The sequence below is a fragment of the Benincasa hispida genome, chromosome 1 (genome assembly GCF_027475165.1).
Source record: "Benincasa hispida cultivar pf3 chromosome 1, pf3_genome.v1.1, whole genome shotgun sequence".
Taxonomy (NCBI): domain Eukaryota; kingdom Viridiplantae; phylum Streptophyta; class Magnoliopsida; order Cucurbitales; family Cucurbitaceae; genus Benincasa; species Benincasa hispida.
In genome coordinates, this window is record NC_143478.1 from 77,677,395 (window position 1) to 77,749,483 (window position 72,089).

The 72,089-nt window shown below is 36.4% G+C and overlaps 1 long non-coding RNA gene across 1 annotated transcript; it reads right to left on the reverse strand.

Annotated features, from left to right (window-relative positions):
- Nucleotides 1-9,155: 9,155 nt before the first annotated feature.
- LOC150038739 (uncharacterized) lies at nucleotides 9,156-19,152 on the reverse strand. Its single transcript, XR_016528069.1, has 3 exons — nucleotides 18,788-19,152; nucleotides 12,168-12,264; nucleotides 9,156-9,808 (listed from the first exon to the last, which is right to left on the reverse strand). It is a non-coding gene; the product is annotated as an uncharacterized LOC150038739 (long non-coding RNA).
- Between the last annotated feature and the right edge of the window lie 52,937 nt (nucleotides 19,153-72,089).

A 72,089-nucleotide genomic window follows, 5' to 3' on the forward strand; every position in this document is an offset into this window, starting at 1 on the left:
TCAAAGTGACTTATTTTTTAAAATTAAACACTTGAAAATGTATTCCAATCAAACAGATTAACATATAGAAACGACATCAATGATAATATGAAAAAGGGAGGGCATATTTGAATTCGTAATGAATAAAAATTTGAACATTTAATCTCTTGGTCGAACCATTATTTTTAACCACTTGAATGGTTGAAAATTCTTTGAAATAAAATAATTTCATCACTTTACATATACATACATACATACATATATATATATATATATATATATATATATATAATTCTTATAACATATTGAGGGTTGTTCAAGACAAGACCAAAGTTCATGGGTGGGCCCAATCCCAAAGGGTACTGGAGAAAAGGCATAGAGAAACACGTGTCCTAAAACCAAAATGTTAATGTCACTATATTTGGGCTAACCAACTGAATCAATAAATATATACCAAATGGTAAATTAACGAGTTGAGGCTGTGCTGGATCTCAATAACCTTGCACCAGAAACATCCTTAAAACCACTTGTCGTCACACATAATCGTGAGCATATATCAGAGTGAAGGGATTGAAACTCAATGCGAAAGCTTGTAAACGCGTGTGCCATTGAATTCAATTTTGGAAAACATTAAAAACAAAGAAAAACACATACAAGATAAACATTCTAAATAGCATGTTTTTACAAGGAAGATGAGGCTTACCTTTGAAGATCGTCTTTTGTGTAATTCCTCCTGAAGAACACAAGAAAATATAATTTTTTTTTTGAAGTAAAAAACATGCTTTTTTGGACAGAGATACTATTTAACCAAATTAAAAAAAATGGTTCCTTCGTATATTTATAATTATTATTGTAATTTTTTTTTTCATTTGTATGATTTTTGCAATTAGATGTATTAGTTCCACATATAGCAAGCTTCTCCCAACTCGAACAAGAATCTATCCGAGGGATACTATCACAAGTGTTACTTTACTAATCTTTGGCAAAAATCTAGATGGTGGGATCAACCTTTGGAAAAGGGAAGAAAATTTTGCAGAGTAACGGTTCTGTAAAACTTTTGTGAGTCAGAAAGATTTTGTGAGAGAGAATTCTTGAATTCTTCTTTTTTTTTTTAAGCAGTATATTAACATTCATTCTTCATCTCACTTTGATAAAAAAGATAAGAAGATGAGGGTGGGGAGTTCCAATAACTCCCCATCAATGCACAAAAATAATTCCCCTGTAACGGGGAGTTAAGTTTATTTAATATAAATTATATTAAATAATATTTAATATAATATAATTAAATAAATAATTAATCAATTAATCCTTAATTAATTAATTTAATGATGTATTTTAATCATATTATAATGAATATCTCTCATAACCTGTAGTTTTAATATGAATCTTATTCACATTAATTTTACCTATAATTTTATACGAAACATATTCATATAATTAACATTTGAATATTTTTCAAATATATCTCTCTCTTATATTATAAAGTTTAAGTTTGAATTTTATTCAAAATTAACTTTATACTATAATGTATCTATATACACTATACTAATTGCATCTCATACAATTAATATTCCCTTATTTAATTTGAATTATTCAAATTAATCCAAAACTAAAATGATACTTGTTTTATCCATAGTGAACTAGCAAGGGAACCTAATGGATCTACAAATTAGAAGCTCCAATGATATAAGATTATTAATTAAACTCTCTAATAAAATTAATCAATGTTCATTAATTGTGTATCACTCCACTAAAGACCCACAACTACACTACTCGCAATGTAAATATATTTTTGTGTCCATGGATATAACTATTACCAGTAATTTAACCCTTCATGAACTGCTCGTAATTATAGCTAGGTCAAATCACTATTTTACTCTTGTAATTACCTCTTATTTCTTAAGTACCCTGATCCCTCTAACGAACAATCAGTCTACAATCCAACTATAAGCTAAATCCCTCTTGGGCCAATGAAAGGGTGATCCCTCATTGTTCAAGACCCGAAATTAGCCCTTAAGGGAGCAATTCATCTACTTACCCTAACGATGAAAAAAAAAATGAATTCTATCTTGTGTAGCTATGTTTCTAGCTCCCTACTCAGACAAATTTCCAAAATGGTAGGTTTTATTGAGTTGGCGAAACTGGTTAATCTTACCTATAGAAATTAAAGGAGCCTCACAAACAGGAGTTCAGAACTCAGGATTGAGGTCGAGTTACTAATGGTCATCCTAAGAAATGTTAATCTCTTCACTTAACGGTGTTATAAAGAGCTATTAATCATTTCGTGGTCCGGTCTTATATAAACTCTTTATATAGAATATCTCCACTCACATGTTTCTACATGAATGATTTGGATCAAATTGTTTAATTTGTAACACTTACAACTCTTGTAACATTTACAAAGTGGGTCGTATCTGTAGTGTCACCAGGATAAGACACTTAACCTTATCCATATACTATAGACCATCTAGGTTATTTCTTGAACATGATCAATCTATATGTCTACCATATACATGTTCAAGTTACATAAAATAATCTTGGACTCTAGTTTATTGAATTGAGTTAATGCAATCTAAATGTCAAATAAAATAACTCCTAATTTTATTAAATAATAATTCATACATACAATTTACAAACTACGAGAATAACAAATTAAGGACACTAATCCCAACACGGAGGACAAATTTATAAATAGCCCCATTGAAATCACCCCTGGGGAGAGAGTAAGTAATCTCAAAAGAAGAAAGTCGACTTTACCTCTTTTAGTGCTTAGTTGAATTATTCACACCATGTATTAACTTAGGCATGCATCAGAGTGCACTCGACACCACACCAATGCGAGGATCTCTTACACAAGTCAACTTGAATTAGATCGAGACTAGACCAAAGGGAGGCGAGCTGGAGGTCAAGGAAACAATGTGAATTTTGTTGTTTTCATTGTTTCTTTATTTTCCTATAATTTGCTCTTACAAAATTGTTATTTTCTCGTATTATATAGCTATGTTTATTTTTGTGATTTTCCTTTATTTTATTTGTGGAGGTTACCAAAGATGGTTGTTGGAAGTTTTATCAGAGTAGGTTGTTGGTAATAGCCACCAAAGGTGGTCGACGCAGGGCGATGATTAGCCAGTACAACCATGGTGGAAGTGAGATAGAAGACTAGTGAGACATTTTAGTAGTTTTATCTATTATACAAATTAAGAAAATATTAACCATTACAAACTAAAAAATAATTTTTCTAGAACGTGATTCCAAGTATTACCCTTTAAAGAAAAATACTTAGGTGCATCATAGGTCGCACCTATCGTTGTTCATCCTATAAAATTCTCCAATCCTAATTTGACACGTGACAAAATTTTCTTACTTCTTTTCTGAAATATTTTAAAAATTTTATGTGAGTAATGAGAGTGAGATACATAAAGATAAGTACTATCCAACATGCACTTAAGTATTATCCTTTCATAAACTCATTTTAGAAGCTATTTTGAATAGTGGTAAAAAACTCCAACATTTTTAAAATATATTTTTTTTTTCAAAATTAAATCCTTGAAAATTTAAATTAAAATAGACCTTTCATTTCAACTAACTCAAACGGGTGAACAAAAGCATATAACTGGCACAATACCATTATCAGCAAAGCCTGGAGAAATTTGAAACTACCAATCAATAGAAACAGCATAAAAATAAATTTATTAAAAATATTGAACTGGAAGTTAAAAGTTTCTAATTATGATGGACATGCTTAGCTTTAGAAATAGAATACCAGAAGCTTTATTGGTGGAAAAAGGCATGTATTTGACATGACAGCCATTTCCATGACAATAGAGATTAAAGAAGGGAAAAGGAAAGTGAGGAAAAAACAATAATAAAAATAAAAGGAAGCTTTTAATTATTATGTTGCCTCATAAATTAATATCCCAAACAACCCTTTTTGGAAAATGAAAAAAATAAGTGGTAATGTCCTTTTCTTGCCTTTTGTGGGCATTGAATAAAGTATTATCAATCCATAATTATCTTTCCAAAGTTCTGTACCCCAGCTGCTTTATTGTGGTCAAATCCATTAAATAAATATAACATCGACAACTTTAAAACTTTTTGAAATTAAAAAAAAAAAAAAAAAAAGAAAATACTCTTTTTTTCTTAAAAATTAATAAATAAATAACTCATTTTATGCCTCTAAAGCTTTTTTCATGATAAATTATTTTAAACGTTAATGTCAGTTTTTCAATTCATAATTAATCTAAATCGGAGAACTCAATATTGCATGTAGATTCTTTTCTTAGTTTCATAAAGGGTTGACTTATGGTACTTGACCAATCGACCTATGCTAACTTTAAATATAAACTAATTTAAAGGTTAGATATAATGTCAACATAATTAGACAATCACCCTCTTTACTAATTTTAAACCCAACATAAATATGAACAAATTCAAATGAAGCATATGCCCCATCTCAAAAGTATTCTCAATCTCAATATAGCACTTATAACTCATCTAAAAATCCCACTTATTTTAACCACAGAGTCAAATTCAAACTCAACTTCAGAACACTAACTATACTTTACATAACTATACGTTTATGTTGTTACCATAACTGTAGAATAACAATATACACAATCTTCTAATTAATTTACTACGAAAGTTGAAGAGGTCATACCTAGTTTGATTTATCTCTCTATTGGCTCCCACATCATATTCATACATTTTCTGCTTGGACATCTTGTTTTTCTCGATCCATTAACATGAAGTTTTGCAACTTCAAGGAATCAATGTATTCCTTCTGCATACTCAGTTGATAACTTGTCCCTAATCTTAATCCACTTTTTATCCATTCTTAATAATAAATGCGATAAGTTGAACTTGTATGGTTTAGACAATAAGCTATAATTTTAAAAATATACTACAAAAAAAGTCTATGAAACCTAAAAGCTTCTTATTTATGTCTTTCAATCCCACCAAAGGAAATTTGAAAAGCCTACTAATATGACGCATATGTGATTTGTTGATGGTACTAATAAAAGATTGTATAATACAACATGCTTTAGTTCTCACATCAAAACACATAATGTCTAATTAAAATAGCTAGTATATTGGATAAATATTAAACAAACAAAAGTTTACAATAAAGACCCTATTAGACATATCTTAAAAGAAAAGATTTATAAAACAAAAATTAAAAGGGGATTTGAGGCGTGAATTAAGTTTTGAATTGAATTCTTAAGTTTAGAGATAGGAAATCTATGTCTGGAGTACAAGTTGTGAAGATAAAACTATTTGATAAATGTGGCAAACTTCAATAGTTTGGTTTGAATTGAGTTATTTTATGCTGATTTATGAAGTCGGAGGGCCAAACCCCCCAAAATGAAAATTTTAGGATCTTAAACTAAAAAAAAGGTTTTGAAACTAAATGGACGTAAGAAAGCTCAAAGTAAGCATAATTATATTAATTTAGTCCAAAGAAAAGTGATATGAAACCAAACCAGATTTCTTATATCTTTGAAATGTTTTTAAGGAGAAACAAAATCACGTTTGCATGGAGTGGTAGGACTAAGATGAAGTTAATTCCACCGAAAATGTTCCTTTCCATACTAACAAACAAGCTGTCAATTTAGCTTTCTAATAAATGTGTGATTTAATTAGAATAATTATTTTTCAATTACAACAAATTAATTGTAAAGCTAGACAATAAAGAAGGAAAATGAAAAAAAAAAAAAAAGGGGGGGGGGGGGTTCATGGTACCAAAATCAAACGGTGGGCGAACAACGAGCAGACGACGAGCGGATGGAGAATCTCGATTGTGGGTTTCAGAGAAGAAAGAATGAAGGAGAAGAAAAAAAATGGAAGAAGGAAAAGAAGAGATTGTGAGCAATGGGGAGGTGGGAAGGGTTTTTAACGATATTTTCCCAACAGTCATTTGGTCAGCCGTCGAGATAAATACCCATATCCCGATGGTCAATCAAATACCGTCGGCCTAATTACAAACTCTTGACAGTCGCTCGAGTACCGTCGAAAAAAATAAACCTTATCCCAACTATGTTCTTCAACACCGTCGGCATAACTTTACAATTACCCATAAGTTTTTTTTATTTAAATACCCATATCCCGACGGTCGCTCAAATACCGTCGACGAAAATATGCACTCTCGACAGTCGCTTGAATACCTTCAGGCAAACTCAACTATATCCCGACGGTGTGTTTGCATACGTCGGGCAAAACTTGACAATTCCCTATAAATTTTTTTATTTATATTTCTTATTTTTTTAAAACTTAAACCTTGTCTGACAGCGTTCTCCAAACCGTTGGGATAGGCGAACCAAAAATCTAAAAAGTATCTTTTTTTAAATTAAGAATATCCCGACGATTGCATCATCGTCGGCGGAAGTAGAAACCGACCGTCGGGATAGTTTTACAATTTTCCCATAATGTTTTAAATTTTCAATTTCGCTACCTCCTGACGGTTCTGAACTTTCAAGCAAAAGGACTTCCCTCGACGTATTGCTCTGACCGTGTCAAGAAGATTAAACATAGTTTTCTCATCTTTTAAAAAACTAAATAACTCCTGACAATCCTGGGACCGTCGGGCGAGTTTAACAAGCCCGATGGTAGGTTTATTGACCGTCGGGATAGATCAGGTAGCTCGACGCTAGTGAACTTCCTGCCGGGATTGGATTTTCGCCCGATGCCTCCATGTACCCTTAGTGGAAATGAGATCACCCGACATTTTTTTTTTACGTCGAAAAAAATTTCATCGGAAATAACTAAAATTCTTATAGTGATAGCGTCAAGATGTTGCCCTTAGCACATCCACACTACATTACAAAAGTGAAGACAAGTTTGGAAAACGATTGAGATTGCGATACATCATGATGGAAACATTTTGTAACATTTGTCAGTGAGTTTTTCGTTCCCCCCTCTTTCTATTTTTTGGTTAGTTGAGTTCATGTTTTTTATTGTATATTGAGTGGTTGAACTTAGCTCTTGACTTTGGTGTGATTGATTGGGTTTTTATATGTTTTATTGATCAATACAAGGACTTGTTCCTAAATTGCAACAAATTATATGTGTGCTGTTGCACGGTTTAATTCTTAATTAGCTTTAAAAAGTAAAGTTTAAATCCAAATTTGAACGCATGATTAGTGTAAATTGTAGAATGAAAATGTAGAATTCTTTTAGAAGTCGCTGCAAGAAGAGAACTGTGGATGTCTTGTTTTCTTATTGAAAAGCTCTAGACTAATACGTTAGGTTTCTAATTATAGGGTAAAAGAGTTTGTTGAACATAGAAAAGTCAATTAATAACCTTATTCTTCTGGGCTTATAAATTGTTGCATGATAAAATTGGTTTATTAATTTAATCAAGTTGTTTTTCAATTGATGAAACTAATGTCCTAAGAATGCCTTCTCTGGTTGACTCTTCACTTAGGTTTAGGTTAGATTTAGATTTATTCACGCTTGTTTAGGTTCTCTAAATAAAATAAGGTGTATGTGGTTATATATAATACTAAATCAAACTCGAAAACAAATCTTGAGAATAACACACTCGACACAATGCACTATACTAAAATTTAGCGACATACACTAGCAGTATTGTAATCATAAAAATCACGCAACAAACTCATTAGGCAAATTATCAAAATATATAAACCCAAAAGTCTTTTCTAAATTATTTATATAAAATGTCAATAATGATTAATGTAGGTTGTTAAGCTCAAATTTCCACTTTTTTATTCACTACAAGAAATTTTTCCTTTTTCGATGGTCGACATCATCGGAAAAGGCTTTTCCGATGCCTTTTTTTACAGTCAACAAGGTCGTTAGGATAATCTCGTCGAAAAATCCTTATCCCAACCCAAAAAAGTTGCCTCATCGGAAATAAAAGATTTTGCGACGGACAAAGTGGAGAGACTTTCTCCCAACGCTAGACTATGGGCGTTGGGAGAAGTCACATCTTGCGACCCCAAAAACCCGATTTCAGGCATCAAGAAAAGTAACTTCTCTCGACGCCACAAATAGGCGTTAGGCAAAATGTCTTTTTCCGACGCTAGAAATTTGATCTTTGGAGTAGGAAGAAGTGACTTCTCTCAACACCCATACTTTGGTTGTCGAGAGAAATCATAATTGTGCGGATGATGTTCATCCCAATACTAAAATCCTTAAGTTTTCGTCGAGGGAGGCTATATTCCCTGACGCTAACATATTTGAGTGTCGGGAGAGGTTACCTTTCTCGAGGATATATAGGCATGGCATCAGGAAAAGTCTTTAAAATAATTTATAATAATGTTGTTTTTCCCGACACCTTTAAATTTGGCGTCAAGAGAGGGTTTTCCAATTAAATTTTTTTAATTTACTAAATATCAAACCTGTTTAAATCTTACAAATGTGGTCAAATAAACTAAATTCTTCAACATTTAATTAATTTTCTTTCATAATTAACACTGAAATAGCATTATATATTATCTTCAAATTACATAATTAAGATATTAACATCAAATAGCATTATAGATTATCTTCAATATTGTATAATATCTACAAAATATTAATACCAAAATAACATTATACATCTACAAAATACACATCTACAACCTAACTTTGCTCGTTCAAAGATGCATCTTGAAGCTAGTCCTTCGAGCTATCTAGAAAATATAAATTTAAATAGATTTAATGCTACCATATAATTAACTTGATTAAGTATATGAACTATGATATAAATTTTAACTCAAACATAACTATGCATTTACCTATATACTAATAGCAACATTAATATAAAACTTAAACATAACTGTGCATTTATCTATATACTAATCTCAAACCCAATATAAAATTTAAACTTAAATTTGGTAACATTATACCATATACCAATCTCAAACTTAATCTCAAACTCAATACATTTATCCATATACCAATCTCAAACTTAAACATGACTATGCACTTACCCCTATACCAACTTTAAACTTAATATAAAACTCAATGCTCAACCTAAGAAAATTCAAAATGTACTTTAGGAAATCTCCACCCACTCACCTCCCCCCTCCTCCCTCCTCCCACCTCGCACACTCTAATCTCAAACTTAATATATATCATATTCCAATCTCAAACTCAATGCATTTATCTATATACTAATCTAAAACTCAATATAAAACCTAAATTTCAACTGAAACTTAAACATAACTCCTCCCAAAACACACACACGCTTTAATATGTATTTACCCCTATATCAACTTTAAACTCAATATAAAACTCAATGTTTAAGTTAAGAAAAAATTCAAAATGCATTTATCCATATAAAAGTTATTAAAATTTAGCTCAAATTTAAATGTAACTGTACATTTGTGTTGTTGCCATAAATGCATTGAGTTGAAGAGTGCATACCTATTTCGATTTATTTCCTTGTGATTTCATGAGTTGTAAGATCATGGTTTTCAAGTCATATATCTCAACTTGTCTTTTGTTTTCTATTTTGTCCACTCTAGCCTTCAAGGATTGTATCTTAATTCATTGCTCCTCTATAATTTGTGAGGATGCAATCGATGAGTTTTCTTTTCTTATTTTTTAGAAATTGGCCCCCAACCCGCTCGTGTGCCCAACACTTGCTTGCATATCTTTTCTCTTGATATTGTTCATACCCTTCCTGGGTGGAGGCCTCTCTCAGATCTACCATTCGGTTCTACAGCAATAATTTAATCAAACATTTGTATGATAATTTTATACAAATGAAGGAATAAAAACATACATATGCATAATTAGCGGCCCGATTAACAAAAGAGTCATCACTCTTAGAGTGAGTATGCTTAAACCACTCCATTGGGTCGATTGCTTGACCGCCAGGTCCTTTCTGTAAAAAAAAAATCACATAAAAGATATTAATAATACTTTCTTACAAATCAAATAAATAAATATTTTTATTTCTACCATGGATTCTTGTATGTGTATAAAAGTCTTGGAACCAGCTATATGAATGAACTTTAGAGCCAACCAATTCTTTTGATTAGTCTCTACCACTTTCTAATAAAACGAAAAATTAATGTGGAAGGAAAAATGCAAATGTAAGTGAAGTGAAAAAAACACATAAGTGGATTCAAACTTATTGCATAAAAAGTGGATTGGGTGAGTGTGCTTCTACCTCTTTAGGATTTGCATATTTTTTTTAATGTTTGTATAATTCTAACCTATACTCTTTGAATGAATTTTGCATCTGTTGATCGATGAAATCATTGACAAGTTGATTGGACAAGTCAAACTAAAAATGGTTCTGATTTTTTTTAAAATAAAAAGATTATATAATACACACATACACATATATATCTAAATTGTAAAATATCAAATGAGCATCTTACCATCAATCGGCTTTTAACAAGCCCTTTACATTCTTTTATTACTTCTTTCCATGTTCCACAACGAATAGAAAATGATTCTCAGACGTTGGTACCAATGATATTGCTAAACCTCGTTGCATTATGATAGATTGGTTTCTTCCATAAAGGGTCGATCTCTTTCCCTCTTTGTTACAATATTTATAATTTTCTATTCGTACTAATATAATTTACACCCCAAATACAGACTAGCATAACCAATGACTATAATAACCAATTTAGAGTCTCAAATACTTAATATTTTGTGGTAGCTAACGGATAAACTTTGCTCAATATTTTATTTTAGCCCGTCATTAAATTACCTTTCATTAAATATTAAATATATTTAACAAAAAAATTAACACAAACCCTGATTTTTGTCAGTAGTGTGACTTGATATTTGCTTATGTAAACATCTACTCGAGTAAATGATCAACAAGCCAATTAGTGGCCACACTGCTTAGATTTCTTTTATATAATACACAAAAATTAGCTATATATATGAAATGTTTCTTCTACCAAGATTAGGGACAAAAATAGAATATTAAAGAATTTTAGAGATTGAAATAGAATTGAAGTAAAAAAAAAACTATTAGAACTTGCTATTAATATATAATATTTCATTAAGAACTATTTTTAAATATAGAAAAATGAACCAAAATATTTACAAAATATAGTAAAATTTTATAACTTTCAATTATAGATGCTGATAGACACGGGTGGTCTTCTATCAGTATCTATCAACATCTATCATTGATAGTTCTAAAATTTTGTTATATCTTGTAAATATTTTCAATAATTTTACCATTTAAAATAATTTCCCTTTCATTAATCATTGAATGGGATTCTAAATCTATTTTGAAATTCAACATATGATTGACTACTTACAATTGTGACCACTTATTCAACCTAACTATATACTTATTAGATAAAAGTCAAGTATATTTGGATAAAGGGACCATTTTGCAAGGAATTCATTTTAATTTTCTATTTTTGAATTTATACTTGTTTCTAATCAATCTTGCAGTTATCGTTTTCACCATTATTAAAGAATTATTTGAAATTTTAGTCAAACTTTTTATTAAAAAAAATTATTTTTCTTTTTTAAATTTAATTTGATTTTTTAAACATTAATAGAAAGTGGATATTCATACTTATAAATGTAATTTTAAAAATTAAAAACCAAATTGTATCAAAGCCAAGGTGATTTATAAAATAAATCATGTCAATGGCTAAAACAAATATTTTATATGAAGCTTAAAGGGCAATTGTCCCTCTATTTGTACATGTAATATTGTGATGAACTGATTTAATTTGCGGGAACATAGAGAAAAGAAATAAGGACGTTGAGGATGACATGATGATTTCATTTCATTTTTATTTTTTTATTGTTTATTTTTTATTTTTTGCAAAGATGAAATGATGAAATGCCATAAAATTTTAATTAATAATTTAGGTGGCATTAAGGAAAAAGGCCTAAAGCCAGCTTGTCTCTGATTGGTCGAAAATACAACTATTATTGGATCCATAATCCTTTGAATCACGTTGATTGTGCCAAGCAGCAAGCAACCACCATCCAAAAAAACCATTTTTTTTAATGAATTGTAGTTTAAAAAAAAAATGTAAGATTTTTAATCGCTTAGCTTACAAATATATTATTTTAATAACTTAACTTTACATCAAGGGAATAAGAATATATCACAACGAGTGCACAATATTTCCGTATATGAATAGAAAATTGTAAATATTTTAACAAAAAGTGAAAGAGATGATGAATAGAAAATAATATACTATAACAAAGAGGAATTTGACGAGGGGAGAGATTTAAAGAAAACATCTAACCTTCGTAGAAAGCCTTCAGATGGTAGAAAGAATGTCTTCGAATGTTATATATTCTATCTTAGTCTTCAAGTTGACATTTCACCTCTTTGGAAGAAAACTGATTCAAATTGTTTGGAAACTTTTGGTTAGAAAATCTACGTACAAAATAAAGTTAAGGTCTTCGTTGATTCTATTCATGAACTTTATCACTGTGGTTCTGTTCTTGGATTCCTATAGGTTAATCACAAGAATAACTCGATCTATTGTCCATGACTTAGTTGTCCATGTTCAAAGATGTAGTTTTTCGACAATATGATTGGAAGACATTCCTTCTTGGGGAATGCTCTTTTTGTTCTGATTTGTTTTATCTTTAATTGTGTCTTGATTTGTTTTGTTCCCTTAAGTTTTTACTTAAAAAAAAATCTCTCCCTAGTCTCTCTATGGTCAAAACACTCATTCTTGCCTCCTCCAATACGTTGTCTTCTTCCACACTAATAACACGACCGCGTCGCACTATTTTGCCGAAAGTTCTACTAAGTCTCTTCTATCAATAGAGACATCATGCTTTTTGCCGATTGTGGTTCCTCCAAACCTAGCTCTTTCAATGAGGACGACGAGTACAGAGCGTGACTTTGGTATATTCATATACGGTGAAGAATCATAACAAAAATAACAACTCCAATTCTAATTTGCGAAATCTAATTAAGAAAAATAAATGCACTAAAATAGAAGAAAATAGATATAATGTAAATTTTATGTTAACGTACGCACAAGAAAATACCAAAATACAAAATAACGAGAAAAAGATTAAAAAAATAAAAATAAAATAATTTGTAAAAATAAAGATAAACATCATATTTGAAACAAAAAGGCTGAAAGATAATATGAGCTTCAAAAAGCAAAATAAGATCTAATTTTGAGATTAAAAACATTAGCTGGCATATTTTGAGGTAAAAATCTGCACGCATGATATTCAAATTTGTGACTTGAAAATTTTAATTACAATGAAATTAAATGTGTCGTTCAGGGCATTTTAAGCATAAACGGAAAAAGACCTTACATGTAAAGGAGGCGTTTTGCTATAATTCTGAAGGTTGAGAAACAAGATCTAAGTGAATGATTTGTATTCTATTGATCAATAACACAATTGTACACGTATAAATTAGTTTGATACAAGAACTAAAAATAGCTAACAAAACCCCTAACAAAGCTCAAACTACCATCTGAAAATCCTAATAGAAGAAGACTGACTTTACGATTTAATATCCCTCCTCAAACTCAAGGTGGTAGGGTAGAAACCAACTTGAGTTTGCATAGTAGCTGAAGAAAGCGTCCAGAGGGAAGCGTTTTAGTGAAGATGTCGGTCAGTTGCTCGGTTGTAGGTATGGATTGAAGGCGTAGAGTAGAATTTGAAGATGACGACGGATAAAGTAGCAGTCAGTTTCAATGTGCTTTGTCCATTCATGGAAAACATCATTATGTGCTACCTGAATGATACTATGATTGTCACAGTGAAGAATAGTGGCAGAATTTTTAGGAGTCCCCATGTCAGCCAGGAGCCAGCGCAACCATAAAACCTCTGAAGTTGCATCAGCAAGTGCACGATACTCTGATTCAGTGTTGGATTGAGAGACAACCGTCTTACTCCGCCAAGAAATGAGAGAGTCGCAAAAAAAAAAAATAGTAACATATGGTAGATCGTCTATCCGTAGGATTGCCCGCCCAATCATCATCAAAATATCCAGACAGAACCAATGAGGATTTAGAGGAGAATTAAAGTCCATGTCCCAGCATACCTTTAACATAACGCAGAATACAAAGAACAGTTATGAAGTGGATAGTGCGGTGAGTGGACATGAACTGACTGACAATATGAACTGCATAAGCTATGTCTGGGCGAGTTACTGTTAAACAAATAAGGCTACCAACCAGTTGTCTATATAGTGTTGGATCTTGGAGAGAAATACCATCAAAGGAGGTCAGATGGACATTGGAATCCCAAGGTGTCGGTGTTGTGGCAGAATCAGTGATACCTAAACGAGCTAACAGATCGGATGCATACTTTGCTTGAGATAGGTAGTATCCATCAGAGCATGATGAAATCTAAAGACCAAGGAAATAACTGAGTGGTCCCAGATCTTTCATCTCAAAATGTTCTCCTAGATAGCATTGAAGATCTGAAATAGCCTGTTGATCATCACCAGTAATGATTATATCATCCACATATTATAAAAGGAGAACAATTCCACGGGAAGTTTCTCGAGTAAACAGGGTAGAGTCATGAGTGCTCGAGGAAAATCCAAGTTGGGTAACAGTAGAATTGAAGGTTGCAAACTAAGCACGTGGAGCTTGTTTGAGCCCATATAATGCACGATGAAGAAGACATACCTTCTTTGGTGGAGAAGATACACCGGGTGGTAGCTTCATATACACTTCCTCAAATAATGTGCCATTGGGGAAAGCATTCTTAACATCCATTTGAAGAAGAGGTCATTGTCTAGCAACTGCTATGGCCAATAGGCTCTGGACCGATGTCATTCGTGCAACTGGAGAAAAGGTTTCCTCATAGTCAATACCATATTCCTATGAAATTCTTTTAGCCACTAAACGAGCCTTATAGCTTCGACAAATCCATCAAAACGGGTCTTGATTTTATAGATCCACTTATATCTAATGGGTTTATTGCCAAGTGAGAGATCAACATACTCCCAAGTGTGGGTCTTGTCTAATGTCTGAAGTTCCTTATCCATAATTTGTTGCGAAAGAGGGTTAGAACAAGCCTCATGATAGAACTGTGGTGCAACTAAGGATATAGTAGTGGGAAAACAATGATAATCTTGTACATACTATGGAGTTTCTCTTACCCGGCCAGACTGACGAATAAGTGTAGGATCATGAGCAGCATCAGGGACAAATGGTAGGTCTGGGAGTGCAATAGAAGGAAAAGACTGAGACTCAAGCTCTGGTACGGATGGAGTGGAAGACTCATGCTTGGTATGGGTGGAGTAAGAGACTCAGATGAAAATTCACACATGGGAAATAAATCTATGGTAGGACTAGTGAAGAATGATTGGGTACCAAGGAGGGGAAGCATGAAAAGAAGAAATACTAGAAAACATACAATGTTCGCAGAACGTGACATGACGAGAGATACGTAACCTGTTGGATATAGGATCCCAACATAGAAATCCTTTATGTTCAATTCCATAACCAAGAAAGTAACACAACCGAGCCTGAGGTTCATGTTTGGAATGTTCATGGGGATGAAGTAAAATAAAGAGGCACAGTCAAAAACTTTGAAAAGAAAATAAGACGGGGGAGTGTCATACAATCGCTCAAAATGAGACACATTGTAGAGAACAGTAGAGGGAAGGCAGTTGATAACATAGACAGATGTGAGTGCAGCTTCTCCCCAAAACTTTTCAGGACAAGATGCGGAAAGAAATGGAACACGGACAGAGTCGAAAATATGGCGATGCTTTCTTTTAGCCCGACCATTTTGTGTAAAAGTATGAGGACATGAGCGTTGGACAAGAGTGCCCTATTGGGTTAGGAAGGAGAGCAGGTGAGAGTTTTTATACTCCATGGCATTGTCAGTTCGAAGAATTTTGATGGTTTGATAAGTAGTGGATAGACTAATACTCGGTGTACTAATAATCCCAGCATGTGAAATAGGCATGTGGTTACCATCGGCAGAATATACCAGAGGCAGGGATTGAACAAGGGTGAAGGAAGACAACAAGGCCATATTCGAGGTCATGTGATTGCAATAGGCTGAATGAAGAAGCCAAGATGTACCTGGTGTGATGGCGAGGGCAGGAAAAGAAGTGGGAGAGAGTACCGATTTCAACAAGTCCTGAAGATCGCTGATCTAGATACTTGGAGGATTAGAGGATACCACAACGGAGGTAGTAGCAGCTGCTGCGGCAGATGGAGAACCATGCTTAGGAGAATTCTTGGATTTATTGGTGTATCTTAGAGGCCGAGGTGGTTTAGTAGGACAGTTGTGCAGGATATGACCCTATCTAGGCCCTATCTATGGCAGTATCTGCACTCAATGGTGGGGCTAGAAAACTTATGACTATGTTGTTTGCAGTTCTTACAGAAAATCGACTCAGTTGGAAATCATGAATGATTGGTTGCGATAGCAATGTCGAGGAAGGAGAGGAAACTAACCCAAGTCGCCTCTCCTCAAAGAGGATTTCCTAAATCATAGCATCAAGAGATGGTAGAGGATTCCAATGTAACAAGGCAGCACAAACAAACTCATACTTAGAAAACCCCATAAGAACCTTGATAAGTCGTAGATGATCTAGAGTGATATTATCCTGGTCCAATTAGGTCTAAATAGGTTGAAGAGAGATACTCATTCACGAATTACTCCACCTCCTGACTTGTGCCAACTAGAGTAGTGTGAAGTTTATAGTAGTCATCTAGGCCCACGGTTTGGAATCATTCGAAAAAAAATCCCATAGTGATTTAGTTGTGTCGAATGCATCAAACTGAGTGTGAATGGCTGGGATCCGAACCAGGTGATTATTTAGTGGGTCTTGCTCTCCCAGAACCAGGTGATTATTTAGTGGGTCTTGCTCTCCCAGAACCAGGTGATTATTTAGTGGGTCTTGCTCTCCCAGAACCAGGTGATTATTTAGTGGGTCTTGCTCTCCCAGAACCAGGTGATTATTTAGTGGGTGATTATTTAGTGGGTCTTGCTCTCCCAGAACCAGGTGATTATTTAGTGGGTGATTATTTAGTGGGTCTTGCTCTCCCAGAACCAGGTGATTATTTAGTGGGTGATCTCCCAGAACCAGGTGATTATTTAGTGGGTCTTGCTCTCCCAGAACCAGGTGATTATTTAGTGGGTCTTGCTCTCCCAGAACCAGGTGATTATTTAGTGGGTCTTGCTCTCCCAGAACCAGGTGATTATTTAGTGGGTCTTGCTCTCCCAGAACCAGGTGATTATTTAGTGGGTCTTGCTCTCCCAGAACCAGGTGATTATTTAGTGGGTCTTGCTCTCCCAAAACCAGGTGATTATTTAGTGGGTCTTGCTCTCCCAGAACCAGGTGATTATTTAGTGGGTCTTGCTCTCCCAGTCCACAAACTTACTGTCTTTTTCAGTGGATCTTTTGACAGGTTTAACGACATCACCTATTACAACTCACCATAGTTTACGCCTAATCAAGAAGCTCTTCATTTAATAGACCCAGGTAATATAGTTGGTGTATCAAGGATTGTACTGATAAGATGAAAAATATCATTTTTTTTTATTTATAATGAGAAGAAAGACAAAGAAAAACCAACACGATTGGGCAAAGGAGAAAAAAATTAAAAAAAATAATGGATAGATTGGCGCTACTCAAAAAAACCAACAAGATCGGCTTGGCTCACTTCTCGGGTCAATGATGAACAGGTCGGCTTGGCTCACTTCTCGGGTCAATGATGGACAGGTCGTCTTGGCTAAAAAAAACCAAGAAGATCGGCTCGGCGCACTTGGCTCGGTGACTCAGCTTGATTGGGCTTAACAGGTGAGGCGGATGACTCTTCACGGGCGCGGAGCCGTTCACAGGTCGGGTGCGGAGCACGAGTCTGAGGCTTGTCTTCATAGATCGTGAGACTTATCTTCACGGGTCGGGGGCAGTCTTCTCGGGGCTTCTTGGGTCGGTTGTGACAGAGGCCAGATCTGGCAGATCTGGGTTGCCTTCACTGGTGCAATGAACTGACAGACCAGTTCTGGGTTTTCTCGGTGATTAAGAGACGGACAGAGGGAACGTGGACAGAACCTGGGTTGGTGGAGTCGCCTTCATGGACGGCGTGTTCGATGGTCGACTGTGTTCGACGATGGACAAACGATGGGGTTGATGGCAGAATGAAAGAGGACAAGGAGAAGAAGAAAACCAACTAGAAAGTCTCTAATACCATGTTGAGAAATAAGATCTAAGTGAATGATTTATGTATGTATTCTATTGATCAATAAAACAATTGTATAGGTATAAATAGCTTGATACAAAAACTAAAAATAGCTAAAAAAATCCCTAACAAAGTTCAACCTACCATCTGAAAATCCTAACAAAAGAAGACCGACTTTACAATTTAACACTGATCATCTTCGGTGTTTTGCCAAAATTTCAAGTGAAACCTCAATTTGTGCTATAAAATCCAATTTTTCAAGAAAAAAATTATTTTCTTAGCAATGATCCCCTTATGTGCAAATGCACAAATTTTTATAGGCAAGGAAAAATGTGTTCATAATGGATCCTTTAATTTTCTTGGGATGGCATTGGAAAAGATTAAAAGTTGTTACATCTTTTTGAGAAAAATCATCACATATTCACCTTAAAAGATTAAATACTAATTTCTCAAAAAGTTGCATGAATGAAAGAGAGATAATGAGAAGATTATTGAGAGAGAGGATGAATTAGATAAGTGGAAGAGAGTCATAAAAATTAACAAGGAAAGAGGAAATTCTCATGAAAATTAAGGATGAAGGAATTGTGAAGTTTCGTAGCGGGAATGGGCATCAGTCTAATTTCCAATTTTTTCACAGAATAAAAATTTTACAGAATTCAAAAGGAAATTATGCATTAATTAAATAAATTTACAACATGCATTAAAAGAGAGGAAAAGGGAGAAAAATTACATACCCTTGAAGACCAAAATTCTTTACGAAATCTCCTTCTCCAAATTGATCACAATCAAGAAAAATAGAATGACCACCACCAAGAGGTAATCCTCTGTATTCTCCCTAGGGTAGGGTGAGAATATGCAAGAGATGTGGGTTTTGCAGGATTTTGGAAGAGGGAGAGAGTTTGAGAGAGAGACGAGAATTTTTTCTGGGAGTAAAAAAATTGCAGCAGGTTCTCTTTTTCTCTAGTCTTTTTTCTCTATGAAGAAGATGATGGTGTGTCCAAAAGAAAACTTCGGCATGATAAAAAAACAAAACCTCCTCCCACTTCCATGTTTTTTTAGAGAGTTAAAGGGAGGGAATTATAATTCTCTCCCTTTTAATTTGAAATTTGAATTTTTTTTAAAAAAACAGTTATAGTTATATATATATATATATATAAACTTATTATATGTATATATTGTTGGGATTGATATCTAATTCTCTTGGAGTCTCGTAGTTTGTAAACTTTGTACACCTTGTTAGTAATAAAATAAGAGTTATTTTATTTGCATTTACTCATATCCAATAAACAAAGATTCGTAGTTATTGTATGTAAACTTAAGCATGTATATGAGATATACAAGTGGATCATGTATTAAGTAATAACCTAAAAGTTCTGTAGTATAAGGATAAATGAGGGATACCTTATCCTTGTGACACTATGGATACGACCCGCTTTGTAGAGGTTTACAAGTGTTGTGAACTACTACAGATGGTCTGATCCTGACATTCATGTGGAGACATGAGAGCGGGGGTGTCCTATACAAAAAGTTTGTATAAAACCAGTCCACGAGATGATTAGTCTCTTTATATAACGTCGTTGATACTTGAGACTTGCATTTCACTTAAACGACTATAGGTGACATGACCTTAATCTTGAGTATTTTGGGAACTCGTGCTTATGAGGGTGGTTCTTTGATTAGTATGGGTGAGAGTGACTAGATTGACAACTCAACAAGCCTACCTTTTTAGGGATTTGTCTAATTGGGGAGCTAGAAACTCAGTTACACAAGACGGAATTCACTACTTCCTCGAAGCAGGGGTAAGTAGATAGATTGCTCCCTTAAGGGTTGATTCCAGGTCTTAAACATAGTGATCACATCCTCCCTTTGGAAGAGAGGACGCAATCATAGTAGGACTATGACTTATTGTTCATTAAAGGAATCGGTGGTACTTAAGGAGTTAGATGTAACTACAGGGACAAAATGGTAAATTGGCCCAGCTGTACTTACTAGCGATCTATATAGGGTTATCACACTGTTAATTGGTTGATATGGACACAGAAACATATCTGTAGTAAAGAAAGTGCAGCTGACGGTCTTAAGTGAAATGTCCAATAGTTAACGGATGGTGGATCTCATGACTAAAGAGTTTAGTCAATTATTCACGTACTATTGGAGCTTCGAGCTACAGGTCTATAAGGTCCTCTTGGTAGCTCAATGGATTCAAGTTGAGAATTAGTTCTTGAGGTTTTTTTGAAGTGTTCAAATTAACAAGAGGAAATTTAATTATATATGATATAATTGGTGTGGTGTATGAGATACATCAAGTGGAGGATTAATGTAAATATGATTTACATTAAGTACCATAAAATAGAAAAAGAACTATGGTTTGTATGTTTCATGAGATGAAATATTAAAACTATAGGTTATAAATATAATATGGTAAGTTGGTTATCATATTTATTTATAATATATTAATTATATGATAATTAAATATTTTTCTCTAATAACCGATGTGGGAGGTTTTTGGTGGTTTTATGGTAACCATAAGATAAAAAGGAAAATTATTTTCCTAAAATTAGTAGTTGTCTCATTCGGAAAGAACTCATGGAGAAAGCTATCAAGTAAAAGAGTTTCACTAAGTGATAGCTGGCAGAGACTAAACGATCGTGGAGTTTTGACTATATGATAGTTCATCAGCTAATCGTAGCTAAACGATCAAGTGGCTTTGTCTATGCGATAGGCTGCCATTTATTATATGATCGCGCACATCGTTTATACGATAGATTGTGTTATCTCCCACTTGCTAGATCGCCTATACGATCGTTGTCCTCCAGTCTCTTCCTCAAGCCAAATTCATACAGAGCCCACAACTCTTGGAATCTCACACCGAAAATATCAAGGTAACCATTGTGGTGGTGTCCTCACTCACTTCATGAATCGAGTGTGACTCGATTGAGTTCGTGGAGGTTGTGTTCATTATGTTTGTGTTGTTGCTCGTGTTGTACCGATTGTTGCGTTCGAGTGTTGGTCTTGGACGCTTGTAGTCTAATCGAGGGATTCGTGAAGAATGATTCTTCAAAGGTACACATACTCTATCCCTTGATTCTATGAAAGCATATTGTAATTTCTTGTTGTGCATGACCTGTTAGTTTTCGTTCTTAGACTGTAATTGTTATTGTTTAATTTTAATGGAATTTGGAACGATCCTTCCACTGCTCATGGAAATCCTCCTGCTTGATTTCTTTCATATATAATTATATATTATATCAAATATAACATATAACCTATAGTTTTTATATTGTATCAAATACAATATAACCATACTTTTAATTCTCTCATTAATTTGTGGTATTTAATATAAATCACATTTATACTAAATTTAATTATATGAATCCAATCGATTTAATTAATATTTGAATCATATTCAAATATTTATCTCCTCTCAAATAAACTTTATCTTATGATATATCAAATACATTATATTAATTATATCACATATGATTAATTCATTTAATTATATCACATATAATTAATTCCCTCAATTAATTTGAAGAACTCAAATTAATCCAAAATTAATTCTCAATAATCCATGTTGAGCTACAGAGGAGACCTTATAGACCTATAGATTGAAGCTTCAATGGTACTTGAATAAATAATTGAACTTTTTAATTAAATTACCCAACATCCATTAATTGCAGGTCATTCCACTAAAGACCGACAGTTGGACTCTTCGCATTATAAATATATTTTTATGTCCATTGGATATAACCAAACAACGGTGCGATAACCCTTCACAAATTGCTCGTAAGTATACCTGAGCCAAAATTATCATTTTGCCCTATAGTTACATGTAATTTCTTAAGTACCACCAATCGCTCTAATGAACAATAAGTCATAGTCCAACTATGACCAAACCCCTCTCGAGTCAAGAGAGGGTGTGGTGTCACATTGTTTAGGCCCTGGAATCAGCCCTTAAGGGAGCAATTTATCTAATTACGCAAACATTAGAGAATGAGTGAATTCTTTCTTGTGTAGCTATATTCCTAGCTCCTTAATCAAACGAATCCCAAAAATGGTAGGCTTATTCAGTCGGTGATCTGGCGACTCTCACTCATACAAATCAAAAGACCGCCCTCATATGCAGGAGTTCACAACTCATTCAAGATTCAGGTCATGTCATCTATTGTCATCCTGATAAAATGTAAGTCTCTATTATGAACGACGTTATATAATTAAACTAGTTATTTCGTGGTCTGGTCTTATCCAAACTCCTTTATATAGAATACCCCCACTCACAAGTCTCTACATGAATGATCAGGATCAGATCATTTATAACACTTTACAAAAATTGTAACATCTACAAAGCGGGCTATATTCGTAGTGTCACCAAGATAAGGTACCTAGTTTTATCTATCTACTACAGACCATTTGGATTATCACTTAAATTGATCCACCTGTATGTCTCTACATACATGTTTAAGCTATAGATGATAACCTCAGATATTATTTTATTAGTTTGTGACTTAATGCTACTAAATATTGAATAAAATATTTCATATTTTATTAAATAAATAAAAATATTTGTATATTACAATTACAAACTACAGGACCCACGAGATTTAGGACATCAACCCTAATAGAGGAGAGAGGGGGATGGAGAAATGAAACTCAAAATAATGAAGAATTTGGAGAGGTGGAGAGAGAATATCAAATTTAGTTGTTATTATTATTATTATTATTAATTAAGAACAATTTAGGTATTATAAATAAGAAAATGGCAAATATTAATCTATACCCTTGAATTTTTGGGTTGTATCAATTTAAATACTAAACTAATAATTGTATCAATTTAAACATTGAACTTTCATAAATGTATTAATTTAAACTTCAAATTAATAATTGTATCAATTTAAACTCTGAACTTCTATAAACATATCAGTTTAAACCATGAATCTTTATAAGTGCATCAATTTAAACACTCCATTATGTTTTATTTGGATACTCCTACAAAAGTTTAGGGTTTAAACTAATATATTTGTGAAAGTTCAAGGTTTAAATTGATGTACTTATGAAAGTTCAGGGTTCAAATTGATACAATTATTAGTTTAGGATTTAAATTGATAGAACCCTCAAAGTCCAAGATATAAAGTGATACAACTTCCAAAGTTCAATGTTTAAAATGATACAATCATTAATTTATTATTTAAATTGATACAACCTTCAAAGTTCAAGTATATAAATTGATGGGTTTTCTACACGTGAATCCCTAATAAGGGACCTATATTTCATTAATATTCAAGTTTTTCTTATATACAAGAATGTCTAACTTCTTTGAAAAATTACAATAAAATTAAGGTCAAATTACCATTTAATTCCCAACAATAAATTAATTATACATTTTTTTTTAAAATAGGAAAGAGAAAGGGGTTTTAAATGAGATGCGTCTTTTTAGACAAAATATATTAAATCACAATATTTTTCAAATACTCACAACTTTCCATATGTTTCAATTTTTCTCTCAACTCCAATATATATATGTATACCATTTCTCTTTTTTAGTAGCTTTTGTAAGAAAAATTAATATATATTGTGAAATATATATTCATTTATTTAATATAAATTAGAGTTGTTTATACTTCATGTTATTATGATATATATACAAATTTGATTTGTTGAGATTTCTGACTACTTAAATGATATATATAATATATATAATGTGATGTAAATGAAATTTGTGATATATAATGTGATTTATGTCGAACATTAAGCTAATATGTGATTTATATACCGTGATATTCATATATTGGTTTATACTGTGATTTATATCGAGCATTGAGTTAAACTCTAATTTATATACTGTAGTATATTACATATATTGGTTATAATATTTTCAAATGTCTAATTAAATGTTCTAAGGTATATTTAAAATAACTATGAATCCGCTAGATAAACCAATAAGAGTATATGTGAAATCAGCGTAAATAGAAAAAAAAATTTCATTAAATGTATTTTCTCTCTCTAATTAATTAAATGAATCAAATCTCAACAAATAAATGCATTTTTTCTCTCGAATTAAACAAAAGCAATAGAATCTCAACAAATAAATATATTTTCTCTTTCACATTAAGGATGCTTCGTAAATATGGAAAAAAAATTTCCAATACCACATTCTCTCTCCAGTTGTCCACCATACTCAAGGGTATTTTGGTCCTAAAAATCCATTAAACCTTGCATGTGAAAATATCAAAAAGTTTGGACATTTATGAAAATAAGTTTTGAAAAAGAATTGGATATATAATCATTCATAAATTAATATTTGCTCATGAGAAAAATAAAGTGCATCTTGAACATACATCTATCTTTGTGCATCTTACAAAAAAATTCGTTTATATACATACATATACATATATATATACATACATATACATATATATATATATATATATATATATATATATATATATATACATATATACATATATATATACATATATACATATATATATATACATATACATATACATACATATATACATATATACATATATACATATATATATACATATATAATATATATATAATATATATTATACATACATATATATACATATATATATATATATACATTATATATATAGATATATATATATATACATATATACATAATATATATAGTACATATATATATATATATATACATACATATATATATATATATATATATACATCTATACATACATATATATATATATATATACATCTATACATACATATATATATATATATATATACATATATACATACATATATACATACATATATATATATATATATATATATATACATATATATATATATATTTGTGTAAATGATGTGAAGGGATGTCACCAAAGTATCTATAAATAGTAATAGTTTGGACTAACATACTCCAAAAATTATTCTTATTCTTTAGCCACTTTTTAAGATAGTAAAACAAAATAAGATTTGCTCCATTTTTTTATGCAATGTAGATTATATTGAATTTATTTAATTCATACTTCATAAATAAAAAATCATATTATTATTCTACATAGTAAAAGAATAGTAACTTTACTTATATGTCTGACTTACAAGTTTATTTATAAGTTACATTGCTTTACATTAATGCAGCATGTATATGATAATTCAATTGGAGAAGTACGATTAAGACGTCGAAATAATAAAAGCCATTAATTGTTATAACCCACTAAAAATAGGCATATTTTCAAGGGTTGGTTGAATATTGAACCAACTTCCTCATTATTATGTAGTTAACAACCATATTGCTAGATCTGAAATATTGATCCAACGTCCGTTCCCTTTAAACTTGAAAATAAAACCATCGTAACTCCGGGCTTCCGGTGACAATTCCGGTCAAAATCACAACCCTCATAGCACCAAAAGACTACAAGGACACCAAGATAAAGAGAGGCACATAGAGGGAAATAAGAGACTTTCAATGACTCAAAAGGGATGAAAATCTTGAAATAATAGTGTTCGTCTAAATCACAATTAATTGAGCAAAAACGACCTACCACCCAAAATTTAAATAAAGGTCATCTTTTATTATTTAATTAATATGTTTCCTTTTTGTGAAATCTCTCATGTGGAGGAATAAACTCGTCTATGATCTAGATCTAGCATTTTGACTTTTCCTTCTCACGAGAAGATCAATTTAATCTATGAATTAATAATTATATCAATTTAAACTTTAAATTTTCATACGTTCATCAATTTACACCCTTCATGGATAAACATCATATGAGACTTATAATTTTATCCACGTGGAAGAATTTAATGTATAGACAATTTTCAAATGTAATTTTAATAAATACTTTAAATTGATTGATGATTTTAAATTGGTGCAATTATTAGTTTAGAGTTTAAACTAATATAATTCTAAAATCTAGGGATATAAATTAAATTTTTTCAAAAATAAAAAATGATGACGTTGGTTGAAGTAATATTGACGAAAGAAAAACTTGGGTGTTATGTGGTTGTATCTATCTTTGTACAATCTAAATAGTTGTCCAACTAAAATTTGTTGCATGGTATAAGAAAAATTCAAAAAATGATTTATTTTTAAATTTTTTTTATGTGTAAAAAAAACATGAGAGTACATGCCGCCTAGATTAAGTACAACTAATTATTACTCTATCAAATAAGGCAAAGCTATAGAGATAGAGGAAGTTAGATTGATATTCAAAACCTTGAAAACTGTGATTATTGTTTAGTCGATTATAGCAACTAATAGCTTTTATTATGTAGTCTTTTCATTTGTTGAGAAAGCTTTTATGATGCATTCTTGATCACACTTCTCCAATTGAATTTACAATTAATGCGGAACTTTTAGAGTTGAAAAACCTTCATCCATATCATGTATTAGCTAGCCATAAATGATCTATTTATTTTTTTTTAAATAAAAGAATAGATAAAAAGGTTCAAATTGATTAGGGTATTTATTATTATCCTTTAAAAAAAATGTGTTAATGGATACATATTGAGAACAACTCAAAACAATATCCAAAATTTACCGACAGTCTCAAGTTCACAATGTACCAGAAAAGAGCATAAAAGAGCATACATTCCAAAAGAAAAATGTTAGTGTCTTCAAGATTTGGGTCGACTAATCGAATTGGTGAATATATACCAATCGAAAAATTATCGAGTCAGATCCAAACTGACATCTTGCAACCTCGAACACCAGAAACGTCTTTAACGCTACTAACGTCACATATAACCGTCAGATGACTAGCTTATAAATAGTTCCATTCAACCACCCTAAAGAAGAAAGTAAGTAATCTCTTAATGAGAGATTCGACCTTACTTCTTTTTGTGTTTAACTGAATTGATCACTTCTATTCCTAGACGGTAGACTCGACATCATACTGATGCAATATTCTCTTATGTAGGTCAACTTGAAGAACATCGAAACTAGACAAAAAATAAACGAACTAGAGGTCAAGACCACCAGATATCTATAGTAAAATTCGACACAGACAATAACAAAGCATAACACTTGACCACTACTTCCTTCTTATTAAACACTTTCTTCATACTTGTGAAGTGATACTTTGAAGAAAAATATATAATTATTTATATGAAGGGTACGAAAGAATTTAAAAAAATAATTGTAAAAAATCACACACACATAATAACTTAAAAAAATATAGAATAATACAAGTAATTGGTAGATATTATTACAAATTCAATTCTTGAATTTGGTGGTTGTGCGTCCGTGTAATCTATAAAAAGTTTCCGTTATGACAACTTTTGACTCCATGTGTTTTTTCCTAAAATAAGTTCTAACATTTGTAGTGATTGGACTTTTGGTACACTACAATAAAAATGGGTTTTCATGATTCTAAAAAAATATCACTATCATATTTTGTCTCTTTTTTTTAATATTTAAATCCATCATCAAGAAAAATATATAGATGACACATGAAAAATAAGTCATTATTGATTGTTTCATGACTTTTATTACCTATCACGATAATATTTTTTATGACAATTTATCATTGTCAATAAATGTCCCAAAAGTTGACTTTTTCTGTCAATTAAACATCTACCTTGACATTAAAAACCTTCAAAAAAAACATTAATAATGTAACATTTATAGTGTCAATAATGTCTTAATTGTGACATTTTCTGAATGTTATTGGAATTTCTACAAATGCTTTTAATCATAGATAACTATTTGTTTCATACAAGTTATTATACCTATGGTTCATCCATTTTGATACAAAGTATGTACACAAATATAATATGAACTTTCATATATAACAATAAAGTTTATACAAGGAAACTATCTACGACGAAACTAGTAATTAGGCTTCAATAGATTTGTATATAAAGAAACTAAATACTACTAAGTTTTAAGTATTATCCTTTTTTTAACAGGTAATATTATTATACAACAACAAGAGGGATCCCACAGCCTAGGATCAAGGCACCAAAGCAAAAAGAGCACCTACAAAGACACACAGTGGCGAAAAAATAGAACCAACAAAAAGGAAAAAACGAATAAATAACAAAACATCCAGAAGAACAAAAAATACCCCACAATCCAGAGACCTCAGAAACTGGACATACAGAGTTAAAGTATCCAAACAAAGAACGAAGAAATCAGACAAACTAGATAAGTCCATGAAGATCAATCCGCCACGAAGCAACATGTTCACGAACCATAGAGAAAATAAACTGAAACACAGTAGACTCCAATCTCGGCTAACCGCCATGCAACCACGATTCCTCTCTTACCAAATATAGTAAATCAACGCATACCAGAATACTTTAAATAACTTACTCCTCACACCCTTACCAAACCCCACCCAACTCAACTCCACATCCCACCCAGCAACACGATGAGACGAACCCAATAAGCGCACCAAACCCTCCCAAATTTCACGCCCAAACATATAGTCAAATAATATATGATTCCTAGACTCTACCTCATCCAAACAGAGCAGACAAGCATTATCCATCGACTGATCCCATCTCCTCAACCAATCCCAAGTGCCCAACCTATCCTTCACCGCCAACCAAGCACAAAAAGAATGCCTTGGAATATTACCTCTAGACTAAACCAGACAAGCCCAAGCCACCCTAGGATGCCTAAGACGCAAACTCTCTCACGCACTGGCAATAGTGAAACGATCATTACCACTCGGAACCCAAATCCAACATGCTCCTCACCCACCCTCGGAACCCAAATCCAACTATGCTTCTCACCCACCCTCGGAACCCAAATCCAACTATGCTTCTCACCCACCCTCGGAACCACATCCTGAACCATGACCGCCCTAACACCGAGCGAATTGCCCATAAAGATCGTCCTCGTAGCATACGGCTCCATCCAAGCAACCTACAAAGACCACAGACCGCACCAGCAATAACCATAACAATTTCAAGATAGCTGCCACATTCCAGGAAGATGTGTGGTGTATACCCAACCCTCCTTTAGATTTCGACAAACAAATCTCATACCAAGAAACACGCACACCCCCTCTACCATCAGCCCGCCCAAGCCATAAGTATGCCCGTAAAATACGATCCACCTCCTGGCCAGTAGAAACAGGCAACACAAAAATGCTAGACCAGTAAACCTAGAAACTTTGCAACACTGATTGGACTAACTGCATATGCCCCGCAAAAGAGAGAGATCTCGCAGCCTAACTTCTAATCCTCGTAGTTATCTTCTGAATCAACGGGGCACTGTCCCCAGCCTTTAACCTACCCAACAGTAAAGGCAACCCAAGATAACACATAGGTAATGACCCTAGGGCAAACCCCATACTTCTAGCTAGGTCCCTCGCAACATCACCAGAAACCCCAGCCACAAACATAGAGCTCTTCCCAACATTAGCCACTAACCCAGAAAACTCTGCAAACTGATTTAACACCTGATTCATAAAACTCAACGAGGCATAATTAGCTGCATAAAAAAATCATGAGGTCATTTATAAACGACAAGTGAGTCAGCTTCACCTTATCACACCTGTGATGAAACACAAAGGAAGGAAGAGGATTGTTCAATATATGAGATAAGACCTCCATAACCACCATAAACAAAAATGGAGACGGAGGATCTCCCTGCCGTAACCCTTTCCTATCAGGAAAGTATCCCTCTAGAGCTCTATTAATTATCATGGAGAAAAACAGGGAGGTAACACAAGCAGGAATCCAACTTACAGACTTTAAAGGTGTTCCAATAGCCAGAAGAACACCAAACAAAAAGTCCCAATTAATAGAGTCATAGGCTTTTTAAAGATCCACCTTCATCACACAGCGCAGTTTACCCCTGTTAAACTGATAACCCTCAACAAGCTCTTAGCACAGAAGAATGTTATCAATGATACTTTTCCCTTGAACAAATGTCAAATGGTTCTCATTAATAAACTAAGGCAACCACACACGAAGTCTATCAGCAATCATCCTAGAGGTGCAATTATATATCACATTACAACACGCAATAGGGCGAAAATCCTCTATAAGATCAGCCCCAGGTCTCTTAGGGATGAGGGTAAGAGTCGTGGCATTCACCCCATTGGGAAGATAACACATATTAAAGAAATGGCAAACAGCTGAGCAAAAAACATCCCTCACCACAGTCCATGCAGATTTATAAAACTGCACAGGAAAACCATCCGGGCCAGGAGCATTTCCCGATTTCATTGAGAACAAGACATTATACACTTCCTCCCTAGTAACAGGTCTGCACATCTCCCGAATACAATCATCAGACCACTGAAACTGCACAATAACTTCAATCTGGGACGTAAGATCTCTATAACCCACGCTCTACGACCCCAAACTCCCACTAAAATATTTAACAGCCTCATCTGCCACACTTCTATGAGAAGACTAACAAATCCCATTAGAATCATACACTGATAGTAAACCATTCCTTACCAAATGTGCCTGAATAGTCCAGTGAAAAAACGATGTGTTCTGGTCCCCCAATTCCAACCACCAAACACAAGACTTCTGACAAAGTGAAGCCTCCTCCAATCTTACTAGTCTCTAGAACTTCTCAATCGCCATGGCAGCCTTCCCAATTAAAATATTAAAACATGGGTTAGACTCCACAGCAGCCTGAGCAACCTTCATCCTACCTCTAGCCTCTCGAGTCAAGCTACTCATACCCTCTATCTTCCTCCCAAAAGTACTATGCAAGAGCTTTTAAGGCCTTCAAGTTCTTCATCAAACTAACCAAAGGGGACACTCAACAATGCAATTTCCAAATAGAATCCACAATAGTAAAAAAAATCAGCAGAATCAACCTAATGATTAAAATAATAGAACGGGGGAATTGGACGAGTAACACAAACATAAATGATTACCAGAACGGGGCTATAATCAGAAATTCCTCTCGACCACACCCTAACCCTAGTAAGAGGACTCAAATCCAACCACAACTCATCAACAAGGAATTTATCCAATCTTCGCAGAATACTAACCCCATTAACTTAACTTGTCCATGTAAACCAGTTGCCCTGAACACCCAACTCCACCAGGTTAGCCTCACGAATAGCCGCAACAAACTCCTTCATCTCACCTCTACAAGGATTACCCCCAAAGGCCTCCAAAAGGTTGCGAATATCAATAAAATCACCCATAACTACCCCACTGATTTTCCAAGAAGAGGAAATATCCACCAACGACCTCCAGAAGGCATGCCTCTCAGTCACATTATTAGAAGCATATACAACAACTACATTCACAATATCCGAAGAGCTCATCTCCCTAAGACACCCTACAATACACTGCTCATTAATAATCGAAGAAGAGAAGTCAAACAGATTCTTCTTCCACATCACCCAAATACACCCTACACCTCCAGGGCTATAACTACACACACACTTCTAGGAATCCCCAAATCTACCAAACACCATATCAAAGTTCTCCGCCTGCACCCTAGTCTCAAGTAGACAACAAAAGCTAACTGAAGATGAACAAAGAAAATCCATCACCACCCTACATTTAACAGGGTCGTTCAACCCCCTAACATTCCATGAGCACCAAATCATAATACTGACAAAACTTCCCCACTACTACCTCCCACAAGTCTTTTGCCCGTACTCCCAGTATTACCATCCAGAACAAGCAATAAATCAGGATCAAATTGCACTAAAACCAGTGCAAGCGAGTCACCACTTTCTCTTGCAGAATACCGAACTGGTTATGCTCATTCACATGTTGCACAAACCTCTTAATCCCAGGGGATCCACGAACTAATCTACCCGAAGGCGTAGATCTCGGAGACCAACTACCAACTTTACCACCATCAATACCCCTCGCACGCTGACGGTGACTAACCAATGTGAACTCATCATCACCCCATACACCTCCATTTATATCAACTGGGCTAGCAACCCCCCTCCCTGCCCCCTCCCCCCAGCATCAACTACATCAACCCCCACACCCTCAGGAGCAAGTCCACCCATATTTCCACCCTTCTCCCCAGAAACATCCCCAGCCACCATAATACTCAAGTTCTTAACCTTAGACATACTCTGCTTCTCACACATAATAGCAGTATGACCAAACGAACCACAACCACACTTATGAGGTTTCCACTCATGTGACACTAGAACTATAAATTCCTGACCCTACATTCTAATAGTAATTGTAGGGGCATCAACGAATCACCATCCACCTTCACACAAACTCTGGCATATGATAAACGACACCTCTCTTTATTTGCAACATCAAGTGTTACAGGTCTACCCACTACACTAGCCAAAACAGCGATCCCCCTTTCCGTCCACAACTCCAGTGGAACCCATTCTAATTTAATCTAGATAGGTACATAATAAAAAACAAAGGTTTCAGGGACAATACCTGGAGACCACTGACGAAGTAAGATGGATTTGCCACCCAAGTGCCACGGAGCATTATCCATCACCAAGTCACGCGATTTCGATTTAAGGAATTTGAAAATAATCATCGATTTAAGGAATTTGAAAATAATCAGACAATTCTCCAATAACATAATGGTAGGCATCTCCACACGACCCCAAATCTTCTAAATTAGCCGATTAATCACGGAGTAAGGGAGCTTCACATCTACAAACTGACCCACTAGGTATTTTTCCCACATAGTAATACCCACATCAACAACCTCCCCACATGGCTCAACAATAACTCTATCATTCTTCACCACCGGAGGGGAAACTCCAAATTTTTCTTCAAATTAGACATAAACAAGGTAGTCCAGGCCTTCCTTCTCAACGAAGCACTGCTCAGCATTTCAGAACCAGCCAATGAATCCCCTTGTTGAACCACAATGCCCGCCAACTGGACTACTGGTTCAGTTGAACTGGAGCAAGAATCCCCCAGCGGACCACCCAAAACACCATTGACATTACCCTTGGTCAATGGACACTCCCCCACCTGGTCAACCCTACCCATGACCCTTCCTTGCAGATGCTCCAGCCCAACCCTATCAACTTGAACCAGCCCAACCCCATCACTCCTAACTCTCGCCCAATTCAATCTCCTAACAAACCTCCCCTTTTTCAAGCCCAACCCTAGGAAACGATAGCTCGGGCCCAACTTCCTCAGCCCTAAACAAACAACCCTCACCAAACGACCTATTTTGAAACTCACCACTCAACCTCTTCCCGTCTTGGGCCTTCAGAATCAGTCTAGTATGCTCTAACCCAGCAGAATTAACCCTACTTCCACTCGAGCCCATAACCACCCCAAGACCCGAGCCACCACCCAGCCCAACCGACCGGCCAGAAGGAACACGACCAACAAAACCCAGGCGTTCTTGAATCAGACCAGCATTGATCAAACCGCCCTCCAGTTCTAGGTTAAACTCCTTTGTCTTCAACCTATGTTCATCCACTGCTGTCACTAATCTGCCCCGATGCGCCTCAACCACTACACCACCATCAACATCACACCCAGCAGACGCAACCAAATCTATAGCTACAGGTTTCAGAACGCGATATGGCTATTTTAGAAGAGGACGAGACCCAACCTTATCTTTGAGTCAAAGTGGTGAATGCTTACAAATAATCAGTCATACCAGGTCCACACTCAAACTTAGATCCGCCCTGCACCAGCAATAGAAATCTACAACCGGCAACACCCATGAAATCACCCTGCAAAGTCACAGATCAAGGCAGAAACACTTCAAAAGCACTGTCGAAGAGCACCCCACAAAACGAAAGTGAGCTCCTTATAGAGAGATGTGCGTTTAGTGCACGCACGCCTAAAACAAATTTAAATTTTTAAGCATAATCCCAACAAAAGAAAAACGCACATGCACACACACATATAAATAACTTGCTTGGTGGTTTCCTTGTTTCAATGTGCTTCTCCAATTGTTAGTAAAAAATAACATTCATTTTAGAACTCAACTCAATACATAAATGCCAACAATTATAACATTATTCATTAGTTACGCATTTTTAATGTTTGCAATCTTCCTAACTTATTAAACATAAAAAAAGGTATCATGTTCAAAATCTTGATGTAGTTATATTTTTCATCTACTAACAAATTAACAAAAGTCTCATTTAGTCAAAATATATAACACTCATAATACATCGTACAAAACGTCCTTCATGCTCAAAGGGGATGTCCTTACCTGGACAAGAGCCTTAAAACTCAATTCGAACACACTGAAACAATCTGGAACTACAAACAAAGAGTTTAAAACTTAATTAGAAATCTTGACATACAATAAAACTTAATTGGTAGTAAAATGCATCATGCTTATCATCCAAGATCACAAAAACATAATCAATGCAAAGCTCATTACAAAACAATAAAATTCATTGAGATATACATGCGACATATTATAATTAATTAAGTAAAACAAATAATATACTAACATTAAACAAACAAATTAGGATTATACTTACCTAATGTGGTTCTAAAACTAATACAAATGCTCCTAAACAAAAAAAAAAAAAAAAAAAAAAAAAGAATAAGATTAAAACTCAATTCTAAAACTTTGATCAAAATTGAATAGTGTAAACAAATTCAACTTTTACAGTCAACAATCTAAACAACTAAATTAGGAAAAAATTCTGACATCATATTTGAAATATTAAAAACAATCTCAAACAAAAAAAGGCGCTCTAAACATGGCTACATTCTACAATCCCTAATTCCATAATTAGATTTGAAATTTCAAAAACAATATAAACAAAAAGCGGCGTTCTAAACATAGCTACATTCTACAATCCCTAATTCTATAATCAAATTTGAAATTTCAGAACTCAAACAGAGGCATAGCGTAAAAAGAGAAAGAGAGTACCTAAAAAAATCTTATTGAAGAAATGTAGAGTGAAGGTAGATTTAAACAAAAGAATCCTCTCATCCCCGCTTGAAAAGAACCAAAACGACATTGCGCCAATGAATAATGACTCAGACATGGACCAAAATGTAACAACAAGATAACTAGTAGTTATAACTTAATATCAATGAATTTATGTTAGTTTAAAGTCGTTCTACCTCTAATCTAGGCCGCTCTACCTCCAACCTCATGCATAGTCGCTCAGATCTATCTGATCACATGCCTAGCTGCCCAAATCTGCTTGTTCTACCTCCAATATTATGCATGACCGCTCAGATCTACTAACGATCTCATGAACCATTCTGCTCAAATCTACATTTGATCTCATGCACCACATGGACCTGTTCCATGTCGTTTCTAGCCCCTGTATCGAGAGATCCACAACCCAGAGTTTCAACCTTTTTCACCGAGTCTCGTGGCGATGTGATTCCATCGATGAATCGAGACCTCCTAAAATAGTGACAAGCGACTATAGGTTTCTCTTTCTAGGTCGTTTTACCTCTACTGTGAAAACGAATTAGAGAAGGAGAGCTATAAGAGAGAAAGAAAGAGAGAGAGAAAGCATGAGAGAAAGATATAGAGGGGAGAGAAAGTGACTTACGAGCGCGACGACAGGGTGGTTAGACGCCACCAGCGCGGACGCCAAAGTGCAGTGGGCAAACCTGAAGCGAGAAACTTCGTGGGACACGACTACATCTCATGGACCTGAAATTTTTTTCATTAACTCATCTATAAAAATGAAGGAGAAAAGGGAAAGGAAATATGGAGAGAGATAAAGAAGGAGAGGAGAAGTGAGAGGGAACGATGGAAAAAAAAATTAGGTTTAAAAATGTTTTTATTTTTCCTATTCTACTTGATAATTAGGGAAGGAGAGAAACAAAATTTGAGAGGGAAACAAAAAAAAAAATAACTCCTAAGAATTATTTTTTTAAAAAAACTCGATTTTCTCCACATTTAAATTTAACTTAAATGTCCCCAATGTTAAAACCATCAAATATATTATCAATTTTAACAAAAATGATTGGGTTTTTATTCTAGAATTAGGAAAATTTTCAAATTTAAACTCCAAAACTTACGAATTAATTTTTTTTTTTTAAATTATTTTCCAAAACTTAATGACGTAAATTTGGTAACGCAATTGTGTGTGATGCAGAAGTCTTAGGTTATGCGTTTGTTCTCATGCGTTGGAATGGTAAGTACGCGTTAATCTCTTATGCAATGACCATGCATTCCTATCACAAGTTTTCTTGCGCTCTTGCCAAGTATGACGAGATCGCAAGTTTCTCAGATGATATGAGGTCGAACTCAGGGACTTATAGCTAAATGGTATGTGGTAATGTGTTTGCGGCAAAGAAATTAAAGAATGTTGAGGGTTATGAGCTATGCACTACTCCTACTCCTAACTAACAGATAAAGTAGTGGAAGTATGGATAAGAGGTAGAGACGCGACAATTGTTAACGTGTAGTAAAATGCATGAAAAAATAGATGAAAAGGCTAGGATGTCTTCACTGCAACACTAAGCATGATTGCAAGGGTAACCCCAGCCAACGCGAGCTATGCCATCATGCTATACACACTTGACGTAGACGCAAGCAATGTATATGCGATAGTGTTGAGAAGCCTATTTCTAAGCCTCTATATTCCCGCTCACGTGCTCTCACACATAAGCAAGATGACCGCATATCACCATATCCTACTTAAAGGGTGCATACATTGTGTAGTAGAAAACGGAGCTTATTTCTAAGTTTCCCATTCTTGTTTATGCGATCCAATCCGTTCTCTCGAGTCTTAGATTTGGTTTTTAGACTACTTACCCAAGTATGCCTAAATGATGAATGATGCGCTCATAAGATAGGGTAATCGCATAAACCTGGCTGACGTAAGATTATTCCTATCTCTAGTGAACACTTGCTTACATTGCTTAATGCGACCAATCACTTACCCTCTCGGGTAGTTAGTTGCTGCTGATTCTACTCATAGACAAGCATTACATCTGCTTATAGACAAGCTTTGCCACAGCTTCACACTAAGCAAATAAGGTTTTCTCACAACACTCGCGTAACGCATACCTCCCGATGGTTTGCTAATGCTTCATATCTCTATGCCGCATGATTAAGTATGTGATACTCTAGCAATCTTACTTAGTGATGCAATGAAAGTAAAGGATATTAAGTAAATGAAGATGGAGATGGAATCATAGGAAAATCTAGAAATGCATTGATCACAAAATATATTAATTCTTTAAGCCAAAATGTAATACAATACAAAGATAAAAGAGAAATGGAGGGCCAGATGGAAGCAATGTCTTGCTTCCATCAGATGTGTGTCAAGGCTGCCTGTGGTGCCATGGATGGGCGGTGGAGTAGACTCTCTCGAGCTCTAACTCCGGTGAAGGCTCCGGTCGTCACTCGGAATGCTTTAAGGGGAAGAAGAGCTCTCAAGCTATCTTCTCACGCTTTGGTCTGGATCACAAGGATCTACCCGAAGGTAGAAACTTGGATGATTTGATGTTCTGCTCAACAGCTTCTATTTATAGAGCTTAATCGCCGATAGTATTAATGGTCCTTCTCTGAAATTCTGCAGCTAACGACGTGATGGACATGATGGACCTGCTCTAAATCTCGGTTGCTAACGGCATGGTAGGTGAAATGTCAACATCACCTTTTGATACTCCCAAGCTATGCGTTCATGCTTGGTTTCCGGAGTATCAACGCATTCCACCACCCTTGCATTCATCCCTCTATTATGGTTATTACTCTGTTGCCGCAATCTCCGTACGATGACCGCATTCGCTTGGTCACTGCAACACCCATACAACAGACGCATGCGATCGTTTTTGCGATAGCCTCGCTTCCGTGCATGCGATCAATTTCTGCCTTTGCTACAAAAAATAAACAGTTGAACACATAATAACACATAAAAGTGGGTTAGCCGAGATTCTTAATACCGATCGATGCAAGCTCATTTTCTTATGAATTCTTAATATAATCGCCGCATCTTCTAGTTAACAACCCTTATAATTATAAATAAAAGGCCTACAATGACGTGCATTTCTGCCCGTCATCACACCCCCAAACTTAGAATCATGCTTGTCATCAAACATGCTTTATACTCAAGAAATTCACAATTCACCCTCAGGCTTTCCCTTGCGATGACCAACCTCTTAGAATATAATTTACTCATATCTCTAACCATGGCAGCAACGCTCTCCTCCACTTCGGCTACTTCTTCAAAGAGATCTTTTCTAAGCTTAAATCTGGCAAGCCTCTGCTCAAAAACTTTTTATTCATTCCCTGTAACTTTGCGTTTAGCTTTTAAGAATGCGTTCGTTGAAACAATTCAAAGCTTTGCAATTTTTTTATTACAATGCGACGTTGAACCTGGTTACGCTCTTCGTTTTGGCTTGCCCCCACGTGTGTCATGTGGACAACCAACTTCGGTTGCGTGCCATATTCCACTCAACTCTTGTCTTGGCTAAATTTGGCTTGCACCTGCCAGAGAAATTGCGCTTATGCATTGATCCTGGTGACTTACTTTCGTTTTGGCTTGCCCCCACAGGTATCATGCGAACATCCAACTATGGGTAAGTGCCTTTCACAATTTACTCTTATCAGCATGGGTTTCCCCTTACGCTGACAGTGGAGTTGTTATTCTCAATTTTTTTTTTATAGTACTGCAATGTAGTGAACGCATTTCTCTGGGATCACTGCCACCCCCAAACTTAAAGATTAGCAGCACTCTTGTCGCAAAGCTAAAGACAAACTCAACAGGAATGTGGGAACAAATGTTTGAGCATAGGTTTGCACGTAATAAAGCTTCAACTGTCAAATTTTGAAGAAGCTATTAAAAGTAAGGAGAGCCTTGCGATGTTTCGTTAACGGATGTAGTAAATTATATGTACCATCATAGATGCATCGCAAAGGTAAGCAATCGGACAAAGAGAATTTCAAAAGGATCATGCATAAAAGATAACAAGAAAAGAACCTTGAGTAGAATAACACTTGCAACCATGCTTTAAAATTCATGCGGTCCAAGCCATGCGTTGAATGATGAAGAGGATCCTTCCGTTGTAACTACGCACCAAGGATAATTATTGTTGCACCTACACGGAGCAAACGCACCACATCCAAGAAAGCACTCGCATATCCAAAATAACAATTAAAATAAACTAATTAAGAAAGCAAGGTAAAGATAGAGTAGAAGACATCCTTGGAGAAATTGGAGTGATGTCACCACAAGGAGTCTTCCATGAAGGAGATTGCTCTCAACTGTTTAGGTTAAAAAGTTCGCCCTAACCATTAGAACTTCTGGCAATTGTTGGGCGCATGTGGCCACTATGAGCTTAGAATCACCTTCAGCACATGCAACTGATTGCCCTTCTATCTTAGGGTCAATACTGGCTTTCTACGCATCACCTACACCTCAATATTGTTTACAGCATGGTCGTACAAGCTACAATACTCCCAAGGTAAAAAGGTTGCCTACGAAAAAACAAAAATCAACAAACCATTAGCTGCTAAGTCCCTGGCAATGGTGCCAAAAACTTGGTGACGTAAATTTGGTAACGTTATTGTGTTCGATGCGCATGTCTTAGGTTATGCATTTGTTCTCATGCGTTGATGTTCATACGTTGGAATGGAAAGTATATGTTAATCTCTTATGCAATGACCATGCGTTCCTATCACAAGTTTTCTTGTACTCTCGCCAAGTATAACGAGATCGCAAGTTTCTCGGATGATCCGAGGTCGAACTCAGGGACTTGTAGCTAAATGGTATGCGGTAATATGTTTGCGGGGAAGAAATAAAAGAATGTTGAGGGTTATGAGCTATGCACTACTCCTACTCCTAACTAACAGATAAAGCAGTGGAAGTATGACTGAGAGGTAGAGATGCGGCAATTGTTAACGCGTAGTAAAATTCATGGAAAAATAGATTAAAAGGCAAGGATGCCTTCACTGCAACACAAAGCATGATCGCAAGGGTAACCCCAGCCAACGCAAGCTATGCCATCATGCTATACACACTTGACGTAGACGCATGCGATATTGTCGAGAAACCTATTTCTAAGCCTTTATATTCTCGCTCATGTGCTCTCACACATAAGCAAGATGACCGCATATCACTATATCCTACTTAAAGGGTACATATGCTGTGTATTAGCAAACGGAGCTTATTTCTAAGTTCCCTATTCTTGCTTATGCAATCCAATCCGCTCTCTCGAGTCTTAGATTTGGTTTTTAGACTACTTTCCCAAGTATGCCTAAATGATGAATGATGTGCTTATATGACAAGGTAATTGCATAAACCTGACTAACATAAGATTATTCCTATCTCTAGTGAACACTTGCTTACATTGCTTAATATGACCAACCACTTACCCTCTCGGGCAGTTAGTTGCTGCTGATTCTACTCATAGACAAGCATTAAGTCCGCTTATATACAAGCTTTGCCATAGCTTCACACTAAGCAAATATTCGCGTAACGCACACCTCCCGGTGGTTTGCTACATGCTTCATATCCCTATGCCGCATGATTAAGTATGCAATACTCTAGCAATCTTACTCAGTGATGCAATGAAAGTAAAGGATATTAAGTAAATGAAGATGGAGATGGAATCATAGGAAAATCTAGAAATGCATTGATCACAAAATGTATTAATTTCTTAAGCCAAAATGTAATACAATACAAAGATAGAAGAGAAATGGAGGGCCAGATGGAAGCAATGTCTTGCTTCCATCAGATGTGTGTCAAGGCTGCCCGTAGTGCCATGGATGGGCGGTGGAGTAGACTCTCCCGAGCTCTAACTCTGGCGAAGGTACCGGTCGTAACTCGGAATGGTTTAAAGGGATGAAGAACTCTCAAGCTATCTTCTCACACTTTAGTCTGGATCACAAGGATCTACTCGAAGGTAGAAACTTGGATGATTTGAAGTTCTGCTCAACAGCTTCTATTTATAGAGCTTAATCGCCGACAGCATTAATGGTCCTTCTCTGAAATTCTGCAGCTAACGGCGTGGTAGGTGAAATGTCAACATCACCTTTTGATACTCCCGAGGTATGCATTCATGCTTGGTTTTCGGAGTATCAACGCATTCCACCACATTTGTATTCATCCATCTATTATGGTTATTAATATGTAACCGCAATCTCCCTACGATGACCGCATTCGCTTGGTCACCACAACACCCATACGATGGATGCATGCGATCACTGCATGCGATCGTTTTCGCGATAGCATCGCTTCCGCGCTTGCGATCGATTTCTGCCTTTGCTACAAAAATAAAAAGTTGAACACATAATAACGCATGAAAGTGGGTTAGCCGAGATTCTTAATACCAATCGATGCAAGCTCATTTTCTCATGAATTCTTAATATAATTGCCGCATCTTCTAGTTAATAACCCTCATAATTATAAATAAAAAGCCTACAATGATGTACATTTCTGCCCGTCATCATTGAACTAGAGTCAGACTCTCCCAGTGGACCACCCAAAACGCCATTGACATTACCTCTAGTCAACGGAGACTCCACCACCTGGTTATCCCTACCCACGGCTCTTCCTTGCAGGCGCTCCAGCCCAACCCCATCAACCTGAACCAGCCCAACCCCATCGCCCTTGACTCCCGCCCAATTCAATCTCCTAACAAACCTCCTCCTTTTAAAGCCCAACCCCAGGCAATGATAGCCCGGCCCCAACTTCCTCAGCCTCAAACAAACAACCCTCACCAAACGACCCACTTCGAACCTCGCCACTCAACCTCTTCCCATCTTGGGCCTTCAGAATCAGCCTAGTATGCCCTGACCCAGCAGAATTCAACCCACTTCCACTCGAGCCCACAACCACCCCAAGACCCGAGCCACCACCCAGCCCAACCAACCGGCCAAAAGAAACACGACCAACAAAACCCAGGCTTTCCTGAATCGGACTAGCATCGATCAAATCACCCTCCGGTTCTAGGTGAAACTCCTTTGTCTTCAACCTACGTTCATCCACCGTTGTCACTAGTTTTCCCCAATGCGCCTTAACCACTACACCACCATCAACATCACACCCAGCAGACGCAACCAAATCTATAGCTACAGGTTTCAGAATGCGATATGGCTGTTTTGGAAGGTGACGAGACCCAACCTTATCTTTGAGTCAAAGTGGTGAATGCTTACGAACCATCAGTCATACCAGGTCCACACTCAAACTTAGATCCGCCCTACATCAACAACAGAAATCTGCAATCGGCATCACCCACGAAATCATCCTGCAAAGTCACAGATCAAGGCAAAAACACTTCAAAAGCACCATCGAGGAGCACCCCACAAAACGAAAGCGAGCTCTTTATAGAGAGATGTGCGTGTAGTGCACGCGCGCCTGAAACCAATTTTAATTGTTAAGCATTATCCCAACAAAAGAAAAACACACACACACACACATATAAATAACTTACTTGGTGGTTTCTTCATTTCAATGTTCTTCTCCAATCGCTAGTAAAAAAACAACATTCATTTTAGAACTCAACTCAATACATAAATGCCAACAATTATAACATTATTCATTTGTTACACATTTTTAATGTTTGTTATCTTCCTAACTTATTAAACATAAAAAAGGTATCATGTTCAAAATATTGATGTAGTTACATTTTTCATCTACAAACAAATTAACAAAAGTCTCATTTAGTCCAAATATATAACACTCATAATACATCGTACAAAACGTCCTTAATGCTTAAAAGGGATGTCCTTACTTTACAACAGTCTTAATACTCAATTCGAACAAACTGAAACAATCTGGAACTACAAACAAAGAGTTTAAAACTTAATTAGAAATCTTGACATACAATCAAACTTAATTAGTAGTAAAATGCATCATGCTTATCATCCAAGATCACAAAAACATAATCAATGCAAAGCTCATTACAAAACAATAAAATTCATAGAGATATACATGCGACATATTATAATTAATTAAGTAAAACAAACAACATACTAACATTAAACAAACAAATTAGGATTCTACTTACTTGATGTGCTTCTAAAACTAATACAAAAGCTCCTAAACAAAAAAAAAAAAAAAAAGGTTAAGATTAAAACTCAATTCTAAAACTTTGATCAAAATTGAATAGATGTAAACAAATTCAACTTTTACAGTTAACAATCTAAACAACTAAATTAGGGAAAAATTCTGGCATCATATTTGAAATATTAAAAACAATCTCAAACAAGGCACTCTAAACATGGCTACATTCTACAATCCCTAATTCCATAATCAGATTTGAAATTTCCAAAACAATATAAACAAAAAGTGGCGTTCTAATCATAGCTACATTCTACAAACCCTAATTCTATAATCAAATTTGAAATTTTAGAACTCAAACAGAGGCATAGAGTAAAATAAGAAAGAGAGTACCTAAAAAATATTATTGAAGAAATGTAGAGTGAAGGTAGATTTAAACAAAAGAATCCTCTCATCCCCGCTTGAAAATAACCAAAACGACGTTGTGCAAGCGAATAATGACTCAGACATGGACCAAAATGTAACAACCAGATAACTAGTAGTCATAACTGAATATCAATGAATTTAGGTTAGTTTAAAGTCGCTCTACCTCTAATCTCAGCCGTCCACCTCCAACCTCATGCATAGTCACTCAGATCTACCTGATCACATGCCTAGCCGCCCAAATCTACTTGTTCTACCTACGATTTCATGCGCAACCGCTTAGATCTACCAGCGATCTCATGAACCATTCTGCTCAAATCTACATTTGATCTCATGCACCGCTTAGACCTGTTCCACGTCATTTCTAGCCCCTATACCAAGAGATCAACAGTCTAAAGTTTTAAACATTTTCATCGAGTCTCATGGCGACGCGATTCCATCGATGAATCGAGACCTCCAAAAATAATGACAAGCGACTACAGGTTTACGTGTTTTACCTCTATTGTGAGAGAAAGAAAGAGAGAGAGAAAGCACGAGAGAAAGATACAGAGGGGAGAGAAAGTGACTTATAATGGGCAGAAATGCATGTTATCATAGTATTAAGTTCTTAAACAATGTTGGACTGCGTTGATGAAATATTTTAAATTGCGTCCATTAAGCATAAATTCTATAATATTACAGTTGCATGCGTCCAACGCATTAGAGCAGTAGATCTTTACATTTTTGTGCAGAATATGTGTTAACGCAATGCAGAGATTGCGATCATAAGAATACACTGGTCGAGCACAACTTCACCGCAAGACTTTGAGTTGATCGTCCTCGCAAACATTCGCCCAAGAAGAATCACCGAACTTGGTCAGCGCAACATGGTGGGCACATCCGGGTGAAAAGATAATTAAGAATGATGGGACAGAAAGCTGTTGACAGTCAGATCCGAATTAAGTTGACAGCCGATAACGGTCACAAAGTACATTCATCTTTATCGGTAACAATCATCCGACGCGTCAATCAGGAATTAAAGCTGTCTCATCTGTACAACCGGGAGAGAGAAGCCGCCTTTCACCATTGGTGCCCTATAAATACCAAGTGCATTCTTCAGAAAATGGGTTGATCAGTTAACAAGTTCACCAATGCTTCTGTTCATAGTTTTCTTTTCCATTTTACGGCGGAGCAAGAGAAGAGTGGTGGCGCCGGAGATCGCCCATTGCAGCTCGAGAAAGAACCTTGGGATGTAAGAGCGGAGAGGGGCTGGCTCTCGCGAGAGCGAGAATATCTTTAGAGCACGAGTAGAAACAGTGTGAACACCTAGCAGGAAGAAATTACTACCAGACTCTTTACTATACTTGCAATGTTATTTTGTACTTCATCTCATATCTATTCAATGGAAGTTCTATTTCTACATATGCTCGCTCTTTTAATACGCATGAGTAGCTAAACTAGTTGAATGGGTTGAGAAGAACTAAGCTGACATGACCTAGGAAGTTCATTACTTGCGATCGTCTTGTTTTATGCTGTGCAAAATACCCTTTAGAATTACTCGAGAGAGAATCTAAAGAAAGAACCTACTGTCTTGAGAGAGCTAGGTTAGAATCTAGACTCGAAAGAGCAAGATTAAGCTTGCATAAACAAGAGATAGGGACTTAGAGATAAGCTCTGTTTGTCAACTTGCATCGCATGCATCCTAGGTATGGGAACGATATTATATGGTCGTATATTCGTGTGATTATCATGTTGTCATCGCATAAATAAAGATAGAGGTTTATGTGTAAACCCTGTAGACTTATCGCATATTTATCGCATGTGTTCTTGCCTTAGAAGCCGTAGCATTCACGCTGAGAGGTGGTTTACTATTGTATGCATGTTGCATGATCGCAAAGCATGAATGCATTCTAAGAAGTGTTAGCCAAAACTTTTCTCAACCCTTTCACTGCATATTCATCGTATTTCCCGTTTACCAACTCTTTCCAAGTATGCCGCATTCGTTATTTATTTTCATCAACGCAAACAACAAACCCAACGATTTATTTATTTAACTGGTTACTGCAAGTCTTCATAAAAATCACCAACGCAACTATTTTCACAAGTCCCTGTATTCGACCCTGGACTTACCAGAAAACTCAAACGAATTTACACTTGAATTTCGCTGGGGAAACTTGAGTGCACACACAATCCATCAACACATATCATCCATATTTGCATTCGTAAAATAACGCATCAGTGACTTACGAACGCGACGACTGGTTGGTTAGACGCCACCAGCGTGGTGGCCAAAGGGCAGTGGGCAAACCTGAAGTGAGAAACTTCTTGGGGCGCGACTGCATCTCATACACCTAAAAATTTTTTTCATTAACTCATCTATAAAAATGAAGGAGAAAAGGGAAAGGAAATATGGAGAGAGATAGAGAGGGAGAGGAGAAGTGAGAGGGAACGATGGAAAAAAAATTGGTTTAAAAATGTTTTTATTTTTCCTATTCTACTTGATAATTAGGAAAGGAGAGAAACAAAATTTGAAAGGGAAACAAAAAAAAACCTAGGAATAACCTAGGAATTAATTTTTTTTAAAAAAATCGATTTTCTCTACATTTAAATTTAACTTAAATGTCCCTAATGTTAAAATCCCTAATTTAAAAAATATATTTATCAATTTTAACCAAAAGGATTGGATTTTTATTCTAGAATTAGGCAAAATTTCAAATTTAAACTCCAAAACTTATTAATTAAATTTTTTTTTTTAAAAAAAAATTATTTTCTTAACATTTCAGATATTAAACTTAAATGTCCCCAATGTTAAAACCATTAAACATATGGTCAATTTTAACCAAAGGGATTGAGTTTTCATTTTAGAATTAGGCAACTTTTCAAATTAAACTCCAAAACCTATGAATTAACAATCTTATACAAAAATATATTTTTTCAATGTTTAAGAAATTTAATATAGCTCATTTAAGGGTTAGTATGATGTCTTAATTTTCTAAAAATCATAAAATATTTATTTACTAATGTAAATTTGTTTTTAAAGTTTTTTGTTTTTCATAATTTTTCCCAAACTTCCATCGAAATCGAAATTTTATTGATAAAAAAGAGATGGCGGAGCAACTTGGAGATGGAGCGTCAAATGATAATAATGTCATGTGAATCCGATTCTGTTGGCAAACGATCGCAATAGGCCCATTAGGGACTATGCATCACCAAACCTTTATGATTTCTCTATGAGAATCATGAGGCCTGCCCTCGACGGAAGCAGATTCAAGATGAAACCGGTGATGCTGCAAATGATCCAGACTGCAGGTCAATTAGGAGGAAGGTGTGGCGAGGACCTGCACGCCCACCTCCGAAGTTTTATTGAAATCTGTAATACTTTTATGTTCCCAAACATCTCTGTTGAAGAAGTTCGACTAACGTTATTCTCATTTTCTCTCTGTGATCAGGCTAGGAAATGGGCTTATTCGCTCGAACCAGGAGAGATTACTTCTTGGGAGCAGGTAGTGGAGAAATTCATGAAAAAGTATTTTCCACCTACCGAGAACGAAAGACGAAGAAAGCTTATTACTAATTTTGAACAAGATATGGACGAATCGCTCAGCGATACTTGGGCGAGGTTTAAAAGGTTGGTCCGAGATTGTCCGCATAATGGGCTACCAGATTGCCTTCAAATGGAAATTTTCTATCACGGTTTGAATTCTGCTTTGCAGACTGCTGCCAATGCGGCAGCCACTGGTGGTCTGCTTGACAAAACTTATGAGGAGGCGAAGAATATTCTAGACTGCATCTCCAAAAACCATGAAGACTAGAGGGAGAGTGACCAAAGATTGAGACTCAAAGATTTCGATGCAAATAACGGTGTCATTGTTTCATTACAAAACCAAATGACCACAATGATGAATTTGATTCAAGGAATGGCGATCAGCAGCCCAACATCGCAAGGTGGGCAAATTAACATAATAAGTCAAAACACCATAAGGTTTGCGACTTGCGGTGATGGGCATGCGATGGAAGATTGCCCACAAAATCCACAGTCTATATATTTTGTAAAGAATAATCCCTTTTAAAACACTTACAACCCCGAGTGGAGAAACCACCCCAATTTTGCTTAGAAGAATCAACAACAAAATTTTCAGTCTGTGGTGCAAAAAGAAGGGCCACAAATATTCTTCCAATGCAACAACGGTCAGCAGAGCAACCAAGCAAGTAGCTCACAACAACCAACACAATCTTCTTCTCTAGAGAACCTATTGAAGCAATATATATAGAAAAACGAGACAGTGCTTCAAAGTCAGGCTACGTCCATCCGCAACCTCGAATTGCAAATGGGCCAGATTATGAATGAGCTGAAGAGTCGACTACAAGGGGCGTGGCCAAGTTCAACCGAGCTTCTATGTAACTCAGGGGGATCAGGTAAGAAGCAATGTCAGGTTGTGACATTGTGCAGTGGAAAGACTGTGGAGGGAGAAAAGAAGGATCAGAGTAGAACATCTTCCATCGCAACTGAGCCCGAGATTGCGATAACGCAAGAAGAAGAAAGAGAAAATGAAGAAGTGGAACCTGAGGTTGCGTCGACCTCAAAGTCAAATGAAACGGGAACCGTGAAAGTCCAGTTACCACCTTTCCTTCAGAGGCTAAGAAAGAAGAAAAACGATGAGGTACAGTACCAACGCTTCTTATCTATGTTAAAGCAATTACATGTTAACATTCCTTTTAGTAAAGCGATTGAGGAAATGCCTGCCTATGCCAAGTTTCTGAAGGACATGGTAACTAAGAAAAGAGGCACTGGAAAATTTGTCACGGTGGCATTAACGCAAAGTTCCAAATCTATTATTCCACCGAAGATGAGCGATCTTGGGAGCTTCACCATTCCTTGCTCCATAGGAGGACTCTATATTGGGCAAGCCCTGTGTGACTTGGGAGCCAGTATAAATTTGATGCCGCTGTCAATCTTTAGACAATTAAATGTGGGGCAACTCGTGCCCACACCAGTGACACTCCAATTGGCTGACAGATCTCTAGTTCATCCAGAAGGTAAGGTGAAGGATGTGCTGATCACAATTGATAAATTTATTTTGCCAGCTGACTTCATCATTCTAAACTATGAGACCGACAAAGATGTGCCCATCATTTTGGGGTGACCTTTCCTATCAACGGGTCGTGCTCAAATTGATGTGCACAAAGGAGAAATCACTTTGAGCATAAACGGACAGAAGCTCAAATTTAACATAATTCGTGCCATGAAATTCCCAGATGAGGAAGACCTACAAGATTCTGACGATGACCTGAATTTGATCGAAGAAGAAAAGTCTGATGATGAATGTGAAGAAGAGGGTTCCAACGCATTCGTAGCTGCGTGCAATGTGATCGTAGCAAAAACAAACAAAGAAGAAGAAATGATCGCAACACAAGAAGAAGAGCCAAAAGAAGAAAGAAAAACAATGCAACCTTCCCTCGTGGAACTACCAACACTTGAACTGAAGACCTTACCAACACATTTGAAGCACGCATTTCTGGGGCAGAATGAGAAGCTGCCAGTGATAATTTCTTCTACGCTCAACGAAGATCAAAAGAATGCGTTGATGAGCATTCTCAAGAAACATGTTCGAGCAATTGGCTGGACGATCGTTGGCATCAGAGGAATTAGCCCCGCATACTGCATGCACCATATTCGTCTTAAGGATGACCACAAAGCAACTATTGAAAATCAACGCAGACTAAACCCTACCATGAAGGAGGTCGTCAAGAAGAAGATTATCAAATGGCTGGATGCGGGCATTATCTATCCCATTGCAGATAGCACGAGGGTCAGCCCCGTGTAATGTGTGCCAAAGAAAGGCGGAATGACGGTAGTCCCTAATGAGAACAATGAATTAATATGGCAAAGAACCATCATTGGATGGCGCATATGTATGGACTACCGCAAATTGAATGTGGCCACAAAGAAGTCTGCATGGCCAATTTGGAGAAAATTCTGAAAAGATGTGAGGAGACGAACCTAGTGCTCAACTGGGAAAAATGTCGCTTCATGGTGAAAGAGGGTATAGTGTTGGGACACAAGGTCTCCCGAGAAGGGTTGGAGGTGGACAAAGCAAAGATTGAAGCAATTGAAAAACTCCCACCTCTAACCAGCGTGAAGGCTATGCGAAGCTTCTTGGGGCATGCTGGATTCTATAGACGATTTGTTAAGGACTTTTCTAAGATAGCATGATCACTGAGTGCGTTGTTAGAGGCGAACAGGAAATTTGAGTTTGACAATAATGCCTCAACGCATTCAGAGTATTAAAAGATGCGCTGATTACCGCGCCCGTACTAATTGCGCTGGAATGGATAACGCCATTTGAAATCATGTGCGACGCAAGCGGGTATACGATGGGGGTTGCATTAGTGCAAAAGAAGAAAACTATTTTGCACCCCATCGCATATGTAAAACTTTAAACCCTGCTCAAATAAATTATACCACCACTGGAAAAGAACTCCTGGCTGTGATTTTTGCGTTGGAGAAATTCAGAGCATATCTGTTGGGAATAAAGGTACTCATTCACATTGATCACTCGACAATTAGATATTTAATGAGAAAGATGGATGCAAAATCGAGGTTGATCAAATGGGTTCTCCTCCTTCAAGAATTTGATATCGAGATAATTGATTAGTAAGGGACAGAGAATCAAGTTGTGGATCACTTGTCCAGATTGAAAAATCTCGAGGTTAACCGCAATGAATCTGAGGTGAGTGTTGTGTTTCCGGATGAGCAGCTGTTTCACATAGAAGAATTGCCCTGGTATACGGACATCGTTAATTATTTGGTTTGTGAACAATTCCCTAAAGATTACATCTACCATCAACGGAAGAAGCTAAAGAATGAATGCAGACACTATTATTGGGATGAGCCGAATCTGTATAAAAGAGGTGCAGACCAAATCATTCGATTATGCGTATCAGATGCTGCTCAACAACGCATATTGTCAGTGCCACGATTCGCCATATGGAGGGCAACGTACTGCAGCCAAAGTTTTGCAAAGTGGATTCTTTTGGCCTTCATTGTTTAAGGATGCTGTCGACTACACAATGAAATGTGATCGGTGTCAACGCACAGGCAACATTTCATGGAAGAACGCAATGCCAATGAACACTATCTTGAAGCTGGAACTATTTGACGTATGAGGGCTTGATTTCATGGGACCATTCCCTCCTTCGAACGATAAGCACTATATTTTATTAGTCATCGAATATGTCTCGAAGTGGGTAGAGGCAAGTGCATGCGCCGCAAGTGATGTGGTGGTAGTCTCCCAGTTCCTAAAGAAAAATGTTTTCACTCATTTTTACACTCCCTGTGTCATCAGAAGTGATGAAGGATCACACATTGTCAATCACAATATCAAGGAGCTGCTGTGCAAATTCAATATCCTCCACAAAGTGGCCACCGCATACCACCTGCAAATGAATGGCCAAACTGAAGTGTCCAATCGAGAAATTAAATTGATACTTGAGAAGGTAGTAAAGCCTTCACGAAAAGACTAGACAACAAAGCTTGACGAGGCGTTGTGGGCATACTGGACCGCATTTAAAACACCCATAGGTATGTCCCCCTATGCGCTGGTATTTGGTAAGGTGTGTCACTTGTCTTTGGAGTTGGAATATAAGGCACCGTGGGCAGTAAAGAAGCTGAATTTTGATTTGCAAAAGGCAGGGGAAGCGTGGAAAATGCAACTGGTCGAGCTAGAAGAATGGAGGAACAACGCATATGAAAATGCGAAGATTTATAAAGAGCGCACCAAGCGCTGACATGATCAACGCATATGCGGTAAGAACCTCCAAGTCGGGCAGAAAGTCTTGCTTTTCAATTCACATCTGCTACTCTGCCCAGGAAAGCTAAAGTCATGTTGGTCCGAACCGTTCATAATTCAACAAGTACTTCCGCATGGCACGGTGGAATTATCAAATGACGACGGAACCAACATATTCAAAGTCAATGGGCAACGAGTAAAGGCATACCATGGAGAAGACTGGCTTCGCCAAGTCGACTCCATGGAACTAAGAAACTTTGAATGAAGAAGGAAGTAGGTGGTCCATGCGTTATCAAATGATCGCAACTTATCAGGGACGCAAGTTTTGGGAAACCTCAAGTCTTCAACTCTTTTTTCCACTACTCGAAATTTTCACCATCTTTTCAATTTTGATTTATTCTTACTTTACTATCACTGTCGTTTCTACAAAAAAAAATTTGCAATAACATTTTTATTTTGTTTAAAATAATTTGACCCTCTCTTTGTTTTTCTTACAACGATCGAGGTGCTGGATTGCGAAAATGTTACGCGACGCAACACTTATCTATTTTATCACCGCAACCCAATGAAGAGTGACCGCCGCAAAGATGGATGCGTCAATACAATGTGGACGACAGCATAAAATTTGGGTTGTACTCTTCCTTATTTTTATTTCCAATTTTGCGCTATCACATTGCATTTTAGTTTTCAAAGTTTTATCACCGCATCCTCTTTAATCACCGCAATCATTTGACATAGATAAATTTAGTGAGTTACCGCATTCTATTTATTATCCAAGTATGATTTCAATGATGATAAATATGCTTCTATTTCTTTCGTATACATTAGAGTCAACTTAGCCTTAAAATGGTCACCTCATGAAATATTTCTAGAAGTTAAGGGTTTGCTAGCTTTCTTTCAAACTCTCCTTACAAGCATTCTATGACTATCGCATGACCTATTTTAATTTCTTTTGGCAATGAGGACATTGTCGCATTTTAAATTTGAGGGTGAGGTATTTATTTTCGATCTTGCTATCTTCTAAAAATAAAAACATTTTTTAGAATAACAACTCCACTGTCAATGCAATGGGAAACGCATGTTGATAAGAGTTAAGTTGTGAAAGGCACTTACCCGTAGTTGGATGTTCGCATGACACACGTGGGGGCAAGCCAAAACGAAAGTAAGTCACCAAGATCAATGCATAATTCAATGACCGCAACTCCACTACCAAATCGATATGAATTTAGTCTGAGAAAGAGTGCATTGCTCGTAATTGGATGTCCGCATGACACACGTGGGGGTAAACCAAAACGAAGGAAAGGCACTCGGATCAGTGCAAGGTCAAAAAAAATAGCAATGAAGAAATTTTTTTTGCAAGGATAAAATCATTTGACACTGATAATGGGTAGAAATACACGTTATCATAATGCTAAGTTCTTAAACAATGTTGGATTGCATTGATAGAATGTGTTAAATTACGTCCATTAAGCATAAATTCTATAGTATTGCAGTCGCATGCGTCTAATGCATTAGAGCAGTTGATCTTTATATTTTTGTGCAAAATATGCGTTAACGCAATGCAGAGATTGCGATCATAGAAATACATTGGTCAAGCGCAACTTCACCGCAAGACTTTGCGTTGATCGTGCTCGCAAACATTCGCCCAAGAAGAATCACCGCAACTTGGTCAGTGCAACAAGGTGGGCGCATCTGGGTGAAAGGACAATTAAGATCGATGGTACAGAAAGCTGACGGCAGTCGGATACAAATTAAGTTGACAGCCGATAACAGTCAAAAAGTACATCCAGCTTTATCGGTGACAATTATCCGGTGCATCAGTCAAGAATTAAAGTTGTCCCATCTGTACAACCGGAAGAGAAAAGCCGTCTTTCAACTTTGATGCCCTATAAATACCAAGTGCATTCTTTAGAGAAGGGGTTAAGCAGTCGATTACTTCATCACCTCACAAGTTCACACCTTTGTCCATAGTTTTATTTCATTTTAAGGCGAATGCGAGGAAGAAAGTTGTGCCGATAGATCATTCCAGTAAGCTTGGAAAAGTGTCAGAAGCTCCTAGACAGAGAGAGGGCCGATGCCTGTGGAAGCGGAAACATTTTTAGATCAAAATAGAGATTCAGTGTAAAAAGCCTCGGTCAGCAAAAATTGCTACCAGGCTCTCTACCTTTACTTTCCATTGTCATTTTGTACTCAACTCATTTAGAAGAATGGAATTTCTTTCTCTATATCGTTCACTCTCTGTTATTCATGCATGAGTAGCTAAATTAGTTGAATGGGTTGAAAAGTAGTTAGCTAGCATAACGAGGGAATCTTCATTCTTTGCGATTATCTTATTTATGTATACTTCATTCGTCTATTAGAGAGACTCAGAAGGATAGTCTAAGAATAGGATCTAGACTTGGGAAGGTCAGGTCAAAATCTAGGTTTGGAAGAACCAAATTAGAACGCATAAACGAGAGATAGGCACTTAGGAACGAACACTATTTGTTATTAATGCATCGCATGCATCTTAGCGATAAGATATAATTGTATGCGGTCACCTTGCTTCCTTGCATTTTGCGTTAATGCATAGGACAAAAGTAGAGACTTAGGGATAAGCTCTATGGACATTTTGCATTCAACACATGCATCCTAGGTTTATAAGCATCGCATTTACATTGGAAAATGACTTGCTGTGCATGGTTGTAACATAAACGCATAGTCTGAAGCATTCTCGAGTAACGCTAGCTGAAGATCTTCTCAACCCATTCATCCTATACTCATTGCATCTATCAACACAACTATTTTTCTCAAATCCGTCGCTTTTATTTAAACAACACACCCAAAACTTATTTATTTACTTGGTTACCACAAAGTTTTCATAAATATTACCAACGTATCTATTTTCACAAGTCCCTGTGTTCGACCCTGGACTTACCAGGAAACTCAGAGGAATTTACACTTGAATTCCACTAGGGAAACTTGAGTGCACAATGCAATCCATCAACACATATCATCCATATTCCATTCAACAAAAATAACGCATCAAGTTTTTGGCGCAGTTGCCAAGGACTTCGGCAAAATAGTTGTTAACGGTAATTTTTGTGATTTCTTTGCAGAACTCTCAATCTCTGGTGAACTACGACCTGAAGATTGAGAGAACGTTTCGAAGAGACCGCCAACAACAACCACAATCCGACAAAGAAGAGATGACAGAGCAGCCTGGAAATTGAGCACCAAATGATAACAATGTCATGGCAAATCCAATTCTGTTGGAAAACGATAACAATAGACCCATTAGGGATTATGCATCGCCAAACCTCTATGATTTCTCTCTGAGAATCATGAAGCCTGCCTTAGACAGAAGTAGATTTGAAATGAAACCGGTGATGCTGCAGATGATCCAGACTGCAGGTCAATTCAAAGGAAGGCATGGCGAGGATCTGCATGCCCACCTCTGAAGTTTTATTGAAATCTGTAATACTTTTGTGTTCCCTAACATCTATGCTGAAGAAGTTCGACTAATGTTGTTCCCATTTTTTCTTTGTGATTAGGCTAGGAAATGGGCTTATTCACTCAAACCAGGAGAGATTACTTCTTGGGAGCAAGTGGTGGAGAAGTTTATGAAGAAGTATTTTCCACCTACCGAGAACGCAAGATGGAGAAAGCTTATTACTAATTTTCAACAAAACATGGATGAATCGCTCAGTGATGCTTGGGCGAGGTTTAAAAGGTTGGTCTGAGATTGTCCGCATAATGGGCTACCAGACTGCTTTCAAATGAAAATTTTCTATCAGGGTTTGAATCCTACTTCGTAGACTGTTGCCAATGTGGCAGCTGCTGGTGGTCTGATTGACAAAACTTATGAGGAGGCGAAGAATATTTTGGACCGCATCTCCAAGAACCATGAAGACTGGCGGGAGAGTGACCAGAGATCAAGACTCAAAAATTCTAACGCAAATAATAGTGCCATTGTTTCATTACAAAACCAAATGACTGCAATAATGATATTGATTCAAGGAATGGCGATCAGTAGCCCAACACTGCAAACTGGGCAAATCAACGCAATAAGTCAAGACACCACAAGGTGTGCGACTTAAAGTGATGGGCATGCAATGGAAAATTGCCCGCAAAATCCACAGTCTATATATTTTATAAAGAATAATCCCTTTTCAAACACTTACAACCCCGAGTGGAGAAACCACCCTAATTTTTCCTGGAAGAATCAACAACAAAATTTTCAATCTGTGGCACAAAAAGAAGGGTCACCAGGATTCTTTCAACGCAACAACGGTCAACAGAGCAATCAAGAAAATAGCTCACAACAACCACCCCAATCTTCTTCTCTAGAGAGCCTATTGAAGCAATATATAGAAAAAAACGAGACAGTGCTTCAAAATTAGGCTACGTCCATCCGCAACCTCGAATTGCGAATGGGTCAGATTGCGAGTGAGCTGAAAAGTAGACCGCAAGGGGTGTTGCCAAGTTCAACCGAGCTTCCATGCAACCCAGGAGGATCAGGTAAGAAGCAATGTCAGGTTGTGACATTGCGTAGTGGAAATATTGTGGAAGGATCAAAGTAGAACAACTTCCATCGCAACTGAGCCCGAGATTGTGGTAACGCAAGAAGAAGAAAGAGAGAATGAAGCAATGGAACCTGAGGTTGTTTCGACCTCAAAGCCAAATGAAACAAGAATCGTGAAAGTCCAGTTACCACCTTTTCCTAAGAGGTTAAGAAAGAAGAAAACGAAGAGGTACAGTACCAATGCTTCTTATTTATGTTAAAGCAATTACATGTTAACATTTCTTTCAGTGAAGCGGTTGAAGAAATGCTTGCCTATGCCAAGTTTCAGAAGAACATGGTAACTAAGGAAAGAGGCGCTGGAAAATTTGCCACAGTGGCACTAACGCAAAGTTCCAAATCTATTATCCCACTGAAGATGAGCGACCCTAGGAGCTTCACTATTCCTTGCTCCATAGGAGGACTTTATATTGGGCAAGGCCTGTGTGACTTGGGGGCCAGCATAAATTTGATGCCGCTGTCAATCTTTTGACAATTAAATGTGGGGCAACTTGTACCCACATCCATGATCTCCAGTTGGCTGACAGATCTCTGGTTCATCCAGAAGGTAAGGTGAAGGATGTATTGATCACGATTGATAAATTTATTTTGCCAGCTGACTTCATCATCCTGGACTATGAGGCCGACAAAGATGTGCCCATCATTTTGGGGCGACCTTTCCTATCAAGGGTCATGCTCAAATTAATGTGCACAAGGGAGAAATCACTTTGAGCATAAATGGATAGAAGCTCAAGTTTAATATAATTCGTGCCATGAAATTCCTGAATAAGGAAGACCTGCAAGATTCTGATGATGACTTGAATTTGATTGAAGAAGAAAAGTCTGATGAAGAGTGTGAAGAAGAGGATGCCAACGCATCCGTAGCTACGTGCAATGCGATCGTAGCACTAACAAACAAAGAAGAAGGATCGATCATAACGCATGAAGAAGAGCCAAAGAAGAAAGAAAAATAACTCAACCTTCCCTCGTGGAACCACCAACACTTGAATTGAAGACCCTACCAACACATTTGAAGTATGCATTTTTGGGCCAGAATGAGAAACTGCCAGTGATAATTTCCTCTGCGCTCAACGCAAATCAAGAGAGTGCGTTGATGAGCATTCTCAAGAAACATGTGCGAGCAATTGGCTGGACACTCGCTGACATCAGAGGAATTAGCCTCGCATACTGCATGCACCATATTCATCTTGAGGACGACCAAAAAGCAACTATTGAAAATCAACGCAGACTTAACCCTGCGATGAAGGAGGTTGTCAAAAAGGAAATTATCAAGTGGTTGGATACGGGCATTATCTATCCAATTACAGATAGCACGTAGGTCAGCCCCGTGCAATGTGTGTCGAAAAAGGGCAGAATGACGGTAGTCCCCAATGAGAACAATGAATTAATACCGCAAAGAATCATCACTGGATGGTGCATCTGCATGGACTACCGCAAACTAAATGCGGCCACAAAGAAAGATCACTTCCCTTTGCCATTCATCGATCAAATGTTGGACAAATTAGTAGGGAACGATTTTTATTGCTTCTTTGATGGATATGTCGGGTACAATCAAATCATGATAGCTCCTGAAGTCCAAGACAAGACCACATTCACCTGCCCATAAGGGACATTCTCTTTTCGCCGCATGCCATTTGGCCTCTGCAATGCATCAAGTACGTTCCAAAGGTGCATGATGGCGATCTTTTCAGATTATCTCAAGGACTCAGTAGAGATATTTATGGATGACTTCTCTGTTTATGGGAACGTGTATGTCTGCCTAAATAATTTGGAGAAATTTCTAAAGAGATGTGAAGAGACGAATTTGGTGCTCAACTGGGAAAAATGTCACTTCATGGTGAAAGAGGGTATAGTGTTGGGACACAAAGTCTCCCCGGAAGGGTTGGAAGTGGACAAAGCAAAGATCGACGCAATTGAAAAGCTTCCACCTCTAGCTAATGTAAAGGCTTTGAGAAGCTTCTTGGGACATGCTGGATTCTATAGACGATTGGTTAAAGACTTTTCTAAGATTGCACAACCACTGAGTGCGTTATTAGAGGCGGACAGAAAGTTTGAATTTGACAACAATTTCCTCAACGCATTTCGAGTTTTAAAAGATGTGGTGATTACTGCGCCCGTCTTGATTGCACCAGATTGGACACTGCCATTCGAAATCATGTGCGACGCAAGCGGGTATGCGATGGGAGCCACATTAGCATAAAAAAAGAAAACTATTTTGTACCCCATCGCATATGTGAGTAAAACTCTGAACCCTGTTTAAATCAATTATACCACCACTGAAAAAGAACTCCTAACTGTTATTTTTGTGTTGGAAAAATTTCAGGCATAACTATTGGGAACCAAGGTACTCATTCACACTGATCACTCGGCAATTAAATATTTGATGACAAAAAAGGACGCAAAGCCGAGGTTGATCAAATGGGTTCTATTCCTTCAAGAATTTGATATCGAGATAATTGATCAGAAGGGGACAAAGAATCAAGTTGCGGACCACTTTTCCAGACTGGAAAATCTCGAGGCTGACCGCAATGAATTTACAGTGAGTGTCGTGTTCCCGGACGAGCAGCTATTCCACATAGAAGAATTACCCTAGTATGCGAACATCGTTAATTATTTGGTTTGTGAACAATTTCCTAAAGATTACACATACCATCAACAGAAGAAGCTCAAGCATGAATGCAAGCATTATTATTGGGATAGGCCGAATCTATATAAAAGAGGTGCAGACCAAATCATTCGATTATGCATACCAAACGTTGCTCAACAACGCATATTGTCACAGTGCCACGATTCGCCATATAGAGGGCACTTTGGAGGACAACGTACTGCAGCCAAAGTTTTGCAAAGTGAATTCTTTTGACCTTTATTATTTGAGGGTGCTGCTGACTAAGCAATGAAATGTGATCGGTGTCAATGCACCTGTAACATTTCATGGAAGAACGCAATGCCAATGAACACTATCTTGGAGCTGGAATTATTTGACGTCTGGGGGATTGATTTCATGGGACCATTCCCTCCTTCGCATGGCAAACATTATATCTTATTGGTTGTCGATTAATTTCCATGTGGGTAGAGCCAATTGCATGCGTCGCAAGTGATGCGACGGTAGTCTCCCAGTTCCTCAAAAAAAATATTTTCACTCATTTTGGCACTCCCCGTGCCATTATAAGTGATGAAGGATCTCACTTTGTCAAGCACAATATAAAGGAGCTACTAAGCAAATACAATATCCTTCACAAAGTGGCCACCACATACCATCCAGAAACAAATGGTCAGGTCGAAGTGTCCAATAGAGAAATTAAGTTGATACTTGAGAAGGTAGTAAAGCCTTCACGAAAAGATTGGGCAATAAAGCTTGACGATGCGTTGTGAGCATACCAAACCGCATTTAAAACACCAATAGGTATGTCTCCCTATGCGTTGGTATTTGGCAAGGCGTGTCATCTGCCTTTGGAGTTGGAGTATAAAGCATTATGGGCGGTCAAGAAACTGAATTTCAATTTAAAGAAAGCAGGAGAAGCACAAAAACTGCAGCTGATCGAGCTAGAAGAATGGAGGATCAACGCATATGAGAATGCGAAGATTTATAAAGAACGCACCAAGCGCTGGCATGATAAATGCATATGCACTAGAAACCTCCAAATCGGGCAAAAGGTCTTACTCTTCAATTCAACATTGCGGCTCTTTTCAAGAAAATTAAAATCACGCTGGTCCAGTCCCTTCATCATTAAAGAAGTATTTCCACATGGTGCGGTGGAACTGATCACCGAGGATGGCAGTCAAACATTTAAAGTTAATAGACAACGGATCAAAGCATATTGCGGAGGAGATTTTCAGCCAGAAACAGCCTCCGCAAAGTTGAAAAACCTAGACTATCCTATACTCAACTCTTAAACATTTAATTCTTCGTCACATTACTACTATCTGTATTTTACTTATTTTTCTTTCTCTAAAAAAAAAATTGTTTTGTTTTAAAATCATTTAACCCTTTGTTTGTCTGTTTACAAGGATTTAGGCACAGGATTGCAAAGATACTACAAGAAGAAGCAAATAATTTGATTCCATCACCGCAATCCACAGAAGCAAAGATCGCCGCAAGGATGGATGCATCAATACTCAATGCGGGCGACAACACAAAATTTGGGGGTGTAATCTTCTTTATCTTTATTTCAAATTTTGCGCTATCACATTGCATTTTATTTTTCAAAGTTTTATCACCGCATCCTCTCTGATTACTGCAATCATTTTCCGAGTAGATAAATTTAGTAGTTTACCGCATGTTGTTTCTTTGCCAAATATGATTTCAATAATGAAAAATATGCTTCTATGTTTTTCGTATATATCATAGTCAACTTAATCTTAAAATAGTCACCTCATGAAATATTTCTAGAAGTTAGGAGTTTACTACCTTTCTTTCAAACTCTTTTTACAACGCATTCTATGACCATCGCATGACTTATTTTAATTTCTTTTGGTAATGAGGATACTGCCGTATTTTCTTTGCCAAGTCCCTGTGTTCGACCCTAGACTTACCAGGAAACTCAAAGGAATTTACACTTGAATTTCACTAGGGAAACTTGAGTACATAACGCAATCCATCAATGCATATCATCTATATTTCCATTCAACAAAAATAACGCATCAGACACCCCGGAAGGAAATTTTCTTTTAAAATAAATCATGCGATATTCCGAAATTTAGTAAAGTCCTTTTGAAAGTTAAGCTTAGTCTTAGAAATATTTTAAGAAGAAACTTGAATAAGGCTTAAGAAAATTCTGGTAAATAGGATTTGAATGAAGTATCCTTGAGAAATCTAGGAAAGAAAACTTTGCGGTTAACTTGTTAAAGGAATCTTTAGCTTATGCTTGAGGACAAGCATTGTTTAAATTTGGGGGTGATAACGGGCAGAAATGCACGTTATCATAGTACTAAGTTCTTAAACAATGTTGGATTGCATTGATGAAATATGTTAAATTGCATCCATTAAGCATAAATTCTATAATATTGCGGTCGCATGCGTCTAACGCATTAGAGCAGTTGATTTTTACATTTTTGTGCAGAATATGCGTTAATGCAATGCAGAGATTTCGATCATAGGAATACATAGGTCGAGCGCAACTTCACTGCAAGACTTTGCATTGATCGTCCTTGCAAACATTCGCCCAAGAAGAATCACCGCAACTTGGTCAGCACAACATGGTGGGCACATCTGGGTGAAAGGATAATTAAGAGCGATAAGACAGAAAGCTGATGACAATTGGATCCAAATTAAGTTGACAGCCGATAACGGTCACAAAATACATTCAGCTTTATCGGTAACAATCATCCAACACGTCAATCAAGAATTAAAGTTATCCCATCTGTACAACTGGGAGAGAGAAGTCGTCTTTCACCATTGATGCCTTATAAATACCAAGTACATTCTTCAGAAAAGGGGTTGATCAGTTAACAAGTTCATCCGTGCTTCTATTCATAGTTTTCTTTTCCATTTTACGGTGAAGCAAAAGAAGAATGGTGGCACCGGAGATCGCCCATGGCAGCTCGAGAGAGAACCTTGAAGCGCAAGAGCAGAGAGTGGGCTGACTCTCGCAAGAGTGAGAATATCTTTAGTGCACGAGTAGAAACAGTGTAAACGCCTGGCAACAAAAAATTGCTACCAGGCTCTTTACTATACTTGCATTGTTATTTTGTACTTCATCTCATATCTATTCGATGGAAGTTCTATTTCTACATCTGCTCACTCTCTTAATACGCATGAGTAGCTAAACTAGTTGAATGGGTTGAGAAGAACTAAGCTAACATGACCTAGGAAGTTCATTATTTGCGATCGTCTTGTTTTATGTTGTGCAAAATACCCTTTAGAGTTACTCAAGAGAGAATCTAAAGAAAGAACCTAATGTCTCAAGAGAGTTAGGTTAGAATCTAGACTCGAAAGAACAAGATTAAGCTTGAATAAATAAGAGATAGGGACTTAGATAAGCTCTATTTGTCAACTTGCATCACATACATCCTAGGAATGGGAATGATATTATATGGTCGCATATTTGTGTGAATGTCATGTCGTCATCGCATAAATAGAGATAGAGGTTTATGTGTAAACCCTGTAGACTTATCGCACATTTATCGCATGTGTTCTAGCCTTAGAAGCCGTAGCATTCATGCCGAGAGGTGGTTTACTATTGTATGCATGTTGCATGATCGCAAAGCATGAACGCATTCTAGGAAGTGTTAGCCGAAACTTTTCTCAACCCGTTCACCGCATATTCATCGTATTTCCCGTTTACCAACTCTTTTCAAACTATGCCGCATTCGTTATTTATTTTCAACAACGCAAACAACAAACCCAACAATTTATTTATTTAACTGGTTACCGAGAGTCTTCATAAAAATCACCAACTCAACTACTTTCACAAGTCCCTGTGTTCGACCCTGGACTTACCAGGAAACTCGGACACTTGAATTCCATTGGGGAAACTTTAGTGCACAACGAAATCTATCAATGCATATCATCCATATTTCCATTCATAAAATAACGCATCAGTGACTTACGAATGTGACAACTGGTTGGTTAGACGCCACTAGCGCAAACGCCAAAGGGCAATGGGCAAACCTGAAGCGAGAAACTTCGTGGGACGTGACTGCCTCTCATGGACTTAAATTTTTTTTCATTAACTCATCTATAAAAATGAAGGAGAAAAGGGAAAGGAAATATGGAGAGAGATAGAGAGGGAGAGAAGTGAGAGGGGACGATGGAAAAAAAATTAGATTTAAAAATGTTTTTATTTTTCCTATTCTACTTGATAATTAGGAAAGGAGAGAAACAAAATTTGAGAGGGAAACAAAAAAAAAATAACTCCATAACCTAGGAATTAATTTTTTTAAAAAAAATCGATTTTCTCTACATTTAAATTTAACTTAAATATCCCTAATGTTAAAACCATTAAATATATTTATCAATTTTAACCAAAAGGATTGGGTTTTTATTCTAGAATTAGGCAAAATTTCAAATTTAAACTCCAAAACTTATTATTAATTTTTTTTTAAAAAAAAAGTATTTTCTCAACATTTCAGAAATTAAACTTAAATGTCCCCAATGTTAAAACCATTAAACATATGGTCAATTTTAACCAAAGGGATTGAGTTTTCATTTTAGAATTAGGCAACTTTTCAAATTAAACTCCAAAACCTATGAATTAACAATTTTATAAAAAAAATATATTTTTTCAACGTTTAAGAAATTTAATATAGCTCATTTAAGGGTTAGTATGATGTCTTAATTTTCTAAAAATCATAAAATATTTATTTACTAATGTAAATTTGTTTTTTAAAATTTTTTGTTTTTCATAATTTTTCCAAAACTTCCATCGAAATCGAAATTTTATTGATATTTCCCTCGAAATTTTCGTAAAATTAAGACCTCGATTTTTTCGTCTACACCGATACTTTGATCATTGACTAAAGGTTAATATGAGGTATTCATTTTCCAAATGATAGGTAAAATTTACTAGTATGTCTTTCCCACTAATCTTCATGGTTAAAACAGTCAACCACAACTAATTTTCTTCTTAATTACTTTTCAGTCACAATTCATACAAGTTATAGATATATGACCCTAAATAACAATCATAGAAGTCTAGAAACTCTAAAAGAAAATTTGTTTCCCGCCAAAAGCGAATTTTTTATTTTTATAATTTAATTACTCTAAATGATTGTCACTATATATTAATTGTTAATTATAGTCATTAATTATTGATACAAAATAACAACTAGAATAATAGTAAAAATATGTATATATAATGTTTCGTTTTTTCTCACTAAAATCATGCCTTCTTCATTTTCCTACATTTTACTATTCTTTTTTATAGTCATTAATTTGTGACACAAAAAACTATCATGAATTTTAATAAATTTGGAGAACACCATTTTTTCCCACTAAAAATGCGTGAAATGACTTTTTATGACGGTCTTTTACCCCCTCCAAATCAACTACTGTACATGCATCATGATATATATATTTTGTTGTAGCAGTGGGTTGTGTTTGTGTAGTATATAAAGTATAAAAAGTTTCAATATTGCAACTTTAAATTTTGTGCATTTTTTAATATCAAAATTTAACATGTGTGGTGTAAATTAGACTTTTAATCTCGTAATCAAAGACATATGTATTAATGCGAGATACTCGAATGCATTTTTTGTCGTCGTAAACTTTTTGTGAACTTGACCATCGATCGGCTCTCATGGTCTAGTCTCATTTTCCAAGCTAACATGCATGAAAGTTTCTCGTACCGTTGTGGTGTCAAGCCTATGACACTCTGGTATGTAAGTTAGTGCAAGGAGTATAGTTTAGCAAAGCACACAAAAGTGAGCTAGGTCAAAGCTCTCCTTGGAAGAATGCTTGCTCTTCCTCTTAATGGTCATCGAATATTGCTATTTATAATTCTTATCCTTTGTCACTCGCATTCGATTACATGTAACTTCGTCGATGTCAAGATAGTTTGTGACGCTCAAGGTTGCAAGACGTCAGACCCATCACGACTTGGTTATTCCTTGATTGGTACATATTCATCATGTCGCCTCTCAATTTTCCTTAGAGTTAACCTGCCATGAGTTTTGGGCTTTAGAAAGGCAAACCTCAAGAATATGCACTTTTCAAGTATAATATTGAAGACATATATATTAATGAACTAAGACTATGTTTACACCAATGGTAATCTGAAAAAGCGGGCCCTATCTGATTATATTTGTTATTTTTTACTATTCCGTAATCGTAATGAATTATAGGACCCACCTCCAAATGTATAATCAAAATGAATTTGAATACCTTTACTATTTATAATTTCATTGTAATTACACCCATTTTGATTATGATTTGGTAAACGTGGCATACGTACAAGTAAACGATCTGGATAAAATAGGGGTGAGGGGAGGGGGTTTCAAGAAAGAAAATAGTTTAAAATGCATTCCACTCATTTACCGATCAAATCTTTTTCTTAGACTACAAAGGTGTGTTTGGTTTAACTTTTCCAGTATTTAATTTTGAATATAAGTCAGTTTAAAAAAAAATTGAAGTGTTTGGCAACTCCTCAAAATAGTTTTAGAAAAAGTGTATTTTAAATAATTTTAATCAAAAGAGTTTAAATAAAAAAATGACTTTTTTAAAAACGTTTTTTCTCTAGTCAATCCAAACAAGGGAGCAATTTATCTACTTACCCCGACCTTGAAAAGAAGTGAATTCCTTCCTTCTTGTGTAGTTGTGTTCCCAGCTCCCCAATCAGACAAATGGCCAAAATGGTGCCTATTGAATCGGCGATCTAGCCACTCTCACCCATACAAATCAAATGACTACCCTCATAGGCAGGAGTTTACAACTCACTCAAGATTCAGGTCATGTTACCTGTGGTCATCCTGGTGAAATGTAAGTCTCTATTATGAATGATGTTATATAATGAGATTACATATTTCGTAGTCCGATCTTATACAAACTCCTTTGTATAGAATATCCCCGTTCACATGTCTATACATGAATGATCAGGAACAAATCATTTGTAGCACTTTACAACAATTGTAACATCTACAAAGCGGGCCATACTCGTAGTTTCACCAGGATAAGGTACCCAGCCTTATCCATCTACTACAAACCATTTAGGTTATCACTTCAACATGATCCACCCGTATTCTCTATATACATGTTTAAGGTACAAGATAAATTTGGATGTTAGTTTATTGGTTTGTGGTTAATGCAACTAAAATATGAAATAAAATATAATATATTTTATTAAATACACAATGAGTTTGTTCAAAAAATTTACAAACTATAGGACCCTACGAGATTTAGAGCATCAACCACAACGATCTTCCACTTGACCTAAAACTAATGGTGTGTATAATATAGTCAAAATAAAAAGTATACAAAATAAACTAGGGCATAACACGTGCCCAGTACAAATCTCCCACTTGCCCTAGTCTAGACATGGCCTGTCTCATAGACCCATACTCTGCAGATGACCCTCAAACACCTTAGCCATGCTGGCCTTTGTAAATGAATTAGCAACGTTGTGCTCCAAAGCTATTTGCGTGATGATCACGTCCCCTCAATGTACAATCTCTCGAATGAGATGATACTTCTACTCTATATGCTTCCCGCGCCTGTGACTTCTAGGCTCTCAGGAATTAGCCACAACACCACTATCATCACAATAAAGTGTGATGGGCTTTGACATGTCTGGAACGACTTCCAGATCAGTCAAAACTTTCCTGAGCCAAACAGCTTCCTTAGCAGTTTTACAAGCTGCTACATACTCAGTCTCCATGGTGGAGCCAATGATGCACCCTTGCTTGGTGCTTCTCCAGACTACCACCCCTCCGTTAAGAGTAAACACTGATCCTGATATGGATTTCTTAAATCCTTATCAGCCTAAAACTCAGAGTTCGTATATCCCGTAAGGATCAAATTCTTAGAACCATACACGAGCATGTAGTCCCTCATTCTCTATAGATATTTGAGGATGTGCTTAACGTCGGTCCAGTGATCTAATCCTGGATTAGATTGATATCTACTTACTGTATCCACTATATAGCAAATGTCAAGTCTAGTACATAACATTGCATACATCAGGTTGCCCACAACCGAAGCATAGGGGATCCGTCTCATTTTCTCAACCTCTTGAGGTGTCTTAAGACACTATTCCTTAGACAATAGAACTGTTGGGATTGGTGTTCTAATTCTCCTGGAGTTTCATAGTTTGTAATATATACACATTGTTATGAATAAAATAAGAGTTATTTTATTTGGCATTTACTCATATCCAATAAACAAAGCTCCATGGTTATTGTATGTAAACTTGAGCATGTATATGAGATATACAAGTGGATCATGCCTTGAGTGATAACCTAAAAAGGTATGTAGTATAAGGATTAAGGAGGGATACCTGATCCTAGTGACACTATGGATATGGCCCACTTTGTAGAAGTTTGCAAGTGTTGTGAACTACTACAGATGGTAGGTCCTGACTATTCATGTGGAGACATGCGAGTAGAGGTGTCCTATAGAAAGAGTTTGTATAAGACCGGACCACGAGATGACTAGTCTCTATTTAACGTCGTTGATACTTGAGACTTACATCTCACCTAAATGACCATAGATGACATGACCTCAATCCTGAGTATTTTGGGAACTCCTGCCTTTGATTAGTTTGGGTGAGAGTGGCTAGATTACCAACTCAACATGCCTAACTTTTTGGGAGTTTGTCTGATTTGGGAGCTGAGAACTCAGCTACACAAGATGGAATTCACTCTTTCCTCGAAGTAGAGGTAAGTAGATAGATTGCTGCATTAAGGGCTGATTCTGGGTCTTGAACATAGTGGCCACAGCTTCTCTTTGGAAAAGAAGACTCAATCATAGTAGGACTATGACTTATGTTCATTAGAGGGATCAGTGGTACTTAAGGAGTTAGATGTAATTACAGGTGCATAACGGTTATTGGCCCAGTTATACTTACAAACGATCTGTAAAGGGTTATCGCACTATTGATTAATTGATATGGACACAAAATATATCTGTAGTAAGGAGAGTGGAGCTGTCGGTCTTTAGTGGAGTGTCTGGCAGTTAACGGATGGTGGATCCCATGACTAAAGGGTTTAGTCAGTTATTCACGTACCGTTGGAGCTTCAAGCTACAGGTTCATAAGGTCCCCCTGGTAGCTCAATGGATTCAAATTGAGAATCAGTTCTTGGTGTTGATTTGAAATGTTCAAATTGACAAGAGAAAATTCGATTATATATGATATGATCAGAGTGATGTATAGGATACATCAAGTGGAGGATTAATGTAAATGAGATTTACATTAAGTACTATGAAATAGAAAAAGAACTATGGTTTATATGTTTCATGAGATGAAATATTAAAATTATAGGTTATAAATACAATATGGTAAGTTGCTTATCATATATATTTATAATAATATTAATTATTAGATAATTATATCTTTTTCTCTAATAACCAATTGATTGGGAGGTTATTGGTAGTTTTTATGGTAACCGTGAGATGAAAGGAAAAATGTTTTCATAAATTTAGTAGTTGAAGATTTTGAGATTTTCCATTCTCGATAAGTTCTCATTGAAAGGCTGTCAAGTGAATAGGATTCACTAAACAATAGCTGAAGAGAGACTAAACGATCGTGGAGTGACACTACACGATACTTCACTCAACTGGCCATTAGCTAAACAATCGTGGAGTATTTGCTATACGATCACGGAGCATTTTCTAAACGATTGGGTATTTGTTTATACGATAGACTCTTGTCATCTCCTACTTTCTCAATCATTTACATGATTGTTACTCCTCTGGTCTCTTCCTTAAACCAAGTCCACACAGAGCCCACACTTCTGGATTCTCACACCGAGAATACCAAGGTAGCCATTATGGTGGTGTCTTACTCAACTTGACTGAGTCGAGGTTTTTGAGGTCGTTCATTGAGTTCACGGTGTTCGTGTGGTGGTCATTGTGATCGTGTTGTATTGTGGTCGCTATGTTCGAGCATTCGTGAGTTGCAGTCTTGGAGTTTGCACGAGCATTCGTGATCGAGAGAGTTTGAAGATGAATCTTCAAAGGTATGTATAATTCTATCCCTTGATCTTATGTAAAACATGCTATAATTTCGTATTATGCATAACCTGTTAGTTTCCGTTTCTTGATTGTAATTGTGTATGTTCAAATATTAATAGAATTTGGAACGATCATTCCGCTGTTCATGAAAATCCTAATGCTCGATTTCCTTCAGTAACTTCATGCCTGAAAGGCAATAAGCCCCTCTTGGAGTTCTACATCGAATATTTGACAAGTATCTTGTCAATATACGATGCTTGAGACAGAGCTAACATTTTGTTATTTCGGTCTCTAAAGATCTAAATACTCAAAACAAACTAAGCCTCTTTCAAATCTTTCATTCGAAATTGGGTCGCTAGCCAGTTCTTAACTTCAGCCAGTAAACCTATATCATTCCCAATGAGTAGGATATCATCTGCATATAATACTAGAAAAACTACTGAACTATTGATGATCTTCTTGTATACACAAGGCTCATCAACGTTTTGATCAAAGCCATAAGATTTGATCGCAATATCAAACCTTATGTTCCAATATCGAGAAACTTGCTTCAGTCCATAAATGGATCGATTAAGATTGCAAACCTTTTGCTCTTGACCTTGGGTTATGAATCCTTCGGGCTGCTCCATATAAATGGTCTCCTAAAGATTGTCATTCAAAAAGGCAGCCTTGACGTCCATCTGCCAAATCTCATAGTCATAATATGAGGCAATGGATAGGAGTATTCTGATAGATTTAAGCATGGCAACAGGTGAGAAAGTCTCCTCATAGACAACTCCCTCAACCTAGGTATAACCCTTTGCCACTAATCTAGCCTTAAAGTTTTGCACCTTCCCATCAGCACCTCATTTCCTCTTGTAAATCCATTTACAATCTATAGGTTCAACCCCATCAGGTTGATCTACAAGATCCCATATGGAATTGAAGTACATAGACTCCATTTCGAGATCCATCGCTTTGATCCATTCATCTTTGTCAATATCCTCCATTGCCTTCTTGTAAGACAATGGATCCTCAACTTCACCATCGGCTACCATAGCCAAGATTTCTGTTAAACCCATATAGCGAACAGGCGGGTTCGTAACCCTTCCACTAAGTCGAGGTTCTCTCAATGCTTAAGGTAGATTTGACCTACTGTATGATCTTACATCAACAACTCTTGTTGAAGTGCAAGGTTCTTCAACAACTCCTATTGAATATTCAATAGTTTCTGTGGAAATTTCATTTAACACAATCTTACTTCGGGGCTTGTGCTCCCTTATTTGGTCTTCTTCAAGAAAAGTAGCATTTGTCGGTACAAAAATTTTGTTTTCTTTAGGATCGAATAAGTAACCATCTCTTGTTCCTTTGAGGTAGCCTACAAATAGGCACAATTGTTAACGTGGTTCCAATTTCTTAGGATTAGTCTTAAGCATGAGCAACCCCAAATTTTGAAATGGCGTAAACTAGCTTTATGACTATTCCATAATTTCAAAGGTGTTTAGCAACACTCTTGGAAGGAACATAGTTCAGGATGTACGCTGCAGTCTCTACTGCATAACCCAAAAATGAGTCAGGTAAGGAAGCGTAACTCATGTCCAACAGGGTTCGATTTCTTCTTTCTGATACATCATTCTGCTGAGGTTTACCAGGTGCTGAGAGTTGGAATACTATTCCATGTTCTATCAAATAGTTCTTGAATGTTAAATCTATAAATTCTCTACCTCGATCAGATCAAAATGTTTTAATCGTTCTATTTAATGCATTGTCAACTTCAGTCTTCAATTTTTAGAACTTTTCAAAAGATCCAGACTTATGTTGCATTAAATAAACGTACCCATGTCTTGAATAATCATCAGTAAAGGTGATGAAATATTCATAACCTCCCATTGCTTTGACATTCATCGGACCACAGAGGTCTGAATGTATTAGCTCTGGAGGTTCTTTGGCCCTGTGACCCTATCCAATAAAAGGTATTTTAGTCATTTTGCCTTCAAGGCAAGATTCACACACAGGTAAAGAATTTTCTTCTAACTCATTTAGAAGCCCATTCTTCACCAGCCTCTCAATCCTATTGAGATTGATGTGTCCTAGTCTTAGATGCCAAAGTTGGATATTTTCTTTAGGAGAAATTTTAAGTCCTTTTTTGTTGAGTTACTGCAATCTTAAACATTTCTGTATTATGGAGGGCGTTAGTTGCTAACGGTCTTAGCACATAAAGATTGTTTTTAGTTTTACAGAACAAATATCAATACCATTCTTAGAAATAAACACTTTATTTAAAATAAGGTTGATAGAATAAGATTGTTCAATCAAACACTTTATATAAACAAGGTTACTTTTTAAATCAAGAACTACATATACATTTTCTAAAATAAGAAATTTATTCTGTAAAGTCAACCGACTGGGTCAAATCTCTGTTTTACCCTTGAGATTACCTCTTGTTCCTTAGGTTCCACTGATCCTCTAATGAACAATTGATTTGTGATCCAATCAATAAATCGAGTCCCTCACGGGCCAATGAAAGGGTGGGGTCCCTTGTTCAAGACCTAGAATTAGCACTTAAGGGAACAACCTCTCTACTATCCCTAACAATGGGTAGGAGTGAATTCCTTCTTGCACCCTATGTCCCCAGCTATCTATCTGGTCTTACCTCTGAAATGGGAGGTTATTGAGTCGGCATTGTTGAGCTAACCCTCACCTATGCAAATCTAAGGATAATCCCGAATAAACAGGAGTTCATAATTAGCACAAGATTGAGGTTGAGTTACTTAGGTCATCGCTTTGAAATAGTCAGTCTAAAACAATAAACAATGTTATAAAGTAAGAGTAACTAATTTTGTGGTCTGATCTTATACAAAACCCATTTGCACAAGACGCCCTCACTCTTCAATTCATAACATGTACGAATTAGGATCACTTCGTTTGTAGCACTTTACAACTCTTTGTAACAACTACAGAGTAGGCGCATCCAATCCGTCTCCCAAAATAAGGCACCCAATCTTATTCATATACTATAGATCATTTTTAACTATTTCTCGAACCTTATCCACTTTTATGTCTACACATAAAGTTCAAGTACTCATGTAATAGTCAAGAGACTTTTAGGTTTATTGGATTTCTCATAAGCAATACATATATTCAATAAAAAATTATTGAATTTTCAGAATAAGTTCTATTGTTTACAAACCACGAGTTTTAGGACATAAAACCCAACACTTTAATGTGTGGCAAAGGGTCTGTAATTTTTGCTAGAGTCTTTAGCGTCGTTTTTAGACTATAATTGCTCGGTTCTGGCAAAAAGGTAGCTTCAATTTTGGAGAAATTAGACTCAAAGACCCAAGAGTTTGTTCCAGGCCTAGATTTTCCCTACCAGACTAAAGAACATGGCAGTACGACTCGGTTAGGTGGAGTTCCCGACGCGCGCCAGCTATCACTAGTGTTTGACCCGTCAGGAGCCTCGACCCGATCCGTTTCCACGCGCGTGGCCCGATTCCTTTAGCATCCCATTTGCGACCTCTCCGACCCAGTTCCATCAGCAGCCTCTGCACGCCAGTTACCTCGTCGACCCGACCCACCTTCATCTGGTTCGCGCTCCGTCGACCCACGTGCTCCGTCCGTTGACCAGTCAATCTGGACTAGTCCAGTTGACCTGGTTGAGCTGGTTTGACCAGTTCAACCTGGTTTTTGGTGTTTTCAAGACGATTCGAGTGAACTTTGGTTGGTTCGGATTGGTTCAAAGTGTTTGAAGTCGATTCGAGGGAGCTGCTTTCTGATTTATGTAATAATTTAGTTGTTTGTTTGCTTTTAATGTCAAAACCGGTCCACTTTAGTGTTATTTACTTATTATGCATGTGATGCATAATATTGTTT